This window comes from Coccinella septempunctata, chromosome 2, assembly GCF_907165205.1.
Source record: "Coccinella septempunctata chromosome 2, icCocSept1.1, whole genome shotgun sequence".
Lineage (NCBI taxonomy): Eukaryota > Metazoa > Arthropoda > Insecta > Coleoptera > Coccinellidae > Coccinella > Coccinella septempunctata.
In genome coordinates, this window is record NC_058190.1 from 10,303,883 (window position 1) to 10,375,971 (window position 72,089).

At 38.0% G+C, this 72,089-nt stretch overlaps 1 protein-coding gene across 1 annotated transcript; it reads right to left on the reverse strand.

Annotated features, from left to right (window-relative positions):
* Positions 1–34,915: 34,915 nt before the first annotated feature.
* On the reverse strand, positions 34,916–37,035 carry LOC123306690. Its single transcript, XM_044888809.1, has 2 exons — positions 36,897–37,035; positions 34,916–36,733 (listed from the first exon to the last, which is right to left on the reverse strand). Exon 2 carries the CDS (start codon positions 36,664–36,666, stop codon positions 35,434–35,436), a length of 1,233 nt encoding a protein of 410 aa, XP_044744744.1. The 5' UTR covers positions 36,667–36,733; positions 36,897–37,035; the 3' UTR covers positions 34,916–35,433.
* Between the last annotated feature and the right edge of the window lie 35,054 nt (positions 37,036–72,089).

Genomic DNA, 72,089 nt, shown 5'->3' on the forward strand with positions numbered 1-72,089 from the left:
TACTAGTTGGAAGCCTTGGCATTGCTGATTATAAAACCGGAAATCTCAATTGGATCAGACGAACATAACGGGAGATATCGCATATTGAAATTTGCAATTTATTTGAAAAATGCCATTTCCCAGATGAAAATTTGAACGAAGGGAGATATACTTTCGAAATTGCTCGCAATAAATTAAGAGTGTTCGAAGACCCATATTCTCATACCAAAATTTCAAATATCTGTTTAGAAGAAAATAATTATTTTTGTTTTTCCACTTTTCATTTTTGCGTTGACTTCGAAGAGCTCTCTGGAGTGCAATTCTCTATTGAATCACCAACTCTTTGGATTTCTAGAATCTTCAAAACAAATTCTATGCACTCCATATGCTAAGGCAGTACTAAGAGCACCCTGATTTTTAGACAGAGTAGCAAATAGGTCATTTTAGGGGGGGTCTAACCCCTTGCTCATTTTTGACCCAAAAAATCGAGATTTTCGAAATCGAGTTTTTGTGCTAGGGTGGAAGCCTTGGCAATGCTGATTATAAAACCGGAAATCCCAATTGGATCAGACCAACATAACGGAAGATATCGCAGATTGAAATTTGCTATTTTTTGAAAAATGCCATTTTCCAGATGAAAATTCAAACGAAGGGAGATAAACTTTCGAAATTGCTCGCAATAGATTCAGAGTGTTCGAAGACCTATATTTTCATACCAAAATTTCAAATATCTGGCCCTGTTTAGGAGAAAATAATTATTTTTGTTTTTCCACTTTTCATTTTCGAGTTGACTTCGAAGAGCTCTCTGGAGTACAATTCTCTATTATATCTGTTTGGATTTCTAGAATCTTCAGAACAAATTTCATGCACTCCATATCCTAAGGCAGTACTAGAGCACCCAGATTTTTAGACAGAGTAGCAAATAGGACATTTTAGGTGGGTCTAACCCCTTGCTCATTTTTGACCAAAAAAATCGAGATTTTCGAAATCGAGTTTTTGTGCTAGGGTGGAAGCCTTGGCAATGCTGATTATAAAACCGGAAATCCCATTTGGATCAGACGAACATAACGGGAGATATCGCAGATTGAAATTTGCATTTTTTGAAAAATGCCATTTTCCAGATGAAAATTCAAACGAAGGGAGATATACTTTCGAAATTGCTCGCAATAGATTCAGAGTGTTCGAAGATCTATATTTTCATACCAAAATTTCAAATATCTGGCCCTGTTTAGGAGAAAATAATTATTTTCGTTTTTCCACTTTTCATTTTCGAGTTGACTTCGAAGAGCTCTCTGGAGTGCAATTCTCTATTGAATCACCAACTGTTTGGATTTCTTGAATCTTCAGAACAAATTCTATGCACTCCATATCCTAAGGCAGTACTAGAACACCCTGATTTTTAGACAGAGTAGCAAATAAGTCATTTTAGGGGGGTCTAACCCCTTGCTCATTTTTGACCCAAAAATCGAGATTTTCGAAATCAAGTTTTTGTACCAGTTGGAAGCCTGGGCATTGCTGATTATAAAACCGGAAATCTCAATTGGATCAGACGAACATAACGGGAGATATCGCAGATTGAAATTTGCTAGTTTTTGAAAAATGCAATTTTCCAGATGATAATATAAACGAAAGGAGATATACTTTCGAAATGGCTCGCAATAGATTCAGAGTGTTCGAAGACCTTTGTTTTCATATCAAAATTTCAAATATCTGGCCCTGTTTAGGAAAAAATGTTTTTTTTTTTTTCCACTTTTCATTTTCGAGTTGACTTCGAAGAGCTCTCCGGAGTGCAATTCACTATAGAATCATCAACTGTTTGGTTTTATAGAATCTCCAAAACAAATTCGATGTCTATACATATCCTAGGACAGTAATAGAACACCCTGATTTTTAGACAGATTAGCAAATAGGTCATTTTAGAGGGGTCTAACCCCTTGCTCATTTTTGACCCAAAAATCGAGATTTTCGAAATCAAGTTTTTGTACTAGTTGGAAGCCTTGGCATTGCTGATTATTAAACCGGAAATCTCAATTGGATCAGACGAACATAACGGGAGATATCGCAGATTGAAATTTGCAATTTATTTGAAAAATGCCATTTTCCAGATGAAAATTCAAACGAAGGGAGATATACTCTCGAAATTGCTCGCAATAGATTCAGAGTGTTCGCAGACCTATATTTTCATACCAAAATTTCAAATATCTGGCCCTGTTCAGGAGAAAATAATTATTTTTTTTTCCACTTTTCATTTTCGAGTTGACTTCGAAGAGCTCTCTGGAGTGCAATTCTCTATTGAATCACCAACTGTTTGGATTTCTTGAATCTTCAGAACAAATTCTATGCACTCCATATCCTGAGGCAGTACTAGAGCACCCTGATTTTTAGACAGAGTAGCAAATAAGTCATTTTAGGGGGGTCTAACCCCTTACTCATTTTTGACCCAAAAAATCGAGATTTTCGGAATCAAGTTCTTGTTCTAGGGTAGAAGCCTCGGCAATGCTGATTATTAAACCGGAAATCCCAATTGGATCAGACGAACATAACGGGAGATATCGCAGATTGAAATTTGCTATTTTTTGAAAAATGCAATTTTCCAGATGATAATCTAAACGAAAGGAGATATACTTTCGAAATTGCTCGCAATAGATTCAGAGTGTTCGAAGACCTATATTTTCATAGCAAAATTTCAAATATCTGGCCCTGTTTAGGAGAAAATAATTATTTTTGTTTTTCCACTTTTCATTTTCGAGTTGACTTCGAAGAGCTCTCTGGAGTACAATTCTCTATTGTATCTGTTTGGATTTCTAGAATCTTCAGAACAAATGTCATGCACTCCATATCCTAAGGCAGTACTAGAGCACCCTGATTTTTAGACAGAGTAGCAAATAGGTCATTTTAGGCGGGTCTAACCTCTTGCTCATTTTTGACCCAAAAAATCGAAATTTTCGAAATCGTGTTTTCGTGCTAGGGTGGAAGCTTCGGCAATGCTGATAATAAAACCGGAAATCCCAATTGGATCAGACGAACATAACGGGAGATATCGCAGATTGAAATTTGCTATTTTTTAAAAATTGCAATTTTCCAGATGATAATTTGAAGGAAGGGAGATATACTTCAGAAATTGCTCGCAAAAGATTCAGAGTTTTCGAAGACTTTTATTTTCATACCAAAATTTCAAATATCTGGCCCTGTTTAGGAGAAAATAATTATTTTTTTTTTCCACTTTTCATTTTCGAGTTGACTTCGAAGAGCTCTCTGGAGTGCAATTCTCTATTGAATCACCAACTGTTTGGATTTCTTGAATCTTCAGAACAAATTCTATGCACTCCATATCCTAAGGTAGTACAAGAGCACCCTGATTTTTAGACAGAGTAGCGAATAGGTCATTTTAGGGGGGTAACCCCTTGCTCATTTTTTACCAAAAAAATCGAGATTTTCGAAATCAAGTTTTTGTACTAGTTGGAAGCCTTGGCATTGCTGATTATAAAACCGGAAATCTCAATTGGATCAGACGAACATAACGGGAGATATCGCAGATTGAAATTTGCAATTTATTTGAAAAATGCCATTTCCCAGATGAAAATTTAAACGAAGGGAGATATACTTTCGAAATTGCTCGCAATAAATTAAGAGTGTTCGAAGACCCATATTCTCATACCAAAATTTCAAATATCTGGTCCCGTTTAGATGGAAATAATTTTTTTGTTTTTCCACTTTTCATTCTCGAGTTGACTTCGGAGAGCTCTCTGGAGTGCAATTCTCTATTGAATCACCAACTGTTTGGATTTCTAGAATCTTCAAAACAGATTCTATGCACTCCATATCCTAAGGCATCACTAGAGCACCCTGATTTTTAGACAGAGTAGCAAATAAGTCATTTTCGGAGGGTCTAACCCCTTGCTCATTTTTGACCCAAAAAATCGAGATTTTCGAAATCGAGTTTTTGTGCTAGGGTGAAAGCTTTGGCAATCCTGATTATAATACCGGAAATCCCAATTGGATTAGACGAACATAACAGGAAATATCGCAGATTGAAATTTGCAATTTTTTCAAAAATGCCATTTTCCAGATGAAAATTCAAACGAAGGGAGATTTACTTTCGAAATTGCTCGCAATAGATTCAGAGTGTTCGAAGACCTATATTTTCATACCACAATTTCAAATATCTGGCTGTGTTTAGGGGAAAATAATTTTTTTTTTCCACTTTTCATTTTCGAGTTGACTTCGAAGAGCTCTCCGGAGTGCAATTCACTATAGAATCATCAACTGTTTGGTTTAATAGAATCTTCAAAACAAATTCGATGTCTATTTATATCCTAGGACAGTAATAGAACACCCTGATTTTTAGACAGATTAGCAAATAGGTCATTTTAGAGGGGTCTAACCCCTTGCTCATTTTTGACCCAAAAATCGAGATTTTCGAAATCAAGTTTTTGTACTAGTTGGAAGCCTTGGCATTGCTGATTATAAAACCGGAAATCTCAATTGGATCAGACGAACATAACGGGAGATATCGCAGATTGAAATTTGCAATTTATTTGAAAAATGCCATTTCCCAGATGAAAATTTAAACGAAGGGAGATATACTTTCGAAATTGCTCGCAATAAATTAAGAGTGTTCGAAGACCCATATTCTCATACCAAAATTTCAAATATCTGGCCCTGTTTAGGAGAAAATAATTATTTTTGTTTTTCCACTTTTCATTTTCGAGTTGACTTCGAAGAGCTCTCTGGAGTGCAATTCTCTATTGAATCACCAACTGTTTGGATTTCTTGAATCTTCAGAACAAATTCTATGCACTCCATATCCTAAGGCAGTACTAGAGCACCCTGATTATAGACAGGGTAGCAAATAGGTCATTTTAGGGGGGTCTAACACCTTGCTCATTTTTGACCCAAAAATCGAGATTTTCGAAATCAAGTTTTTGTACCAGTTGGAAGCCTTGGCATTGCTGATTATAAAACCGGAAATCTCAATTGGATCAGACGAACATAACGGGAGATATCGCAGATTGAAATTTGCTATTTTTTAAAAATTGCAATTTTCCAGATGATAATTTGAAGGAAGGGAGATATACTTCAGAAATTGCTCGCAAAAGATTCAGAGTTTTCGAAGACTTTTATTTTCATACCAAAATTTCAAATATCTGGCCCTGTTTAGGAGAAAATAATTATTTTTTTTTTCCACTTTTCATTTTCGAGTTGACTTCGAAGAGCTCTCTGGAGTGCAATTCTCTATTGAATCACCAACTGTTTGGATTTCTTGAATCTTCAGAACAAATTCTATGCACTCCATATCCTAAAGTAGTACAAGAGCACCCTGATTTTTAGACAGAGTAGCGAATAGGTCATTTTAGGGGGGTAACCCCTTGCTCATTTTTTACCAAAAAAATCGAGATTTTCGAAATCAAGTTTTTGTACTAGTTGGAAGCCTTGGCATTGCTGATTATAAAACCGGAAATCTCAATTGGATCAGACGAACATAACGGGAGATATCGCAGATTGAAATTTGCAATTTATTTGAAAAATGCCATTTCCCAGATGAAAATTTAAACGAAGGGAGATATACTTTCGAAATTGCTCGCAATAAATTAAGAGTGTTCGAAGACCCATATTCTCATACCAAAATTTCAAATATCTGGTCCCGTTTAGATGGAAATAATTTTTTTGTTTTTCCACTTTTCATTCTCGAGTTGACTTCGGAGAGCTCTCTGGAGTGCAATTCTCTATTGAATCACCAACTGTTTGGATTTCTAAAATCTTCAAAACAGATTCTATGCACTCCATATCCTAAGGCATCACTAGAGCACCCTGATTTTTAGACAGAGTAGCAAATAAGTCATTTTCGGAGGGTCTAACCCCTTGCTCAGTTTTGACCCAAAAAATCGAGATTTTCGAAATCGAGTTTTTGTGCTAGGGTGAAAGCTTTGGCAATGCTGATTATAATACCGGAAATCCCAATTGGATTAGACGAACATAACAGGAAATATCGCAGATTGAAATTTGCAATTTTTTCAAAAATGCCATTTTCCAGATGAAAATTCAAACGAAGGGAGATTTACTTTCGAAATTGCTCGCAATAGATTCAGAGTGTTCGAAGACCTATATTTTCATACCACAATTTCAAATATCTGGCTGTGTTTAGGGGAAAATAATTTTTTTTTTTCCACTTTTCATTTTCGAGTTGACTTCGAAGAGCTCTCCGGAGTGCAATTCACTATAGAATCATCAACTGTTTGGTTTAATAGAATCTTCAAAACAAATTCGATGTCTATCCATATCCTAGGACAGTAATAGAACACCCTGATTTTTAGACAGATTAGCAAATAGGTCATTTTAGAGGGGTCTAACCCCTTGCTCATTTTTGACCCAAAAATCGAGATTTTCGAAATCAAGTTTTTGTACTAGTTGGAAGCCTTGGCATTGCTGATTATAAAACCGGAAATCTCAATTGGATCAGACGAACATAACGGGAGATATCGCAGATTGAAATTTGCAATTTATTTGAAAAATGCCATTTCCCAGATGAAAATTTAAACGAAGGGAGATATACTTTCGAAATTGCTCGCAATAAATTAAGAGTGTTCGAAGACCCATATTCTCATACCAAAATTTCAAATATCTGGCCCTGTTTAGGAGAAAATAATTATTTTTGTTTTTCCACTTTTCATTTTCGAGTTGACTTCGAAGAGCTCTCTGGAGTGCAATTCTCTATTGAATCACCAACTGTTTGGATTTCTTGAATCTTCAGAACAAATTCTATGCACTCCATATCCTAAGGCAGTACTAGAGCACCCTGATTATAGACAGGGTAGCAAATAGGTCATTTTAGGGGGGTCTAACACCTTGCTCATTTTTGACCCAAAAATCGAGATTTTCGAAATCAAGTTTTTGTACCAGTTGGAAGCCTTGGCATTGCTGATTATAAAACCGGAAATCTCAATTGGATCAGACGAACATAACGGGAGATATCGCAGATTGAAATTTGCTAGTTTTTGAAAAATGCAATTTTCCAGATGATAATCTAAACGAAAGGAGATATACTTTCGAAATTGCTCGCAATTGATTCAGAGTGTTCGAAGACCTATGTTTTCATTTCAAAATTTCAAATATCTGGCCCTGTTTAGGAAAAAATATTTTTTTTTTTCCACTTTTCATTTTCGAGTTGACTTCGAAGAGCTCTCCGGAGTGCAATTCACTATAGAATCATCAACTGTTTGGTTTTATAGAATCTTCAAAACAAATTCGATGTCTATCCATATCCTAGGACAGTAATAGAACACCCTGATTTTTAGACAGATTAGCAAATAGGTCATTTTAAAGGGGTCTAACCCCTTGCTCATTTTTGACCCAAAAATCGAGATTTTCGAAATCAAGTTTTTGTACTAGTTGGAAGCCTTGGCATTGCTGATTATAAAACCGGAAATCTCAATTGGATCAGACGAACATAACGGGAGATATCGCAGATTGAAATTTGCAATTTATTTGAAAAATGCCATTTTCCAGATGAAACTTCAAACGAAGGGAGATATACTTTCGAAATTGCTCGCAATAGATTCAGAGTGTTCGAAGACCTACATATATTCTCATACCAAAATTTCAAATATCTGGCCCCGTTTAGGAGAAAATAATTATTTTTGTTTTTCCACTTTTCATTTTCGAGTTGACTTCGAAGAGCTCTCTGGAGTACAATTCTCTATTGTATCTGTTTTTTTAGAATCTTCAGAACAAATTTTATGCACTCCATATCCTAAGGCAGTACTAAAGCACCCTGATTATAGACAGGGTAGCAAATAGGTCATTTTAGGGGGGTCTAACCCCATGCTCATTTTTTACCCAAAAAATCGAGATTTTCGATATCGAGTTTTTGTGCTGAGGTGGAAGCCTTGGCATTGCTGATTATAAAACCGGAAATCTCAATTGGATCAGACGAACATAACGGGAGATATCGCAGATTGAAATTTGCAATTTTTCGAAAATTGCCATTTCCCAGATGAACATTTGAACGAAGGGAGATGAACTTTCTAAATTGCTCGCAATAGATTCAGAGTGTTCGAAAATTTATATTGTCCAACCAAAATTTCAAATATCTGGCCCTGTTCAAGAGAAAATAATTTTTTTTGTTTTTCCACTTTTCATTCTCGAGTTGACGTCGAAGAGCTCCCTGGAGTGCAATTCTCTATTGAATCACCAACTGTTTGGATTTCTAGAATCTTCAGAACAAATTTCATGCACTCCATATCCTAAGGCAGTACTAGAGCACCCTGATTTTTATACAGAGGAGCAAATAGGTCATTTTAGGAGGGTCTAACCCCTTGCTCATTTTTGACCCAAAATATCGAGATTTTCGAAATCGAGTTTTTGTGCTAGGGTGAAAGCCTTGGCAATGCTGCCAAGGCAAAGAAATTATAAAAGCTTGAAGACGACACGTTAGTAATTATTTGTGATGGAACATAACTTAGACATCAAAAAGGCGCCAATAATGGATACCAGAGAAAATCTTACTCTGGCCAAAAAAAAGTGCCTTTGTGCAAACCGTTTACAATATGCACCACAAATGGCTTCGTGATAGATATACTGGGGCCTTACACTGCAAATATGAACGATGACATTATGAATATAATCTTGAGTGATCCGGATGGATTTATCATGTTAATTGGGAATGCTTACTTGATCTGGTTTCCCATCAACAACTGTCATCTTGTACCAATGCAGTGCATGCATAGGAATTTTTTCAAATATATTTCACTCAGGCGTACTTGTAGGTTTCCTGAGCGTGGAGCGGATTTATCAATCATCATAAATGAAATGAGAATATCGTCGTTGCTTGAAAGGCATGAGGAACAGTGTGCCATATTTGCTCAGAGACTTTCAAATTACAGAATATACTCCCCCTATTCACTATCTAAAATAACGTTCAAAGTTCCAAGATTGGTGACGAGATATTCAATTGTGTTTCATCTGCCTACGGCTCGTACATATATGCTCGAGAGTTGTCCAGTTTATAATATATGCCGAAGTGCTGACAGACTAGAGGTGAATGTGTTCGGTTAGCTTGAGTATTTGAATTTTGAAGCTATGTGAAACTGGCACCTCCAAATGCGAATTTTGAAACAAAAATTTCAGGGTCGTTCTTCCATCGTAGGTTCATGTTTGTCCACCCTTTTTTTTTTCATTTGTTCGGGCACCGTTTTAGAGATATCGTAAAAAAACTTTTTTCGGTTCGTTTTCTGAGCAGCACCCCCAAATCGCAAAAACTTATTTTGCATGGTACAGATCGTTTGTCCAACGTAAGTCCACGTTTGTCCACAAAATGTTTTCATTTGTTCATCCACCGAACCATAGAAATCCATCATGCAAATTTTGGAATCTGTGAAGTTGGCACTCCAAATGAAAATTTTTAAACCTAAATTTCAGGATCTGTTGTTCATCGTAAGTCCATGTTTGTCCACCTATTTTTTTCATTTGTCGAGGCACCGTTTGAGAGATATGGAAAAAGAAGTTGTTTCGGTGCATTTTCTGACCAGCACCCCCAAATCGCAAAAACTTATTTTGCATGGTACAGATCGTTTGTCCAACGTAAGTCCACGTTTGTCCACAAAATGTTTTCATTTGTTCATCCACCGAACCATAGAAATCCATCATGCAAATTTTGGAATCTGTGAAGTTGGCACTCCAAATGAAAATTTTTAAACCTAAATTTCAGGATCTGTTGTTCATCATAAGTCCATGTTTGTCCACCTATTTTTTTCATTTGTCGAGGCACCGTTTGAGAGATATGGAAAAAGAAGTTGTTTCGGTGCATTTTCTGACCAGCACCCCCAAATCGCAAAAACTTATTTTGGATGGTACAGATCCTTTGTCCAACGTAAGTCCACGTTTGTCCACCAAATTTTTTCATTTGTCCATCCACAGAACCATAGAAATCCATCATGCAAATTTTGGAATCTGTGAAGTTGGCACTCCAAATGAAAATTTTTAAACCTAAATTTCAGGATCTGTTGTTCATCGTAAGTCCATGTTTGTCCACCTATTTTTTACATTTGTCGAGGCACCGTTTCAGAGATATGGAAAAAGAAGTTGTTTCGGTGCATTTTCTGACCAGCACCCCCAAATCGCAAAAACTTATTTTGGATGGTATAGATCCTTTGTCCAACGTAAGTCCACGTTTGTCCACGTTTGTCCACCAAATTTTTTCATTTTTCCATTCACAGAACCATAGAAATCCATCATGCAAATTTTTGAATCTGTGAAATTGGCACTCCAAATGAAAATTTTTAAACCTAAATTTCAGGATCTGTTGTTCATCGTAAGTCCATGTTTGTCCACCTCTTTTTTTCATTTGTCGAGGCACCGTTTGAGAGATATGGAAAAAGAAGTTGTTTCGGTGCATTTTCCGACCAGCACCCCCAAATCGCAAAAACTTATTTTGGATGGTACAGATCCTTTGTTCAACGTAAGTCCACGTTTGTCCACCAAATTTTTCCATTTGTCCATCCACAGAACCATAGAAATCCATCATGCAAATTTTGGAATCTGTGAAGTTGGCACTCCAAATGAAAATTTTTAAACCTAAATTTCAGGATCTGTTGTTCATCGTGAGTCCATGTTTGTCCACCTATTTTTTTCATTTGTCGAGGCACCGTTTTAGAGATATCGTAAAAAAACTTTTTTCGGTTCATTTTCTGAGCAGCACCCCCAAATCCAAAAACTTATTGTGCATGGTACAGATCGTTGTCCAACGTAAGTCCACGTTTGTCCACAAAATTTTTTCATTTGTCTATCTACAGAACCATAGAAATCCATCATGCAAATTTTGGAATCTGTGAAATTGGCACTCCAAATGAAAATTTTTAAACCTAAATTTCAGGATCTGTTGTTCATCGTAAGTCCATGTTTGTCCACCTCTTTTTTTCATTTGTCGAGGCACCGTTTGAGAGATATGGAAAAAGAAGTTGTTTCGGTGCATTTTCCGACCAGCACCCCCAAATCGCAAAAACTTATTTTGGATGGTACAGATCCTTTGTTCAACGTAAGTCCACGTTTGTCCACCAAATTTTTCCATTTGTCCATCCACAGAACCATAGAAATCCATCATGCAAATTTTGGAATCTGTGAAGTTGGCACTCCAAATGAAAATTTTTAAACCTAAATTTCAGGATCTGTTGTTCATCGTGAGTCCATGTTTGTCCACCTATTTTTTTCATTTGTCGAGGCACCGTTTTAGAGATATCGTAAAAAAACTTTTTTCGGTTCATTTTCTGAGCAGCACCCCCAAATCCAAAAACTTATTGTGCATGGTACAGATCGTTGTCCAACGTAAGTCCACGTTTGTCCACAAAATTTTTTCATTTGTCTATCTACAGAACCATAGAAATCCATCATGCAAATTTTGGAATCTGTGAAGTTGGCACTCCAAATGAAAATTTTTAAACCTAAATTTCAGGATCTGTTGTTCATCGTGAGTCCATGTTTGTCCACCTATTTTTTTCATTTGTCGAGGCACCGTTTGAGAGATATGGAAAAAGAAGTTGTTTCGGTGCATTTTCTTACCAGCACCCCCAAATCGCAAAAACTTACACTTCTCACAAAAATTAAAGGAACAAAAAAATTTTCGGAATTTTTTGGTGATTTTCAACAGGCTGTATTTCAGTGAAAAATGGTCGTACAGGAAATAAAAAAAAAACGCTTTTGAAGCTTTTTGAAGACTCTAGTTTTTGAATTCATTGATCAAAAATTTTTCGGAGCACCGGTAGCCATGCAATCCTTAGATTAAGTACGAAGAAAAAATTTTCAAAATTTTTCACATTTTTTTTGCTCTATGAAAAAATTTTTTCGAGCTAGACCAATGCATAGGTCGCATAGTTTCTTTATTCAGCTTCAATTTGTTTTTAACGGGCTTCAGATACGACCATTTGTCTTTGAGATATCAAATTTTGAATGCAAAAGGATCCTTTTTCACTCAACTGTCAATATGTCTGGAATTACTGGTCGCCCAGCGAGCTGCCAGGCGGCGTCTTTTTCTGCAGAAAATTTCCTACAAAAATCTGAAACGGTGAAAAAATTTTTTTTACCTGTTACGTTAACGTGGAAAAAGAGCAAAAAAATGCCATTTTCCTTTTTTTCGTTAATCGCCTATATCTTCGTCAATATTGGGGGGAAAGCTTAGGTTAGAAGAGAATTTTACAGTCTAATGTATCCCATAGGCCCCCCTAAATCAGTAGATTGATCGGTTCAGCGGTTTTCCTGGACCGATAAATTGAAATTTTGAAAAAATTAAGGGAACAAAGTTTTTGTTCCTCAAACTTGACCTAATCTTTTTAAAAATCAATAATTTCATTTTTTTTCACTTTTTACTCAATTTTGTGTTTTTTAAAGATTAATTATCGAAAAAAAAATCCAAAAAAATTTTTTTGAAAATTCAAACAAAAATTTGGAAAAAACAATTTTTTCTCGTTTTTTGGAAATCGAGGTTTCTTACAAAAATTTTGAGTGATGATTGATTTACCGCCGGCATTAGCGTTACCCAAAGCATACCACGTGGAGGTTGCACGGTCGCATTTACGCTTCTTTTGTGCTTACGCACGTGTGTTTATGATTCTCCAGAAAAATGAGACCCCGTGGTTCGTCAGCTCTACAGTATTTTATGACTCCAAACTCATTTTCTAAAGAGTGTGTGTGTATCAGTGTTGTGTGAGTAATTTTTAGAAGAAATGAGACCCCGTGGTTCGTCAGCTCCACAGTATTTTATGACTCCAAACTCATTTTCCAAAGAGTGTGTAAGCATGTGTGTGGGTGTGTGTGTGTGTGTGTGTGTGTGTGTTGTGTGTGTGTGAGTGCATATCGTGTTCAGTATCGAGTGTTCCCGCCTCTACTCCTAATCACAGCTTGCAATCTTTGTCGCATATTGGAAATGCAATTTCGGATCATCCGTTGAGGGATCTGACCCCAAATTCTTACCAATGCGTTCTCTAATGCTGTTAAATCATTCAAATTTGGATAATTTGGACGCAATCGACGGCCCAATATGTCTCAGACGTGCTCTATAGGATTCAGATCAGGACTCATTGCAGGATGCCTCAACAATGTGATGTTGTTTCTCTGAAAGAATTGACGGGTGATATTCGCCGTATGAGGTCTAGCATTATCCTGCATAAAAATGAATCCTCTCCTGTTTTTCGCTAAAGGTAACACCTGAGGTCGCAAAATTTGGTCGATATAACGCCTAGCATTAAGAGTGTCTCGAACAATCACTAAAGGAGTTCGAGAATCTCTCGAAACTGCAGCCCAAACCATCACCGATCCTCCACCGTAAGCAGCTATGGAACGAATAAACCGTTGTTCATAACGTTGACCTGTATGATACCAAACTCTAGGTCTTCGGTGGTTACCATACAGGCAAAACCGAGACTCGTCAGAGAAAAAAACGTTATTCCAATTTCTCATTGGCCAGTTTACATGTTCGCGAGCGTACTGCAGACGAGCTCTGCGATGTGCAGCGGTCAACATCGGTCCACGGGCAGCAGTTCTAGCACGGAGTCCAGATTCGCGAAGACGATTTGTTACCGTCGATCGAGAAATGTTACGCGGCTGTCGTCGTTGTCGTTGTTGTTGACGGTTAGGAAAGTTTCGGGCGATGACGTTTGTTGGAGCAGAAGGGTCTTGGATAGCCTGCCGAATGATAGCCCGGTCGTCTCGACGAGTCGTTACTCGTTGGCGGCCTGGTCCAGCACGTCGGTCATAACCATCTGTTTCCAGGAATCGGTTGTACGCACGAGACACAACCGAAGCACTTACACAAAGTCGTTCACCAACTTGCCGATATCTGTACCCCTCCTGAACAAGAGTCACTAGCTGAGCGACTTCTGGGGCAGATAAATGTCGCCTGGGGGGCATTATGACCCAAATTGCAGCTGCTGTCAGTAATTTCTTTTTTGAAAATTACAAAAAAAGGTTAGTTTTGAAAAAAACTGTTTGTCGGTTTTTTTTACTGAATAGGTCGAAATGTCTTGAAAAAACTCTTTATTAACACGTAATGGCTCTGGGGAAAAGGAAAAATTCTATCGCTCAGAATTTCGCACAACGAGTATTGTGGGCAGCTTAGGGGTATCAACTTTAAATTTATTCAATAATTTTTTTTTTGAGGAAAATAAAGGTTTAAATGTGTCCATAGCTTCAGTGGAGGTGAGTCAGAAATGGCTTCTTGATTTTTTTCGATTTTTTAAATTTTCAAAAAATTTTTTTTTGGAAATTTTCGAAATTTTAGAAAAATTTTTTTTGAATTTTTTTTCGATAATTAATCTTTAAAAACACAAAATTGAGTAAAAAGTGAAAAAAAATTAAATTATTGATTTTTAAAAAAATTAGGTCAAGTTTAAGGAACAAAAACCTTGTTCCCTTAATTTTTTCAAAATTTCAATCAATCGGTCCAGGAAAACCGCTGAACCGATCAATCTACTGATTTAGGGGGGCCTTTGGGATACATTAGACTGTAAAATTCTCTTCTAACCTAAGCTTTCCCCGCAATATTGACGAAGATATAAGCGATTAACGAAAAAAAGGAAAAATGGCATTTTTTTGCTCTTTTTTCACGTTAACGTAACAGGTGAAAAAAAATTTTTTTTAAATTAACCATAACTGATTTTTGTAGGAAATTTCTGCAGAAAAAGACGCCGCCTGGCAGCTCGCTGGGCGACCAGTAGTTCCAGAGATATTCACAATTGAGTGAATAAGGATCCTTTGCATTCAAAATTTGATATCTCAAAGACAAATGGTCGTATCTGAAGCCCGTGAAAAGCAAATTGAAGCTGAATAAAGAGGCTATGCGACCTATGCATTGGTCTAGCTCGAAACAATTTTTCCATGCCCATAGAGCAAAAAAAAAATGTGAAAAATTTTGAAAATTTTTTTCTTCGTACTTAATCTAAGGATTGCATGGCTACCGGTGCTCCGAAAAATTTTTGACCAATGAATTCAAAAACTAGAGTCTTCAAGCTTAAAAAGCGTTTTTTTTTATCTCCTGTACGACCATTTTCCACTGAAATACAGCCTGTTGAAAATCTCCAAAAAATTCCGAAAATTTTTTTGTTGCTTTAATTTTTGTGAGAAGTTTATTTTGGATGGTACAGATCCTTTGTCCAACGTAAGTTCACGTTTGTCCACCAAATTTTTTCATTTGTCCATCTACAGAACCATAGAAATCAATCATGCAAATTTTGGAATCTGTGAAGTTGGCACTCCAAATGAAGATTTTTAAACCTAAATTTCAGGATCTGTTGTTCATCGTATGTTTATGTTGAGTTTTTTCGGAGCATTTTCTGAGCAGGTCACCCAAATTGCGAAAACGATGGTAAATATCGTTTGTCTAACGTTTGTCCACTTTTGTCCACACAATTTCTTTATTTTTCCACCCACACGACCATAGACATCAATCGTAAAAATTTTTTGGAAGTGTTATTGAGTCGCACAACTAACACAAAATTTTGAACCAAATATTCTGGTTCGTTTACTCTTCGCTAGTTCATTTTTGTACATCAGGAATTTATTTTCATTCCCATCCAGACTCCATTCGCAATTTGGGATGAAAAATTGATCAATTAAAATTCTTCGTTTACTATTGATAAAATGCTAAAGAATATTTTTCACCGAATGAATCGTTGGTCCATAGCGGATTCACGTTTATCCAATCGAAATTTTCATTGGTCCATAAGCTCATAATAATAACAATATTGAAAACAAATTCATTATATTATATATATATATATATATAAAGTTGATCATATTATGTCGCGAAGAGAGCTTTCAGAGGATAAAACATGTAACCTTAGTAGAGTTGCTCCTTCAAAATTTGTATCACATTTCCATCTACGGTTACTTTTATTGAGAGATAAAGGATTCGAAAGCTGACCTTCGAAAAATCCTGAAAAAGCTGGGTTCAGTTAAAAATTCGCTAAGACGAAACGGTTGCGCCGCGCCGGGATGAATGAAATTCTCAGATTTATTACTCGAAAAGTTGCGAGTTGCTCTTTCAGAATATGATTCTGTGAGTGGAGAAATAAAAAAAATTGTTGGACAAAGTGGACTAACGTTGGACAAACGATATTTACCATCATTTTCGCAATTTGGGTGACCTTCTCAGAAAATTCACCGAAAAAACTTATTTCTCGATATCTCTCAAACGGTGCCTGGACAAATGAAAAAAAAGGTGGACAAACATGGACCTACGATGGACAAACGATCCTGAAATTTTGGTTTACAAATTTTCATTTGGGGTTGCCAACTTCACACTTTCCAAAATTTGCATAGATGGATTTCTGTGGTTCTGTCTATGGACAAACGAAAAAATTGGGTGGATAAAAGTGGACTTAGGTTGGACAAACGATCTACACCATAAAACATACGTCTCTGCAATTTGGGGGTGCTGGTCAGAAAATGCACCGAAACAACTTTTTTTTCCATATCTCTCAAACGGTGCCTGGACAAATGAAATAAAAGGTGGACAAACATGGACCTACGATGGACAAACGATCCTGAAATTTTGGTTCAAAAATTTTCATTTGGGGGTGCCAACTTCACACTTTCCAAATTTTTCAAAGATTGATTTCTATGGTTCTGTGGGTGGACAAATGAAAAAATTTGGTGGACAAACGTGGACTTACGTTGGACAAATGATCTGTACTATCCAAAATAAGTTGTAATGAATCCCAGTTTTCTGAGGAAAATTGGAGTTCGTTTTAGTGCATTCCTTTCGTTTTACATTTTCCGCCTTTGAAAATATTTAATTCTCAAATATTCCGTACGTTCATTCCGATAGGCAGAGTAAATGTAAAAAACCGTTTATCTGTGTTTAACGTTGTTTTTCTTGCATGCCGTTGAAGATTTCGACGTTTTTCTGATGTTGATATGCGATAAACCGGAGCTGACGACGTTTTTCATTCTTGTCGCATTCTGGAATTTTCAGATTTTTAACGTGTGGGGGGATTTGCCTATAAAAGCAAATTTTCCCCCGCGACGGTCAATTTGGGGCTCTTTTACTCCAGTCTTTCACGTGGTGACTTCTGCTTTTGATTCTGTTACTTCAGTTATTATATAATTTTGTGTTGCATCAGTGATATTAAGAATTGATTTTTTAGTTTTTTTTCTTCTCTTTGATTTTCGCGAGTGCCTGAAACAAAGGAGGTAGGTCCCGTCTTTACCAATCAGTTTCTTTGTTAGACCTACACCGGTTACTTCTTTGACTTTGACACTGCTGTACTGTATCTCTTTCTGTTATATTTTATTGTTCTTTACCCTGTTTTGCGAGTCTGACTTTTCCCTTCGCTATCAGTCATGGTGCGTAAGCCCTTGGGGTACTGAAGGGAAATTCCCGTCAACCCCCCTGTCCGCGTTATAAGTGTTGAATTCGAAATATCTTCTTTTCTATCAGTCATGGCGCGTTATAGCCCTTGGGGTAGCGAATAGAAGTCTCGAATAGACCCGCCCTGGTTGTGTTTCATTTCTGGAGAAATACAATTACATCCCGATACCGTATAGCAAGTCCTTAGTATTCATTCCGTCAGTTCTGGTTGGCGCATTTTATTGAACATTTGATTTCTTTCACTACACCCGGTATAAACTTTATAAAGTGCTCGTGACCTGATATAATTTCCCGAATGTATGTTCGCTTATAGATTCGCTCATATTTCATACCTACACATATCTCCCTTGTACATATAATTATTTTCCGAAGGTGTGAATAAACTTTTACATAATTCGATTTTGACTACTTCGTTATCGCTACCACCCTAGATAACAGCGAACTCTGTCTCCGACTAGCAGCTACTCTGGTAGGTTTGCTATTCTTCCTAGTGAAAAGAATAGCTGGCGCTCGAGACAAGTTTTCTCCAAGGTAACCACGTTACAAAGTTTTTGCGATTTGGGGGTGCTGCTCATAAAATGCACCGAAACAACTTCTTTTTCCATATCTCTCAAACGGTGCCTGGACAAATGAAAAAAAAGGGTGGACAATCATGGACCTACGAAATTCGCATTTGGAGGTGCCAGCTTCACATAGCTGAATTAGCGTTGATTTGAAGGTTGGACATTTTATTTCGTTATAATATGACCCCTACTTCACCCCTATAATTGGGATTTTCCTGCTGGGTGAAATACAGATTTATTATTATTATTACTGAAGGAATGTGACATAATTGTAATCGATCAAGGCTTTCTTTAAACACCCTGTAGATAGCTCAGCGATCGCGTATTGGTCGCGTAGCGGTAGCGCAGCTTTGGTGTGAACGACTTATTTTGCTGATCTCCACGATTAAAAAATCGTCGGTTAAAATATTTGTCGGAGCTTGATTTTTGGAACTACGGTTCATCGATTCTCGTTCCGACAGTTTGTGGGGATTTCGTTCACAATCTGCGGTTATTTTGCATTAGCGGAGAACGTGTCGTGGTCTTCATTTCGTTCTGTTTTTCTGTAATTTTGTTTATTACTTTCAACTATTATAATCATGAAGACAGCAAACCAATAATTTATTACGGATTTCATAAATTGTACTTGTAATTACCTGGCTTTTTTATTTTTATTCAACACAGTTATCGCAGCCGTGTCTAGGCTTAAAGCCCTGAACATGATGCCCTACTATGGGTTCGGGAGGGTTACCTTCCGGACTATAGAAAAGGGCATGGGTGCCGACAAAGAGTCGGACACCCAAACAAAGAAAGAGGAAGGAGGGGCTAATCTCCCCACCTCCGCCGGCACCTCCAAAGGTGAGCTCGCTGAGGGAGTGAGGTCTGACTCTGCTCCCTCTACGAGCAAAGCGCCGCAGGCATCCCTTCCCACCAGGGCTCTTCCCAAGGCTGGTAAAACGGCCAGGAAAGGGCCGGTGGTGGGTAGGAAGAAGTAAGCTGCAACATCTAGCGATGGCGCGGCTCTTCAAATGCCTGCAGGCTAATGTTCAACATTCCAAGGCTGGATCCTACCTCCTTGGAAAACGCATCCTGGATGAGAGGATAGATATCGCCCTCATCCAGGAACCTTGGGTTACTTCCCGAGGCAGAATCAACGGCCTCAGTTACCTTCCTGGTAAGGTAATATCACTTGGATCTGGGAAATCACCCAGGTCCTGTATCTTTGTCAGGAACACTATTGACATTTTTGTACTTACAGGATTCTGTTCCAGAGATGTAACATCCATCCTGGTAAAACGGGCACAAAAGAACTGGTTATCTGTTCTGCCTACTTCCCTGGTGACACCATGTTCCCCCCGCCAAATGAAGTGCGAAAATTAGTTGCCTTCTGCAGGGGGAAAAACCTTCAACTCCTCGTTGCTTGCGATGCCAACTCCCATCACACCACGTGGGGCAGCACGGACATCAACGAAAGAGGTGAGCACTTATTCGACTTCATTCTAGAAGAAGCGCTTTTTGTATTGAATCGGGGCTCTGTTCCAACCTTTGTTACGAAAAATCGGGCTGAGGTATTGGACATCACGCTCTGCTCGCAATACCTGAGCACTAAAATCACTGACTGGATGGTTTCTGACACGCCCTCCGGCTCAGACCATAGAAACATTCAATTTAACATTGAATAAGGCGGTAAACCCATTTAGGAATATCGCAATCCCAGATTGACCGACTGGGATGGTTATAAACATAGATTAAATAGATGGATCATAAGCTATTTTCCAGACTGTTCATTTTTCAAATTATTCCCACTCCAAAAAACCACCAATGAAATGAATTTTCGCTTGTTTTCCCCTCCAGATCGCTTCTAAAATTTCTAAGACGGCGTGTGTATTTGTAATTGTCAAAATATTATTTCAATCATTCACGTCGTAATATTTTTGAAAATAAGCAGCGATGTGCCGTAAAAACGTGTGTCTGAAATAAAAGTGCAATTTATACACGAAAGAGGAAAGCGATTTATTTATTCTGGTAAGTTTTTGATATTTTATTCTTGTTTGAGTTCACGACTTTATGAAATCAGGGGAGGGAGTTAGGGCACGCCAGGGTCGAATTAAGTTTGAATCCCATCTAATGATTTGCACCTACATTGAAATGTTGAGTTTATACAATCAAATAATTGATTTCAATTTTAGATTTCCCAGAAATGAAACCAGACGACAGCATTGGAGAGTTGCACTGGGTCTTGAAAACAATTTACACTTCTCTTGTAATTTATACTCCAGACTTTAGTATAATGAAAGTAATCGACTTTTACCGTAAATTTGAAAAAAGATGCCATCCCGAGTGAGGTAAGATAGGTAGTTTACCACTTATTTAAATCGCTTTATTGTCTGATTATCACTTTCTTTGGAATTTTGCAAGTGATTTCTGACTACTTCTGAACTTGAAATTTATAGTAGATTTTTTCTTATTATATAAGGCTTTTTAGTATAAACATTCTTCCTGGTTTCGAGATGAACAGTATAACGAGATTTTAATTGCTTCAATAATGTTGTAATTATAGCCAATACTGTGCCAAACCTGTTATCAGTACTGGAGTTTTTGAGGAAAATGAAAGGAAAATGGGAACAATATCAAGAAACACGAATGCCAGTTCAGGATTTGCAGAAATGAAAGCTTCTTGTAGTTCAAGGATAAAACAAGTGAGGTACATACCTACCCAGGGAGGTATACAAAATTCCTTATAAATTGCTATGGCAAATAGAACTCGTCTTAGGAATGAAAATCCATAAAAATGAGCTGAGGTCATGTTTGGAACTTTCTGTGAAAATCAAAAAAGTTTCCTTTATTTCTAAAATGTATTTCAATGTAAAAATTATGCTACTACTGTAATTATGATTACAATAATGATCATTCAATTAGAGCTCGAATATTCCCATTATTTTTATGATTTATTAAATGAAAATGTCTGTTATCAGGATACCTCATATTTCGAAGTAAAACTTCAGTTGAAAAATTGTTGGAGGAGACAAGCGGAGAACAGAAATTAAAAAACAGCTAATTGACGTCAAAAAACCGATTTAAGATTACGTGTGAGTCGTCAGTACTTCAAGAAAAAAGTTGCTGCCCTACAAGCAGTTCCTAATTCATTGGAAAGAAAAATTCAAGATGAAAGCTTGGAAAGCTTTGCTTAAAAGTTACATTATTATTGAGTTAGAGCTTACAGTTTCGTAAAATAACTCTTGATTATTATGCATTTCAACACCAGAAAGCACTTTCGAGGTGGTATAAAAATTTTAAAGGGGAAGCAGGTTGTTGAACTAGGTATTTGAGTTGCTGAAAAACACTGCTCTTTAGTTTATATGCAATATAACTTAATTCAATTTAAAACTGCCCGTAAAAAAAAATATTGATGCTTCATCTAGAATTGAAGGATTCTTTTATGAGTTAGTGTATACAATAAGAAATAATTTCCTATTTCACAATCATTGGTTCATGTTTACAGTATTACATTACTGTTTCATTCCGCAAAATCTGTACGGAAGACTTGAGGATTTCTTCAATGAACAAACTCATTTAGATTCTCATTATACAAATTCCATAAACTTCAGCTGCTTCCACTTCTATTTATTTGAGAATTAACCATTCTAAAGGGAATTTTTTTCATGAAAGTAATTTTTGGTTTTCAGTTAATGCTTAGTGAATAAAATTTCAAATAATCTGTTTGTAGGTTAGGGTCATATTGACTATTTGTGTATGGTAACATTGTATTGAAAATAAATTCTTTTTTACATAAGTTGTTTTGGTATTACATATTAGTTCCACATCCCTTTGATTAGTTGTCATAAGAAAAATACTCGAAATCTTTGCATTGAAACATATTTCCATTCGATATAAAATTATTGCTGACTACCTGAAATATTCACAGTGTGACTAGTTCTGAATCCGCCCCTGTCCAGTTCCCCCACCCAAGATATCCAAATTCACATTTATGGCAGTATTTCGTGAACGCGTTTTTGTCGAGATGCTCTATCTCCTGTTTTATTAATCTATGGTTATAAACTATCCCTCCAACCGAATCTGAGATCCATTAACGTTGACGTTAACAATCATGGAGACCTAGAGAGGCTGGCCAACTTAATTGGCCAAGCTATAGTCTCGGCATATCATGAAAACTGTCCACTAAGAAAGAAATCCGACAATAGGAAAGTATCTTGGTGGAACTCAAAATTAGAGAAACTTCGGAAAGAGGTTCGGAAGAAATTTAACCGAGCAAAATCAGCAGGGGAGTGGGAAGTGTATCGTCAAATCCTCACCCTGTATAACAAGGAAGTGAGGAAGGCCAAAAGGGAGTCTTGGGAAAACTTCTGCAGCAGCATCGAGGATGCTGCAAGCGGGGCAAGACTCTATAAAATTTTCTCCAGAGAGCCGTCTTTGACGCTGGGATCTGTTAAAAGATCAGACGGCACCTATACGGCCTCTGGGGCGGAAACCCTTAAGATCATGGCTGACACACACTTTCCGGATCACGTGCTGATTGATTCCGCATCTTCGGAAGAAGGCAACTTCACTAGTCGACTTAAGCGACCCAGCAAGGAATGCTGGACATTTTTAAATAAACTTGTTACTGCGATCGCGGTGAAAAGGACAGTTTTATCCTTTTTCCCATACAAAGCGCCGGGTAACGATGAAATATTTCCAGCTCTACTTCAGCACGGACTGGAATGTTTAATGTCTTACCTCATTAGGCTCTTCAGATCCAGTTTGGCATGGAATTTCATACCATCCAACTGGAGGAAGGTCGAAGTCGTTTATATTCCCAAGGCGGGAAAAACGGACTCACAGCCTAAATCATTCCGACCGATCAGTTTAATTTCGTTCGTGATGAAAACTCTTGAAAAGATACTAGACGAGCACGTCAGAGAGGTGATTCTACGGAAGCATCCCCTGAATGCTCATCAGTATGCCTACCAGACAGGCAAATCCACAGATCTTGCCCTCAATAATTTCTTCTTTCTGGACATTGAGGGAGCCTTTAATGCTGCCCTTACTGAATCTCTGGTGAGGGCTGCCAAGGTTAGAGGTGTCCCTCCTACCATATCGAATTGGATCAGCACAATGCTGAGCTCCAGAAACATCATAACCACGCTTTGTGGTGAAGCACTTAAATTCAAAGCAGGCAGAGGTTGTCCGCAAGGAGGTGTACTATCACCCCTTCTCTGGTCACTTCTGGTTGATGATCTAATTGCAATTATCAGCTCGCTTGACGTATATGTTCAGGCTTACGCTGACGACATAGTTGTTTTACTGGCGGGTAATGACGATGTAATCATCTCAGATGCTCTTCAGGAAACACTAACAGTAATTCAGGGCTGGTGTGATGGGGAGCAGTTAGGTGTGAACCCCTGCAAAACCCTGATTGTCCCCTTTACCAGGAGAAGGAAATTTCAAATCTCTCCTCCAATTCTCTACGGTAAGACCATTCCACTAGAGGAGGCCAAATATCTAGGCATTACCCTGGATAGGAAGCTTCTATGGAACTCCCATGTGGAAAAAGTCGTCCACAAAGCCAGGCACTCCCTATGGGCCTGCCAAAGGACATGGGGGATAGCGCCGAAGCAGCTCCGCTGGCTATACGTCACGGTGATCAGACCATTGATCACCTATGGCTGTGTCGCCTGGTGGTCCTGCAATGAACGCGTTCTAACCCAAAATAAACTTTCCAAACTCCAGAGAACGGCTTGCCTCATGATTTCGGGGGCATTCCGCTCTACTCCAACTGCGTCCATGGAGATGCTATTAGACCTCCCTCCCCTTCACATTTTTGTCTAGGGAGAGGAGAGACTAGCAACCCACAGGCTCCACCACCTTACCGTAAATGAGCCTGACAAACTCACCTTCTTGCCCAGTCGTCTGTCGGCCCAACTGGAGGCTGACGAGGTGATGGGCATGAGAACTGATCAAATAATCACAAGAACCAGCACTGATGGAACATTCGTTTCTCTGATTCCAAGCAGAGACGAATGGCTCCGTCACAAGGAATTCTATTTACAAGGACCTTGCTGGTTTACTGATGGCTCCAGAACCAGTCAGGGATCTGGAGCCGGAGTCTACAGCCGTAGACCGCTGACTAAACTCAGTGCTAGTCTGGGAAAGTCGGCGACAGCTTTTCAAGCAGAAATCTTCGCCATTGATCTGTGCGCAAGCCATTTACTTGACAGTGGCTGGGCGGGCAATAAAAATTCTTACGGATAGTCAAGCTGCGATCAAATCTCTCGCGGCAGACAAATACAACTCGGCACAGGTATTTGAATGCAGATCTAAACTCACCAAATTGGGAAGTTCAAACAGACTGCAACTGATTTGGGTACCTGGACACTCTGGCTTCAGTGGCAACGATGCATCGGATGCTCTAGCCAGAGAAAGCGCGACATCAACGCTTATTGGCCCGGAACCCAGTATAGGAATTTCTAATTCCTTAATTAGGGACCGAAACAACAGCTGGATAAGGCAAAAGGTCCTGGAGCACTGGCGCAACCGTCCTGGATTGCGTCACTCGCACAGTGCCTCCCAGCCCATACACCAGTCGCTGGCTAGAATTTTCTAGAACTAATCTGAGATCTATAATAGCGGTTTTCACAGTACACTGCAGACTCAGAGCCCACCTCAAAAAACTGCAGCATCGTCAATGACCCACTCCGCAGACTCTGCTTAGAGGAAGACGAAACAATTGAGCATATCCTCTGCGACTGCCCGGCGGCAGACAGGGTCAGACATGGAGTTTTTGGCTCTCCGAAGTTGATCCTAGAGGAACTCAAGAATCACTCCCCCTCCGACATCATCTCCTTTTTGGGTAGGATGGGACTAGAGGGAGAGATCTAGCTCTATGAGCTTGCTTGTGTGCTACAATAGACCGCTTGGTCGCAGTGGCAGGTTTGGGTTTATCCGTCCAACACACCCAGCAATCAGTAATCAGTATCGCGGCCGGCACTGCTAAAAGATATTTTCTTTTTATGACGTATGCATGCAGTGTGTGGGCAGAGCAGGACTGCAATCAGACTCGTGGGTTCGAATCGAGGCGGTTCGATCGTTCGTGGAATTGGTGGTTATGTACTGGCGAGTTATTTCTGTAGGGTCAAGAAAAAACACAGAGGAAGTGCAGTATATGTGAAGAAAACCTGTCAATATCGAGTAAGCAGGAATATTGAAAGGTAATCTATTGATAAAATAATTGAAACTATCTAACTGCGGAAAATAAGGTTATTACAGTACTTTCAATCTATACTGTTCCTGGTGAATCGAAGAGCTTTCTTGAAAAAATTTAGGAAGTGTTGAATGCTATTCGTGGTTATTGGAGGCGATTGCAACATCAAATTTAATTAGTAAAGGAAACCCAACGAAAAATTTCTTCTGCGAACTACTACAGTCATACGGAATCCACCGAACAATTTCTGAACCGACGAGAACAACTTCAACATCCAAATCCTGCATAGATCATTTTCTGACTAATGTAGGACACTACATAGCTTGTTCGATGCCAACTAAGATGCTTGACAATGATGTGGCAGTACTTCTTGAATTGTCAGCGTCCCTTGACATCATGATAAAATGGCAATACAAAAGAGTTTTCACCACAGAAGAGGTCAAATGTTTGAAAGAAAGACTATCATGTAGATTGGAATAAAATCCAATAGGTTCCAGTAGATGACGTCAACAAACAATGGGAGCTATTCATGTTACTTTTTATTACAGAATTTGATACTACCCTGTGACGAGGATTTTTGCTCCGCCAAAAAAAGAAATTTCTTCACCGATACTCTCATAATAGGACCTGACAGTCGAAGTATTTTGGAGGAAAACCGTTAAATTATCATAGGGGGGATTTACCGAATGATATTATGTCATTGTTTTCCACCGACCAGTCCCATATTTGTAGCGGAAACCCTATATGTCTTTCGTTTTCAGAATTCAAATATTTTATAAATCTTTCCTTTCAACCGTATATTTTCTGACACGAAAAACGGTCTTTCAACTTGTTCCGTTTTTCCTTTTCTTCAATTGTTTCTGTCTCTTTCCGAGCCCATTGATTGACCGAACAATTTGAGTTTATCCAATGGGGAATGAGTTACCCATAGTGGGGACAGTTTTCCGAGGAGGGGTACTTCTTCGTTCTGGCACTGAAGGTCAAGATCGGTATGAATTTAGATCGAGCGGTGAGTGAGTGATGACCGCGAGAAACAGTTTTCCGCACTTACGAGATTATAAACTGCAGGGAAAGTAATTTGTCACATTTATTTCTGCTTTATTGCACCCTTGTAGAGTGATATTCTCTCTAGACTTTTTGCTTGTCTGAAAATCCGAATTAACCGTAACTTAATCTAGCCATTCCCTGCTGTATAGATTGATTTCCGTCACCGTAGGGTGGTATTTGGGCTCCAGGAGGACGTTGAGACCCCTTACCGATACTCGATACTTGGATCATTTTGTCCCGATTTTCAACAGTTTGAATTGACAGTCAGCTATCTTTAAGTCAGCGAGAGAGAGACTGAGAGACCGAAAGAAACCGACAGCGATAGAGGGCGTACTCCAGCTGAACTGGTGACTTGTCTTAATTCCGTTTATATTCCGATACCGTTCATATTTCTCCGAACTTCATTCAATTGTGACTTGACTTTATTCAGTTCATTTTTCCGAAACCGCTCATATTCCTCCGAACTTCATTCAATTGTGAGTTCTGAATTTTATTTATTTTGTCGACCGTATTTTCCTAAAGTGTGACCGTACTGAGTTAACTGGGGGTTATTTTGCCAGCCGTCCTGCGCCGACCAGATCGTCCACGATTTAGTGTACCTGTATATTTTCTTTTGTGTGTACAGTTTATTTTAATAGAAATAAATGAACATTCATTTTGTTGCCAGTGAGAGTCTATTTATTAAATCAGTTTTATCTAAGAGTTTAGTTAGAAGAGGTAAGTACTCTTTCTGACGCCTAAACCTCTGAAAAGCACTTAGAAGACGCTACCGCCTTAGTCTTCATCGATACCCTTCTTCACTGATACTCAAGTCTACCCGGTCTCTCTAATTCTCTGGAGATTCTGTGAGAGACGTGGGGTTTCACTGATTGCCCCACTGGCGCCCGAGCAAAAGTAAGGAGCAGCCAGAGTACGAAAAGTCTGTCATAACCCAGAGAAAAAATTTGATGGAAAAACAAACAAAACACCAAAAAGCGACAGATTTCAAGAATGTAAGAGAAAACTCGATCTCCTTCATCTACTGAAAACGAGAAACTCAGCATTCTCAGAAACATACATGAAAGTTAAAAAAGATTATGACAGCATATTGAAAAAACGAAAAACAGAGAAAAATTGAAAACTAAATGCCTTCGGCAAACTGTTAAGGAGTTAAAAGGACAAAACACTTGAACAGTTAAAATGCCAAATTCTCAAAATATAAATGATTTAGCAGAAAAGTTCAATGTTTATTGAATCAAAAGTAGAAATTTTCAGCTTTTTGTTTTTTGTACATTTTGCCCATTCTGTGTCTCCTCTTCTGTTCTATTTGTTTTGAGCCACATAGGTTATACCTCGGCTCTTGTATACTAAATAAATAAATAAATAAATGAATATTTCTCAACAATGGCAACAAACCAAGTAAAGGACAAGGCAAAGATATACTTCTATCAAATCCAGCAACATATGGCATTAACTGAAACAAACTTTTGCGACTTCGTCGTATGGAGCCCAAAAGAAATAGTTATAGAAAGAATCAACTTCAATGAAGATTTCTGGTTATCAAATTCTCAAAAAAGCATGGATCCCGTTCGAAGTCCTTGTTCTGCTAACTTCGGAAATGTCGTCGGAAACTTTTATATTCAATTTGTCAATAAAGAGTTCCTTGACCTTAGTAGTAACATCTTCTCCATGGGATTCCGTGCAACCAATAAGACGAATGTTTTTAATTTTTGTCCTCTGCTCGAGAATTTCAACTTTTTGTTCCAGTTTCTCATAGGATATATCCCTGAATTCAACATCGACTTAATCAGAATTATATTTTAGTATTTGAATTCGTGATTTCAAATTCGACATATGTGTTTCATATAAATCGAACTTTTCAGCAAACTTACTGCTAATGAAAATTATGATTGCTTCGTTTATTAGGAGTTTATAATGACGGTAAAGAATATTAAATATTTGTAACTAGCTGTATCTTGGAGAGCACATTCAGACGCGTGTGTTCTCTGCAACGAACATATTAGTAAGAATTTACAAATTCGCAAAATATTTACAAATGGGTAAAACTAAGTGCACAAATATTGTTAAGAATGTTTTAGGATAGTACCACTTCAAAAAGTTGTGTAAAGAATTACAGGGTAAAAAATTAAGTGTTTTATTTGATGAGTCAACTAATATAGGAACAATAAGAAACATTTGTGTTTTTGTCAGATATTTTAGTGATGATACAAAATGTATCAAAACCAGATTTTTCAATTTGGTTCAATGTTTTTCTGAGACAAATCCGGATGAAGCAAATATTGGAGCTACAGCAGAACAAATTTATAAAAAACTTATGAATCTTTTCAAATCATGTAAACATCGGTTTTGATTCAGATGGTTGAAATGCAATGTTTGGATTCGATAGTGAGTCGATTATTGCAAAATTTGCCGGGTATAATTTTTCAAAAATGCGTATGCCATTCTTTGCATCTCTGTACCAGTGAGGCAAGTTCTACCGCGACACTGCGATGCCCGAGGAATTTATAATTCTTTCAAAAATAGTTGCAAGATTTCCCCCTACCTTTGTTGTGCTCATTTTGTGAAAATGTTTTGTAAAGACATTGAACAAATTATGAGTCATGTCAATATTCAGAATCAACTGAAGGATTTGATAGCGGCCTGTATGACTTTCAAGAAATTCCATCAAATTGAAAATTGGATGGAAAATATTTTCATTCTGTTATGTAGTCCATATCATGATCAGAAAGTGAAAGAATCAATTGATAATTTGTTGATTATAGTTGCCGATAAAGACCATCACATATCCAGAGAATACAAACATAATCTGAAATCAACAGGAATGTACTCAATACAAGATCCTCCAACTCATTCTCTAGCGAAGCAGAGCCTATTTCTCAAACATTTTGATAGACTGGAACATCGCAATATAACAGATTCATTGAATGATTCCATGAACCATTATTATAGCCCTAAGCTTTACGTACTGATATTGAAAAAATACATCCCGTTTTTGCCACTGTGGTCAGCGATTATGCTGAAAGATATCGATAGAGACAGAGTAAGTATTGCTTCTGTTGAAAATTACTTCAATACAATGAAACATAAAGTATTACGAGAAGAAACAAATTGGAAATGCTCAAGATTTGTCAGAGCTACTGAAACATTAGGGTTATCATAATACAAAGAAATACTCTGCGTAATACCAAAAAGTTATCTGACAGGACGTATTCATAGACAGAACAGAGCAGTGTGGCAGGGAAAAAGACCGCTTTATAAAGGACTCTTCGAGGGACGTCATTTGAAAAATTTTTCTCATAAAAAAATATTTCCAAAAAAAGATTCACAAGGCCCTAATGAAACAAGTAGACCTATTTGTCAGTATTGTTCAGAAGGATCTTTAGACACAACTGCCACTGATTGGGTGTAATGTGATGCATACAGTATGTAGGTGCATCAGATATGCGAGCCTGATGAAACTTTCTCGGAGGAATTTATCTGTAAATTATGTAAAAAACTGAAAATCAAATACCATAAGAAACAACTAAATACAAATTTTTCGATAACGGTCTTATAAGCGATCATGCCTATTACAAGAATTTTCCTAATGGAAGAGGATATGTGGTTTCAATTCTAAATCATCCTAGTAAAAAATTACCTCTCACTGATTACTTGACCTTGAACAATGAGAACTGGCTAAGTGACTCAGTGATAGATTTTATTTCAAACATGTTAATCACGAACGATGCTGGATTTCATGCTCAGTTCATTTTCAACCAGCCGCAATATTCTTTTCTCGAGAATTTGAAAATTGTGAAGGATAATTTGTTTATACCCATATTAGTCAATGGAAACCATTGGTGCGCAATCGAAATCAGTATTTCAAAGAGAGAATTCACATGCTTAGATCCATTCGGCGAACAATAACCTACAAGTGTTTCATATTTAAAAAAATTCATAAGTTACTTGATGGAGAGTAAATTGAAAGCACTGCATAATTATAAATGTTGTAAAATAGTAAAAAAAGAACATATAACGCAAAATGATGCACATAATTGTGGTATTTTCATACTGTACTTCTTCAAACAGATTTCATTAAAAAAAATTCTCTCAATGAATGGTCCGATATGAATGAGCTGGGAAAATAATTTCAGATAGAATTAATCTCCTGAATTTGAAGTGCATTTACTGAACCATTTTTTAAACAACATTGACAGTGGATGATGATGGGTGTTTTCAATATAACTTCTGAAATTTGAGGTCGATCTTAAGCACATACATGAAATTATGGCTGAAAAAGAATTTTACTGTTGAAAATAAGCGCAGTTTTGCGATTTTTGGGAATTCACTGAATAATTTGTTAAGGAAAGCTAAAGAATCTTTTTATGCAGAACAGTTCAGATTGGCGGGTAAAGATGTTAAGAAATTTTGGAAAACTCTGAATCATTTAAATAACACAAATACTGTTAAATCCGGTATCCCTAATGAAATATGTGATGAGGAAGGTCATATTATTACAGGATTGAAGGAAAAGGCTGAAAAATTTAATGATTTTTTCGTCAACATAGGTAAACGCTTGACACAAGATACAATTAGGTCCTCCAGTGCTGTTACTGAGCATGTTCCTCCAAGTCGGTCCTCTATGTTCATCAAACCTGTCGATGAAAATGAAATTGTGTGCATTATTGCTTCACTTAAAAACGGTTCTTGCCCTGGACCCGATGGTATTTCATCATTCCTTATTAAACATATACATTCATTTATTTTGAGACCTCTAGTTCATATTATAAATCTGTGTTTTTTTAATGGTATAGTACCGACAGAGTGGAAGGAGTCTCATGTTACTTGCGTTTACAAGTCGGGGGATAAAACTGAAATGACGAATTACCGTCCAATCTCAGTAATAAATAATTTTGCTAAGATCTTTGAAAAATGTCTAAAAAGAAGATTAATATCCTACTTTGAAGAGAATAAATTGCTGAGTGACAGACAATTTAGGTTCAGGGAAAATATGTCGACAACTGATGCGATTCAGGAATTTATTGAAGGTGTCATTCAACCTATGGATAGGGGTGAGGTACTGGCGGTGTTTTTAGATCTAGCCAAGGCCTTTGACACGGTGAATCATGGGAAGCTTCTTGATCGACTGGAAAATCTTGGTGTCAGGGGTGTTGGCTAGAATTTGTTTCGTAGCTACTTGGAAAATCCAACACAGCGTGTCAAGATGGGGAGTGCATTGAGTTCTCCACTGGGTGTTGATGTTGGCGTCCCACAGGCAACCGTACTTGGCCCGATCCTCTTTCTGGTTTTCATTGACTGGGTCCTTCGTGCTGCCGGTCTTGACATGATTGCTTATGCTGACGATACTGTCGTAACTTTTAAAGGGAGCACATGGGATGAAGTTTATAACGATGCTGTGATGGGCTTGGAAAGAATTTTTGCGTTGCTGTCAGTGTCTTCGTTAAGTTTGAACACCCATAAAACAAAATTTATCACTTTTTCCCTTAAAATAACTGAACAACCAGAATTTGAAACGATATTTCTGCATGAGGATAATTGTGACCAGGTGTGCTGTCAGTGCACTGGCATCAACAAAACCGAGTCAATAAAGTATTTGGGGATCTTAATAGACCAACATCTTAGATGGAGTGAACATATAGCTCACCTGGTGAAAAGGATAAAAAAACTATATTATGTTTTTTATAATGTTCGTAATGTCTTGTCACGTAAAGTATGTTTCCAGGTGTATGAAGCTTTGGTATTATCATTGTTGAGGTATGGTATTGTGGTGTGGGGTGGTGCTGGTGAAACTAACATGAGAGGTCTGGACATAGTACATAAGGCCATAATAAAAATAATTTTGAAAGTTGGGAGAAGATTTGGAACTGACAGACTGTACGTAGAATCTCAGCAATTAAGTATTAAACAACTATATATATATATGAAGTGATTCTGAATCAGATGAAAAAGAGAAAAAATCTTGTTCTGCATGCAGTCCAAACGAGACAGGTTGTGCAAGAGAATCTTGTTATACCATTATTCCATAGAAAACATTTACAGAGTAGCCTTTTGTACTATGGTCCCAAATTTTATAATCTTCTCCCTCATGAATTGAAGGCATCATCTAGACAAAGGAGTAGAGTATATAAGAACCAACTCCGTACATATATAAGATTAAACTCAAATAGATTCGAGGATGTCATTTCTGCATAGTAGGTATTCTAGTGTTTTTTTGTATTTTGGCAACTCACATTTTCTGTTTGTTTTCGATGGAGAGAGTTCATCATCGGTTCTTGCAGAACTTGACAGTATACAAGCTTGCTTAGACTGCAGGTTCTGCAACTCAATTTTGTGAATTCTTATTTCAAATGTACATTTTCTTTATGATGAATAAAATTGAATTGAATTGAATTGAATTTGAATTGATACATTTTTTGAGTTAACATACATTCTTTTTTTCCCTCAGCTTTCCACAGGCGTGATTAGAAATGAAAAAATGTAACGTAATAATAATAGTTCTCATATCATTCTAGACGCGAGAATTCAAGTTTGCATCGATAACCGCTCAACTGTATAGTGGCGTATGACGAATTCAAGGTCAAATTCTGCTATCTCAATCGGCTGTTTTCACACCGTTAGTCAAGTTTCTATTTCAGACCCCGAAAATCGATGCAGTTCATGACATGAGCCTGATAAAAAAAAGTTTTTGTGATAATCACAAAGAAATTTTGTCAGTTCCGAATGCTGCAGAACACAGAATATTTAAAAAAAAATACTTGAAAAAAGTGCTGACTTGCACTTCATTATAAATGACTTGGAAGAGGAAAATGAAAATGAGGCTAAAGGAGTAAAAAAAATTGAACGAAGGTTTAAATCAAAATGTTTCCAAACTAGTTGAAAAAAAAAACAGAAACTAAAATTTTCATCCAAACGAAAGAACACGATAGCAGGAAACTCATTTTCTCATTTCCCATGATTGTTTCGACGAAGACTGGATCCAGTGATGTGAGCAGAGACAACCCAACTTGGTCTCTGGTTGTGAGAGTAATGGATTGGTCTATGAGGGATGCTCTGACGTAGAAAAGGGTCATACGCATTATAGGTGTTGAACTTTAGCTTTTCAGTAGTATATACAATTTTTTTTTCGTGTCCGATGTTACCCGCTAGTGTTGAAGAAATTCAAAATGTTCACTTTATTTTCTTTGAACGATCCGTCTGTTCCGATATTCCTGAACAGTACTGTCAGTATTTCAGAAACGATGCCTATTGGCCCAGTGGTTCGAGTTCTATTGTTATTCGATTGCGGGCCAGTAAAACCAGCAATATCGGAACAGGCCCGATGTATGTTTATTTTATGAAGTGTATGTTTGTACCTCTTCAGGACATGTGAAGTGTATGTGGAATAATCATTTCAAATTATGTTTGTTGGAAAAATTCGAGAATAAATTCATGTTTTACTATTTTTTCGTATTATGTCCGGTACTACCCGACTTTCCCCTAATAAAGTATAATAAGCCAGCATTCTTTGGACATTGTATTCAGACATGTTTTCCATCGATGGCTCCACAACAATTTGGAAAGTTCCATAAATATTGAGCATTTGCTCTCATGCGGTCTTCTGAGAGTTTTGGTATATAAGTTGAAAGCATGCGTTTCCTAATGCTTCGAAGCACTTGCCTAATTGAAACGCTAATCCAGCTTTGATGTTGACGATATTGGAATGCTAGTGATCTGAAAGACTCCCCTGTTGCCAAATATCTGAAAAATTATTTAAAATTTATATCTTATAATATCATTTTAATCTGGTTGGTAGCCTAATCTCAACATTAATCTTTAAACTTTCAGAAAAAGCGTGCCAAACAAGATGGAAGAATATTCGTGATAACTACACGAAGAGGAAAGGAGAAGATATGAAAGGCCAAAAAACTTGCTCAGCTAGAAATATTCAAATGGAAATTTTTTTTTCTAAGTACAAAAACTTGAGCTTGAGTGAGCACAGCAAATATTTAATATCTCTGTTAAATGTATCACAGTCGTTCATTTCCAGATCCATCAGTAACCTTAGTGAAAGTGATGGAAGTAGCGGATCACAAGATCTAGTGGATGATTCACAAATATTTTCTAATGATCTAGATTATATAGAGGGTCTCCAGAACTAATTGCCTTCGAAGCCCCTCCTGTTACCGAAGACTTCACGGATACCGAGAAACATCACGACGACCACTCAACCACAGTGGAAAAACCAGTAACAACTGCGAATACTCCAAGTAAGAGGAAAAGAAAGCCCGTTTCGAAAGAACGGAAACGAGTCATTGAAGAGATCAAGAGAGGGCGAATTGAAAGAACCCAGTTGATGAAAGAATTTCTGAGCCAAACATGTAATGAAGCCAAAGAGGAGGATTTTTTAAACTGCTTTTAACAGTGAATGTGAATGTTAACCATCCCACAGGATGGCTTTTATGAAGAACTGTTTTTAATATGAATTAGGACTCACTATTGTGTTCTGATGATGGCCATGGGCCGAAACATGTAGGCACATTAAAATTGAGTCCAAACAAACTGGAATAAGACCCCCTTCCCCCCGTGATTATATCCAGTAGGATGAATTTCAGAGAATCTTCAAAGAGGAGGTTACTCCAATCTCAATATTTTTCAAAAGTATTGCGTTGTTCTTCGTCAGAACCGGTCAAAGGAATAAAAATGAGGTCCTCTGGTCGTCAGAATATATAATTAACTTTAAGAGAGAAAAAAATGACATTATCAGAAACAATTATCATTTTCCACTACTCTCGTTGTCATCCAGGGTGTCGCCGACTGAGGCGCAACGATATTTTAGTGGACTTGTATGAAAGAAAAACGAATTTGACAAATCGAATATTGGCCAATTCCACCTACCTTTTAACAGCTGAATTTGTAGATCTCGCTGGGTAGTTTGGCTTGGCAGATCAGATTCACTGATTTTCTTGTTTGTGAAGACACAACAATGAGAATTGATGAGAATAATTAAGATTCGCTCGATCGAAATTTTCACTCTTCGGTTCAACAACATTCCAAGCATATGTCCTCCTTCTTCGCACCAGGTATCATATGAAAATTGGCCAACACACATGCGCGAAAAATTGAATGAACCGCGAAGTACGTACACTACACGCAACAAACACTTTAATTTGGAAGGAAAACAGAAAATAAATGAGGCGTTACAATAGTTCAATTGTAACAATAACAAAAATATATTGTATGAGAAAAAATTAGAAAGCAACCCATACATAAACAAAAAATGATGCCCGAACATTCCGCCCACCTAAAATAGAATTATTTTACATACATGATTATGATTGTCCTGGGAGAGGACATAATTTGACCAACGGTCTTTGCAGAATACCGCTAGAAGTGCGAACAGTAGCCACTCGTGCTATACCGTCCTTACCCAGATGAACATCAACCACGCGAGCTGTACGCCAACGTCGAGGAGGTTGCTGTTCATCCTTGATCAATACAAGTTGTCCTATAGATAACTGAGAATCGGCTGGTGTAAACCATTTTGTTCGTTGTTGCAAAGTATTTAGGTATTCAACATGCCACCGTTTCCAAAAATCCTGATGTAACCGAGTTAGCAGTTGCCATCTGGATAATCTGTTCATGGATAAATTGGATAGGTCAGGTTCAGGAAGGTCGGAAAGAAGAGCGAGGGTAAGAAAATGACCTGGAGTGAGCACAGATAGGTCATTTGGATCTGTACTCAAAGGACAAAGTGGCCGTGAATTTAATACCGCTTCTATTTGAACGAACACAGTATACAACTCTTCGTAGGTAAGCACCTGATCACCAACTAACTTGTAGAGATGCGTTTTAACGGATTTGATTCCGATTTCCCACAACCCTCCGAAATGAGGAGCTGAAGGAGGATTAAAATCCCAATCCATCTTCTCAGCTTCTGCGGCGTACTTCATATTATTGAGAAGTTCTCGTTGAGCACCTTTGAAATTAGTACCACCGTCACTAAATAACCTATTGCATCTACCTCTGCGAGCAATAAAACGTTTCAGAGCAGCCAGAAAGGCTTCACTAGACAAATCTGAAACGAGTTCCAGATGCAGTGCTTTGGTCGTGAAACACACAAAAAGACAGAGATATGCCTTGAGAACCTTTGCACCTCTACCTCTGGACATGGTAATGCGAAATGGACCGCCAAAATCGACACCCACACATTGAAAAGGCTTCAATTGATTAACGCGACAAGATGGAAGATTGCCCATCATCGGTTGTAAGGGTTTTGGATTAGAACGAAAGCACGTTAAGCATTTTGAAGTGACTCTTCGAATATGCTTTCTTGCAGATAAAATCCAAACCTGCCGAGAGAGAAGGAATTGTAATGTTTGTGAACCTGGATGAAGATATAATTGATGGAAATGCTTGATGAGCAGATCAGTGAATTTATTGTTACCTGGCAATAACGCTGGATGTTTATGGTCATATTGAAGGCCAGAAAACGATAATCGACCACCCACACGCAAAATATCATCATTTCCGATGAAGAGATTCAGTTTCTGAAGATATTTCATTGTGATAGGACGATTTGATCGAAGATTTTGAATTTCCTCACCAAAAACTCTTTGCTGAACGCATTTAATGAGAAAGTTGAGAGATTGTTTTCTTTCCACGGATAGGATGCTACCGACTCTTTTAGATAAAGGAGTTCTAAGATGGAAAATGAAACGATGTAAATATATTACAACTTGGTTGAGTTTAGAGAAGGAAGAATATTTAGCTATGAGCTCGTCAAATATATCAGATGAAGTGAAGGTACTCAGAACAACCTGACGCTCTTCATCAGTTGGAATTTCTTTGATTGGTGGACCACAAGTCTTCTCAATCGGATCCATAGACTGAAGCCATGGAGGTCCCGCCCACCATAAGGAATGGTCTAACAAACCGGAAGGAGAAAAACCCCGTGATGCACAATCTGCTGGATTATCTTGGGATTTAACATAACCCCATCTATCTGGAGGAACCAATTCTTGGATTTGTGCAGTACGATTACTCACGAAACTTTTCCAGCGGTAAGGAGATGATCTAATCCAATGAAGTACTACGGTTGAGTCTGACCAAGCGAATACTTCATCCACCTTTAATGAACCTTCATAAGATTTTATTACAATAGAAAGCAATTTTGCAAGGAGGAGCGCTGCACATAGCTCCAACTTTGGTAGAGTCATGCGTGTGATAGGTGAGACTTTTGACTTTGCACAACTGAAAGAAACATTTATTGTACCATCAACATTTAAAAATCGGAAATATATGACAGCGGCATACCCCTTTTCGCTGCTGTCCCCAAATCCATGAACTTCACATTTAGAAAATGATTGCGTGAATATTCTGCGCGGTATTCGCAGAGTGGACAGAATGTGCAACTCTGATTTGCACTGACTCCAGCGATTCAATATATCCGTAGGAGGAACGTCGTCCCACTGTAGACCGAGTGTCCAGAGATGTTGAATTAGATGTTTGACAAAGAAAGTGAATGGAGTTAGAAAACCGATAGGATCAAAAATATGTGCCAAATCCGACAGAATGGTCCGCTTTGTAACTGGTTTTTCGTTAATATCGATAGAATACGAGAAATGATCTCCAGATGGAAACCACCTTAATCCAAGAATTTTCAAAACCGAATTATCATCGAAATTCAACGACTGTTGATGTCGATGATCTGGTGGTAAATGATTTATTAGCTCTGGAATATTACTGGACCATTTTCTCAACTCAAAGCCGCCTCGCCTCAATAAAGAAATTAACTGTTCCTGTAAACCTCGAGCTCCCTCCAAGGTATCACTACCCGATAAAATATCATCAACATACGATTCCGATTGAAGAACCGTTGCTGCTAAAGGAAAGTCTATCTCTTCATTTGAAGCCAACTGCTTGAGTACTCGAAGGGCAAGATAAGGAGATGAACCAACACCATACGTAACAGTGTTCAATTCGTATACTTGAACCGGATCAGAAACCGAAAATCTGAACAAAATTCGTTGAAACCGTCTATGAGAAGGGTGAACCAGAATCTGCCTATACATTTGTTTTATATCTGCGGTTAAAACAACATTATGAAACCGAAATTTCAACAGAAGAACCATCACATCCTTCTGAAGCTTCGGACCTGTCAAAAGAATTTCATTGAGAGAAACGTTTCCCGAAACCTTCGCAGAAGAGTCAAAGACCACTCTGAGTTTTGTGGAAGGACTATTTGGGTTGAAAACAGCATGATGTGGCATATAATATTCATCAACAGAAGGACAAGCTTCAGGAAGTAACGTCATATGACCACAATCAAGATAATCGTGCATGAACTTGTTGTACTCGCAATGAAACTCGGGAGAGTTTTTGAATCTACGCTCTAGTGAAAATAGACGACGTAACGCCATGGAGTAGGTATCTCCGAAGGAACTGGAAATCGCTTCTTTGAAAGGTAACATAACCATAAAACGACCAGTAGAATCTCGAGAGTGACTTTCGACAAATATTTGCTCACATAGAGCATCTTCTGCCGAAGACTGTTCGAAGTTAGGAATTTCTTCGATTTCCCAAAATCGCTTGAGAGTTGCATCAATCGAAGAATTAGTTGTGAGATGAAAAGAGTTAATTTTTGTTGATGGGCTAGAAGTATTTCCCATAAGTATCCAACCGAATATGGTTTCTAACGCCGAAGGTTGAAATAGGTTTCCTTGTAAACGACCTGATTTCAGAATTAAAGGAAAAATAGCTGCTCCCACAAGCATATCTATAGAACCAGGAGAATGAAATGATGGGTCAGCCAAATTAATATTCGAAATAGAGTCCCATTTATGATAGGGTACAAAACTGTTGGGTATATTAGAGCAAATTTTTGGTAATACCACAGCTTCGATGGTATAAGACGGATTTATAGATCCAACAGGACGAATCGTACAGGTAACGGAATCAGAAACAGATGATGATGTCTCACCCAAGCCAAAAATACAAAGTGGAGTTTTGAAACATTTAAGACCTAACCGTTTGACGCATTTCTGTGCAATTATATTCGTCTGGGATCCTGGTTCCAAGAGAATGCGAATGGTTTGATATTGTCCTCGAGCATCTAAGATTTCAACTCTAGCAGTAGCTAATAAAACCGTAGACGGTGAAACAGAGGTGTTTGTTAAAACTTGAGGACCATATGAAGTGGAAGGAGATGAACTATCATTGACAGAATCATTAATGTTAGAAGATGGATCAATTGGTTTCAAATGTAACAATGTGTGATGATTCTTATGGCAATGGCGACAAGTTGACTTTGACGAACAATCTGATACTCTATGTCCCGAATGAAGGCAGTTAATACACCAGTTTTTATCTTTAACTATCTGTAACCTAGTTGAAGGAGATTTTTCCATAAAAGAAGAGCATTTATAAATTGTATGTTTATCGTTACAATAGCTACATGACAATTTGTTCATTGAATTCGATTGAGTGAAAAATGCTGAGCTTTTCTTATGAGGCTTATCATTTTGTTTCGATGTTAAATGCGCGCGTTGTGAAACTGCAAGCGTTAATGACTCTAGAGAGATGCACTGATTTTTAAGAAATTTAGTAAGAGCACGATAAGAAGGAATTTCTGTGGAACATTCCTGCAGTTCGAACCTCTTAATTGTAGCTGTATCTAATTTCTGCAAAAGTGAATGAAATAAAACGAAGTCCCATTGTTCAATGGGTAATTCCATATTCTTCAAACATGCTAAATTTTCAGAAAAAATAGCTAATAAATTTCTAAGACCATCTACTGACTCATTATTAAGTTTAGGTGCATTGCATATTTCCTGCCAAAATGAATTTGCTAGAAGCCTCTTATTTTGATACCTTTCAGTTAATGTTTCGAAAGCTGAATGATAATTTTCACTCGTTAATTGAAATCCCTTTAGAAGATTTCGCGTTGCAGGAGATAATGAACCGAGTAAATATTGGAATTTATCAATATCTGACAATGTGGCATTCTTGTGAATAAGACTATTGAAAATATCGAGAAACGTAGGCCAGTTTGTATAATTTCCATCAAATGTTGGTAAGGAAATTTTCGGAAGTTTGACATTTGGCGTTGTCGATGTTGTATCATTATTCGAAGCAGTTTCATCGGAAAATATGTTCGTATAAACAGTCTTAACAGTGAAGAAATTCTCCATTAAACTTGTTCTTATTGTTTTTTCAGCAGCCATATCCGGATTTTCGGTAGTTGACATTATCGAGATTATTGAATTATGCATTGTTTTGAATTCTTCGAGAATGTCATCTAAATTTGAACATCGTAATTTAAATCGAACATGCAAACTCTCATCAGTCACAGCCATATGAGCGAGTGCGAGAATTTCCTCAATCTCATCTACCTGCAGCTGACGAATCGCTTTTGCCTGCTTCAACTTATTACTACTCATTTTATTCGTAGGAATCAGGAATGAATGAACTTCGATATTCTGCAAAGATTCGAAGGAACAAATACAACAGATGAATCTCTATTATAGGTGTGTTCAATTACCCCCAGTTAAACCCGAAACTATTTACGAAATTAAGAATTAAATTGAATGACAAGTTTATTTTCAGAACGAAAATGAATATGAATGTGCGAATCGATGACGTGAATGAAAATAATCAGTGATGAAGGAAACAGATTGTGATGTTTACGATAAGCAATCGAAATGTGGGATAGAGGTCTGATGCTCTCTCCGCTTCTTATCGGAAACAACACGAGAAAAAAATGAATTAGGTGAAACGAATATTTATGAATTGAAATGAATGAATTTCAAAATTAAAATGTTTGTTGGAAAGAAAATTCGGCTCCGTAAGGACCAATGTCGCCGACTGAGGCGCAACGATATTTTAGTGGACTTGTATGAAAGAAAAACGAATTTGACAAATCGAATATTGGCCAATTCCACCTACCTTTTAACAGCTGAATTTGTAGATCTCGCTGGGTAGTTTGGCTTGGCAGATCAGATTCACTGATTTTCTTGTTTGTGAAGACACAACAATGAGAATTGATGAGAATAATTAAGATTCGCTCGATCGAAATTTTCACTCTTCGGTTTAACAACATTCCAAGCATATGTCCTCCTTCTTCGCACCAGGTATCATATGAAAATTGGCCAACACACATGCGCGAAAAATTGAATGAACCGCGAAGTACGTACACTACACGCAACAAACACTTTAATTTGGAAGGAAAACAGAAAATAAATGAGGCGTTACAATAGTTCAATTGTAACAATAACAAAAATATATTGTATGAGAAAAAATTAGAAAGCAACCCATACATAAACAAAAAATGATGCCCGAACACAGGGCTAGATTTATATTTCTATCGGAATCATGACGAATTTTCCGCAACATTCTCCACCCCGATGGCAGCAATTTTAACTGCTGGTCTTCTTAAAACTCCTCGATTGGGATTGATTTCCGCTGATCGGATTTGCCCATATTTTCCCGGAAATACCTGAATGATTCTACCCATTGGCCAAGAATTTCGTCATCGTCACATATTATAACGAGGTAGTCGATTTTGAAAGGTCTCGCTTTCAGGAACCATTTTGAGCGCTTAGTCAAGGTAGGTAAATATTCTTTCAACCAATGTCGCCAAAAGTGAGTCCAACTTTTCTCCATTGTTTTCTGGAAAATATATCGTCTTCCTGAAAATTTGTAGATAGGAACAAATAAAAATTGCCTCCCAATAAAAAATGGTTGGGAGTTAATGGTGCTCCATCAGTTGCGTCCAAAGAAATGGGAGTAAGCGGTCTAGAATTGACGATATTTTCTACATAAGAAAGAAGTGTCTGTAGTGTTTCATCTTTAGGATATTGTGAAGTAAGTACTGCGCTCAAGCCTTTCTTGACAGATCTAATCAACCTCTCCCAGCAACCTCCCATGTGTGGTGTTCGTGCTGGATTGAAATTCCACTTGATACCTTCTTCCATATGAATAAGGGTCTTCTGAATTTTTTGATGATCCAAATTTTTCACTTGTTGCTGTAACTCTCTATTAGTAACTATGAAGTTTGTACCACAATCAGAGAAGATTTCTCGTGGACAAGGTCTGCGGCAAGTGAATCTTTGTATGGCCATTATACAACTGTCTGTTGTTAGCGAATGAGCGACTTCAATGTGAATAGCTCTGACAGACATGCAAGTGAATAATAAACACCAACGTTTTTCATGTCTTCGTCCTACAGCAACTTCGATGGGTCCGAAGAAATCCATTCCTGTGTAAAAGAAAGGATGTGGATGTTTCGTCACTCTACACTAGGGTAATGGTCCCATTTCTGGCAATTCAGATTTGGAATCTCGTCTCTAACACCAAAGACAAGTATTTTTCACTTTCTTGACAATTGTTTTAATCTTAAAAATCCAAAATTTTCTTCTTAGTTCCATTATAACAGATTCTGTTCTTTGATGTAAAAATCGTTTATGCACATGTTGTACCAACAATCTTACTGCTTTGCAATCATCTAGGATTACAGGAAATTTCGTCATTCGGTCAATTTCAGAAGATGCTTCCAAACGACTCCTCATCTTAATTATTCCATCTTCATCAAGGAAAGGTGACAATGGAAACAGTTTATTTGATTTTTTTCAAGGCTTTTTTACTCTTCAGGTGTTTCACTTCTTCTGGAAATAGGAGAAACTGCATTGCAATTAGAGTCATTTTTTCTGCCTCTTCAATTTCTTCTAAGGTGAGTTCAGGCACATCCAATGATTTATTCAGTGTATTTCGAATTTTCTATGACTTTTTAAGTTCCTTGTGAAACCAATAATCCAGGCAGTGCATCTAAGATATTTCAACTAGGATGAGAATCTGTAGATATATGAATTCGGAATACTCCAGATACAATTTTCTTTCTCCATATGAACAATCACGTACTCCTTCTTCAGTTCTAAATCAGACTTATGATTAAAAAATATAGGAGGTTGGTCTGGCCATTCGGATTTACAGTTTTTCAAGAATGGTGGACCTTCTAACCATAATGAATTCAATGTTAGAAATTTTTCCTTGCAGAAACGAGTCAATAGGTCGGCAGGATTCAAGTCAGTCGATATCCATTTCCACTCTTCGGGTCTTGTGAGATCATGGATTTCTGTGATTCTGTTCGCTACAAATTGTTTATATTTTTTGGAGTCGGATTTTATCCAATGAAGAACAGACTGGGAATCAGACCAAAACATTCTTCCTTTTATTTCTACTTCCAGGGAATTTTGAACTGCTTCAGCAAGTTGAGATCCAAGTACAGCTGCCTGAAGTTCCAGACGTGGTATTGAAATTCCTTTCAGGGGGGCAACGCGATTTTTCGATATAATTAGGGAAACTGAGATTATTGGACCACTTTCGTTTCTCAAATAAACTGCTGCTGAATAGGCTTCTTCACTGGCATCAACGAATATGTGGAGTTCCGTAGATCCATAACTGTTTGAGAGTGGTAAATAACACCTTGAAATTTTGAACGTCTTCACATTATTTAGTAAATTGAGCCAGATTTCCCATTTTGCTTGAAGATGTCTTGGTAGACGTTCATCCCAGGTAATATTTGAACGCCAAATATTTTGTAATAAAATTCTGCCAGCCACTAATATTGGGGATACAAGTCCTAGTGGGTCGAAGATACTCATCACAACTCTCAATACCTCTCTCTTTGCTGGACTTTTTAAATGAATATTTTCAAATTTTGATTCATTAACTCGAAAAATAAACGTATCTGCTTTCGCGTCCCACCACATTCCTAAAATCTTCTCTGTAGCGAGGCCATCATCTGAATTCAACTGTTTGTCACTGTGGGCTTTGAGATCTTCAGGGATATTGTCTAAAACTTTTTTCGAATTAATGATCCAATTACATATAACAAATCCACCGGCTTTATGAATTTCAATTACTTGCCGAATTCTGTTAATAGCACTATCAATTGTTTCACAGCAGTCTAAATGGTCGTCCGTGTATTCCTTGGTACAAATGGCTTTACTAGCTTCAGGATATTTATCTTCAAATCTTCTGGAATTCAATTTCACCACATAAAGGCATATATCTATTATATTCTATATCAATAATGGGATGCCGGAAAGGCTGTGACTAGAGTCCCGACTCGGGATCCGTGTCCAGTCCCGACGGACGAAATCAAATGACTCAATCAGTTTGTCTATGGACTCAATTACCAAACAAGTCTCTTGTCCTTACTCGGGATCCTTGTCCAGTCCCGACATTGTAAAAGAGTTTTGAGGTTATGTTCGCGAATCCTATAATATTAGTTATGAATAGTTGCGACAAAATACAAAAGTAGTGATTGCTTATCAAAAAATAGTGTGGGCTTTTTCAAAATCAAGATTGCAAAGACAGGAGAAATACTATCTTGGAATATGAGAATGGAAGGAGCATCGAAGTATGCAATTCTAACTGGTGAGAAAGTTGAGAATTGCTTAGTGTAAATTGATCCAGAGGAATTGCCAGACAATTTTTGATTCAGAAGTGAACCTCTTCCTCACGGCAATTCTTGACTTAAAAAATGTGATCGAGAAAGGAACCTGGAAAATATATTTGTGAAATGTATGATATTCTATACGAAATAACGCTACAATGCTGCGGCACCTCAATGAAATGTATTTTTATTTGAAGTGTATGAGAATTTAGCCAAAAATGTAGAGGTAGTGGTTCTGTTTAAAATGTTCACCTTAGATGTTTCATTTCAAGATTGCTCTTTTTTCTCTTTATAAATGTGATGATTTGAAAATAAAATATACTTTAACAACATATTTACCTTTGTAGCAACTCATATCTACATGCCCGATTGAAATATAAATCATTGTTTCTAATTGACTGGGCCTATGCCCATGATTGGGCCTATGCGCATGATTTTCGCTACTTCTTTCACTGCTTAATAATTTCAAAGCACCAGTGCAGCGTATCGTTGAATTCGGGACCGAATATCAGTCCCGAATTTTATGACGTCACTCCGGACTGGACACGAGTCCCGAGTCGGGACTCTAGTCACAGCCTTTCGGAAATTGAAGCCAGCACGTGGCCGGAATCGACTTCTGCGCATGTGCACAAATATTAAGAATTAAAATACTTGATTAGCTCTGTCTCTTTCTGATACATGGTTTTATGGATTGACAGGAATGAAATGATTTTACTTCACAACCATTCGAATATTTTCGACCTTTACCTATCAATATGTTGATATTGGTTTGAATCAGGTTCAAACTCAGGTTTGTATTACGTAGTTATTTGTATTTCATCGTTGATTTCTAATAACTAGAAGTCAAAATTCATGAAACTTCATCATTTTGCAACATTAGAGGCTCGGATTCATAACAACAATGAAATACTATGTGTTTTCCACAGAAAACCTGTGGAGTGCGGAGATTGACAAAAGTGATGTTGAATCAACAACATTGTAGGACTGTGAATACATTTTTCTAGGTTGTTTACTATAGTATATTAACTGCATTGTAGTGCAGTGTAATAAATCGGAATAAGAGAGTTCGAATTAATTTGGGATAATTCGAAAGAGGTATCGCTAGAATTTTTTATACATTATTGCAGCCTTGCTGCAGAGGCATTTATTATGCGGAAATATGATACTTTGAGGCGCTTGAGATCAGACGGTATTAAGTCGCAGGGATTTTAAATGATAACCTGACCGATACGAGTTGAAAATGTTTTTCATGACTCTCAGTAAGGAGATCTGTAATTGATTTCAGTATCCGGTGATAGGGACTTCGGAACAAGCGAAAATGGTTAGTCATGTAGATTAAGAAAGATTTATTAGTCTGGAGACCCTGAGAGGAAAACAGTTCTCAGAATTCGAAGTAGCCGAAATTTTCTTGTAACCACCGAGCTTGGGAACGCTGATTTTTCAACCCAGCAAGAATGATCGTCCAATGATTTCGATATCGGGACGTTTTGGTACCACCCATAGCATGGGAGAGAAAGACCGGGGGAAAAAGTACCTCGGAAAAAGTTAGTCAGTCGGTCCGGGGAGCGTGATCAAAAATAATACCCCTTTAAGTCGGTCCGGGGACGTGATCTGAAAAATATCGAAAATATACCCCTTCGAGTCGGTACGGATAAGTAGAGAAGTTATAAATCTTTTGTAGAGTCAGTCAGTAAGGAAAAGTATAGGGACTTAGAATAATCAGGTTTTCACGAAGTAAGAGAAAAAGTCTAGGTAGATCACGGAATAGAATCGGAGACTCGGTCGGCTCATAGATATTTGGAAAAGTTCAGAGTAAAGAAAAGTCCAGTCCTTTGTTTTTGTTGATTTTGTTCAAGTAGAAACGGAATATCGGGAATTAGGTAGTTGAAGAAATTTGGAAATAATTTGAAGTTAAAGTCAGTTTATCGGAAGGCAGTAAAGTAACATTCGAGGAGTGATCGTTAATTTTCTTGATTCGTAGTAAGACCAGATATAAACTTGTGTTGAAATTTTTAGATAGGGAAACTTAAAGCGAAAAACGTTTGCGACGAAAAAGTGCGGGAAGTTCGGTTGAGTGTAAAGAATTCGCCGATAAGTGCGGGTAAAGTCTGGTGTCGAAAAGTTTTCATCGGCAGCGTCAGCCAAACAGCAGTCGCAGAAAAGGTAGAAAGTTCCAATTTTTATTCGTCCAGAGTCTTGAAAGCTCCTCTTAAATTCATTGATAAAGCATTGATTTATTATTGAGCGCTAAGTTGGGAAGTTGAATTTTAACCCAAGATTTTGGTTATGGAAGTATGTTTTATTGTTTTGCGCTTATTTGCATGTGTTTAAGAAATTGAAGATTTTTGTTGGTCGTCTTCGACCGAGTACGTATTTGTAGAGAAGTTCCAATTTTATTTTTCCAATAGATTTAATTGTTAAAGTTTTTCATGAGTTTCATTTAAACATCTCCCCAGAAATAATAATATTCAACTTCAAGACCTGTCCTTCGTGCGACGGGCCGGATCCTCATTACTTTTTCCCCTTTCGAGGGCCTTCAATTTTTGTGTATTTAACATCTAGAAATAATCACCCCATGATCAGTGGAAAGCCGCTCTTCTACTGATCGAGATACTGGGGTGCGTTATTACATAAGTCTGTTATTGTCTTGAAATTCAGTTGGCAGTTGAGGTGAATTCTAGTTCAATTCATGATTGTTTTTTTCAGCACTGAAATAGTGAAACATCTAAATCGACATCTATATCTATAAAGCTCAACTGTAGTTACTAATTTCTACCAGTTTCTCATCTTCTAAATATTCTTGTTGCCAAATTGATGATTGTATTGCTTCTATCGAAGCATGGCTCCTTTAATGAGCTCTCTGTACTTTTATATATAATATATCTACATATTTCATTAGATGTTGACCAAAAATATGTTTTATTGAGTATTGAGTAGATTTACAAGAGGGGAAATTCAGGAGGTGAGATAAGTATGATGTTTACACGTACACGCAATATCGAAACTGGTATGAAACAGTAATATAAAACGAACTTGTTATTATGTCACTCTTGAGTTTACTGAGTATGAATAATACACGTTCCTATTCGGCACTTATTATTTCAAAAATCATAATAATATTGGGTGAATAGTTTTTATGCACTTATTTGGTTTGTTCTCTTTTCGTTGTTTCATCTGAAAGTTGAAAAAAAATGGATACGTTGTCGATGAATTTAATATTCATTAACTTTCGCCTCATATAAAATTCTTCCCAAAATTTGTACAAGAATTAAGAAATAAATCATCATTCGAATTCATTCAACGTTTAATATGAAAACAAACTAACCAATATCTTGATTGTCATTTTCGAACTTCTAATTCACGTACAAGTGGATTCCTCCCAACGATTTGGCTTCATTTTTTGTCGTAGTCTAGAACGCGTGTTATCAATATTGGTATATAGATATATGCATAAAGTGCAGTCAATGGTGAACAAGTTGCTCCAAAAGTCATTGCTTTCATGATGTAGGTGTCTGGTTTTCTATGCCTCTCCATTTCACGCCAAAGAAATCTTTGAGAATCGACATCTTCTGTATTTATGTTAAGTTGATGAAACATTTCCTTTATGTCTCCAACAAAGGCGATGGCATGCTGTCTAAATTTCATGAGGACCGCTGGTAGTGAATTCAAGAGATCGGGTCCAGTTAGTAAAGCATCGTTCAAGGATGCTCCATGACTTTTTGCTACAGCATCGAACACTAAACGCAATTTTCCAGGTTTATTTGGATTGCGCACTCCAAAGTATGTCAAATAATAAGTTTTATTGTGTGCCTCTTCTACACTTAATTTCTTTACGTAATTTTTGTTTAGATATTCATCTATTTTCCGACAGTATTCTTCCGCTAATATTGGGTCTCGATCTAATTTACTATTCCATGAAGTCGATTTAGAGCGTTGTTATAACTGGGAGGAAATCTGAAATTTTCTGTGGCCCATAACAGTCCAGATTCATAACGTTCTCCTGTATAGGCAGTTGTTTCTTCTAAAATTTCTAGTGCCTTCTCCTCATTCGGTGATAATGAAGTTTCGTAATTCGGCTTTGTAATTCCATAGTTATGAAGATTAAATGAATCTTTGACTTAGGCCCGGTACTTTCACCTTCGAATGAATTTTATTCAACGAATAATGACGTACCGACATTCGATCTATGACAAATAAACTCTTCTAATTAAGTTTCAATGACAGATTTATTCGATGAATAACACTATCTGAAAGTGAAAAGACTGCATTTTTACTAATCTTACGAATAAGACTTAATAAATGCGAATAAATTTATTTATTCGCACGTGAAAGTACCGGGCCTAACCTATGTAAATCATCTTCAGATTGTTGATAACAAAAGAAATTGAAATCTGAATTGTCGAGAATATCCTTTTTGCATCTAAATTTTCCGTGAACAATCCATCCAAGTTTAGTCCAGCTTAAAATTGGTGAATTTGGTGGACCTTCATAAATCTTCTAGGCATTATGAGATGGTAGTTATCTTGTCCCAATAAAATAGTTGGTCTAACGTCGTTCTTGAAAAATAAGTTTTGCGGACAAATAGACAGATGAGACCATTCATTTTTCACCTTCGAGATATCGAAATTCTGGCTCGGCAGACTGAAACCAGTCATAGTTCGAACGTCATCGATTTCATATTCTTCGTTTTCGTAAAGCCCCCTTATTTTCAGTTTCACTCGACGAGAATTTTGATCTTTGTGACTTGTTGAATTTGTCCAGCAAATGTTCAATGGATCTTCCTTTCCATTTAATCCCAGATATTCTGCAAGGTTGTCTTCGATTAGAGAAACAGTAGATCCGTCGTCAAGCAAGGCATATGTTTCGATTGAGTTTTTCTCTCCGGATAAAACAACTGGACAAATCCGAAGCAAAACTTTCTCATTATAACTAGGAGTCGTTGAACAAAATCATGGTTGGCTATTCGGACTCTCGAAATTGTTTGATTGTCCTTCTGAAACTTGTTTATGTAGGACATGATGATGGAATTTTGTGCAATTGTTAATTCCACATTTTGTCCTCCTTTTACAAGATTTGATTTGGTGTCGTCCAAAACAAGAGAAACACAACTTCTTCCTTGTAATCAATTCCCATCGACTGTCGATACTTCTTTCTAAAATCTCTCTTCATTTTTAAGTTTGATGATTTTGACTACAAATTTGGCATTTTGGTGTTACTTGCGTTAGAACATTTCTATTGTTGGAGTTTCTTAGTTCTTTGGGGCTGAAGTTTTCTTGTCGTCTCCTGTCATCTGCTTTGGGTTGTAAAAATATACTCAGAATTTTAGCTTGATGTTGGATCCACGAAGAAAATATATCCAAAGTAGGCATTCCAATATTATTCATTCCAGACAGATGGACTGCCCAATTGTACTTCAAATGAGTGGGTAATTTACTGACAAGCTCCCTCAATACTTGTGGATTACTCAGATAGATCTCCATGTTGAGATTCTTTGCTGTAGCGCTGAAATTTTGAATTTCAGTGGCGAATTTGATGAAACTGGCTTGGTCATCTTCTTTCAGATTTGGCAGGAAACGAATTTTTCTGAGAATTGTCTCTATTATGAATTCTGGTCGCCCAAATGTCATCGCAAAGGTTTCCATAATAGAATGTGTATTTTCGAACGATATCAACAGCGGTCGAACAGCCTCGAGAGCTTCCCCATTGAGACATTTCTAAAGTCTGGATAGATTTTCTTCCTCACTATAATTATTCTATGTTCTCTCGAATACGGTTTTGAAAATAGGCCATTCTTCAGATTTCCCATTGAAATAGGGCAAATCTTGGGAAGAGTTATTACGTCTGGAAATCTCCAGTACACTAGATAGTACATTAACTCCGTCTGCTATGGTCTGCGTTAGTAGTGCTATGTTTTCGCTAGAGTTATTAGTTTGATGAACAGGATTTTCTTCATACAACCATTCCTTTACTTTTTGTACTGGACCTATTTTTTCTGATGTTACAACAGATTTTTTACTTGAACATGAGGTGTCTGATGCTTCTGATAATTTAGCTTTTTCCAATTCAATGGTTTTTCTGACTATTTATCTCATTGAATGTATTTCTTTCTCTTTCATTTGTGGAAGTAATTCTGCCTTTTATTTTTCTAAAACCATTAAATCCTTCTGGGTCTGTAGCTCAACTTCTGAAATCCGTATTCTTGATTTGGAAGAATTACTCGTCTTGGTATTGTTTGATTTGTCATCGGATTTGTCTTTAGTGTCACAATTTTCTTCCTGAGTTTCAGAGTGTCGGGGGTAATGTCTGTCGGACTGCATTCTACTTGAAGCTTTATCGTCGTCTTCTCTATACGTTATCTCCTCAGTAGAAATGCGGGTTACCTTTTTACTCTGACTTGGAAATCGTATCGGAGGTTGACCTTTATTATTTCGTTCGCTCCTCCTCAGATTATTCATACACGAGTTTCGGCACCAAATGTTCGTCGTCAGAACCGGTCAAAGGAATAAAAATGGGGTCCTCTGGTCATCAGAATATATAATTAACTTTAAGAGAGAAAAAATGACATTAACAGAAACAATTATTATTTTCCACTACTGTCGCTGTCATCCAGGGCTCATGTTCGTCGTCAGAACCGGTCAAAGGAATAAAAATGAGGTCCTCTGGTCGTCAGAATATATAATTAACTTTTTAAGAGAGAAAGATGACATTAACAGAAACAATTATTATTTTCAACTACTGTCGCTGTCATCCAGGGCTAGATTTATATTTCTATCGGAATCATGACGAATTTTCCGCAACATGCGTTGACAATTGAAAAACTTCATCCAGATCTGCAAACAAAGGCAAAAGTCAAAGTTCCAGAAGGTATTTCGGAACTAGAGTTTGAACAACAACAAAGAGAATTTGGTTCTGGTTCCCGATCTTCTGGTTACAGTATTATACCCACGGTGACCATAATTTTGGAAGTAAAAATCGGGACATATGAAAATAGGGGGGGGGGCAGTCAGTAACCACTTAATTTTTTTCTGCAGAATAATAGATCAAAGTTTATTTTTCCTAATTATAACTAAATCATACTTGTGACATAGCACTAAATAAAAACTAATACCAAAAAACTTATTTATTATTCCTCATCGGCATCGACTGAAGTAGAAGGCTTTTCGAGGCTTTTCTTCTTGCACCAATCATATTTTTCGGAGGACTCCAAAGCTTTCAAGAGTGTCTTATTTTTCTATATTTTTTCATACATCTCAAGGCAGCAAAGAGTACAGTTCATTTGAATAATTTACATTTCCTTCACAGACTCAATCGACAATTGGGTTTTGTGTGAACCCCAAAAGTTATTAATCAATGAAAATGATCGTTCTACGGAAGCATTAGTTCCTGGCGAAGAAAGCACGAACTCCACAAATATCTTCAAGTTGGGGATGTCCATTTCATTCGAAAAAAGTCTCCTCTGCACAGTTATATTGAAGGCACCTTCTGTAGGCCGTCTCAAAAATAATTCATCCACTGGTCTATTAGAATCTTTGAGGGTTGTCATTACTAGTACCTATTCTTCTTCTTCTTCCTCCAACAATAACATAACAATTAATTTTTCAGGGTCCATTCTTGAATATTTCTCCAGTCGTGTTATTTTCACCAACAAAATCAACAGCACCGCTCACAGATGTAACCGACGAACTAATTCCTACTTAATTCTAGCAAACCACTTCAGGCGGAAATCGCTATCCTTGACGGTTGACGGCCGGGACGCGGCGGTCCGAGGAAACCGTAGCTTAGGCATATCCAACTTCCACAAGACCTCGGAACCCACCTCAGAAGATCAGTCAACGAGCAATGGCAAGCACAGTGGAGCTGCTCTAGAGGAAAACTAAGGAATAGACAGGATTCACATCCATTTACCACCAATGAAGAGGAGGGACCAAACCATAATAAAAATATAATAATAATAATAACTTATTAATCCCGTTAGACAAATCAAGTTTGTATAGGACACAAACACGGCATTGATGTCAGGTGATTCACCCCACAGAATCACATTGTAATTCAAGTGAGAGTATATATAACACTATAGAGAATAGTACACTTCCAACAATGAATTCAATGGCAATATATCTTTTAAGATTCTGATGGCATAATAGGAACTAGATAATTTCCTGCAAACATGATCAACATGATTCTTCCAGTTCAGTGTGCTATCGACGTGCAGGCCAAGAAATTCCACAAAGAACGATGATTTCAAGTCACCAGAAGGATTATTCAAAATCAATCGACTTCCCGAATTGCGAGTTTGAAAATAAATCAAGTCACTCTTTTCAACATTCAATATGAGAGAGTTTCTGTTGCACCAATCAGAAAAGATTTTTACCAACAGCTCACATCTCATCTTGAGTTCCGTCAGATTCAGTTCTGTGATGAGAAATGAGGTGTCATCCGCAAAGAGCAAAATTTTAATAAAAGTATATTATGATGGAAAATATTATACTTATTTATATAATTGGGTAGGTCATTCACAAAAATAATAAACAACAAGGGCCCAAGAACAGACCCCTGAGTTACGCCCATTACTACAGGATATTTATTGGAATCATGTTGATCCACACTTCCATAAAGGCATCGACCGGTAAGGAAACTACGGACCCACTCTAGAAAAATACCCCTGAAACCAAGACTATACAACTTATCGATAATAAAATCAAACTCGAGGCAATCAAATGCCCGAGATTCATCAAAAAACAAACCAGCAACTCAGATTCCATCGTCCAACCACCCATGCACGAAGTTAATCATCTCTCGCTGCGGTTTCAGTTGACCTGCCCATTCGAAAGCCATGCTGAGAATTAGTGATAGCCGAAGTTTTGTTTAGAAAATTTATCATCCTAATATGGACAAGCTTCTCTATTATTTTTGATAGCGAGCAGGGATATTGGCCGATAGTTCTCAATATTTTCCCTATCATTTTTTTTTTATCATAATCAGACAGCTTCGGATTGGACACTGTAGAATTACTCACGGCTATTTAAATCTCTTGATTAATAAAGTTACAGATGCTGGGCAAAAAAATCTGTACATCGGGCCGCCCTGCTCCGCCCCATAACACATAAATAATATAATATAATATAAACATATACATATAAAGTTAAGTGAAAGAGACGTTCACAACCCAGACACAACGAAAGTGACGTTATACCGGATCACAGACCACTCAGGACTGGAGATGTTTCCTCTATGTTAGTTGCCAGAGGTTGCAGTTTATAGAAGGACTATTCCCACCTTCTCTTGGCGAAGTCGCCATCGATGGTCCAGCTGTCTTGAATTTCATCGCCTTCAAAGTATATTCGCTTCATCGACACCACATGCCCCGGGGACAGGATGAGGTCTGGCTTCCTCAGAACACCTCTACCGTTACGTATGTAGAGTTCTTCTTCCACATTCCCTCCCTTTTTGAGAGACATCTCCTTCAGTCTCTTAATGACGAAGTTATGTCTCTTCATTCTCGCAGTATGTTCCAGGGGGCATTCTTGCAAGACATGTGATAAACTCTCCCCCTGTTGCAACCAGCTCTACACCTTCTAGCTTCGGAAGGGTTGTAGGAAAAGTTTCTCGTTGGCAGACAATTAAGGCGAAGTTGTATAGCCTCAATGTATTCCGCGCCATTCCAGAATTTGAGAGGATTATTGATTAGCTCGTTGGAGACGCTATCATTCTGGAATTGCATGGTCCCTCCTCCGCTATTTAACAGCTATCCTGACTTTTCTGTCTACTTCTCTGAGGATCTTCAAATTTATAGAGTGGTTTTGCATACAGTGGTTGTATTGTGGCAATAGGTAGTTCTTCAGGATGTTGAGTTTTTGCTGTGGCTTTAGGGGTGACTTACGAATTATCTCCAGTTGTACAGAGAGTTCGTTGGTATTGCATTTGTTGGACGCCATGCAGGAGAAGTATAATCCTAGATATGGTTGACGTCAACCGGTCTGATGGGCTCGCCTTGTGTATAAAATATGGCAGTTGTAGACACAAACACCTTCCTCCTTGATGGAAGACTCCTCAGAACCAGGGAGTCGCATTTCCCGGGATTGATGGGGAGGTCCCGCTGTTCAAAGAATCTGACGGCGGCACTTAATAGTCTTTGAGCAGACTCTACCTGGTTTCTTCTGATTTCAAACATGGTTACGTCCTCGCCAAGGCAAGAGATGGTAGTGCTGCACCCAGTGAGATTATCCATAATGTAGTTGGACGTTTTGGCATCTATCTCGAAGCGCTTCGGGGCTTTTCTCACAGGATTGTGGGATACCATATCGAAGGCCTTCTTCAAGTCAAGCGTTATGGTCGCGAAGCCTCTTCCAGTTTTCCTCTTACTCTTGATAATAGTTTGTAGGGCGAGTTTATTGGCGAGCAGCCATCCACGCTCGTGAATCCTTTCTGGGTCTCCTCCAAGTCTATCACTGCAACTTCTTTGGCCATCAGGCGATTGGGCAGTCTGAGGATTATTGACGTAACAGTGATTGGTCTCCAGTTGTCAACAGACCTCAAGTCTCCTGCTGATTTGGGAATAAGTGTGGTTTTAAATAGTATGATAGGCACATATTGTGTATACAATATGGCATTTAATAGAAGAGCTAGCTGTATATTGGGGATCTTCTGCAGGCTGCTCTGTGTAATGCCGTCAGGGCCACAGGAATTTTTTAGGCTGGATTTCTTGAGCTGTTCGATTTCATCGACTGAGATTGGGCGATATGCATCAATTTCTGGTTTCTCAGATCTTGGTATTTCTCAGTCGTCGGGAGGAGATGCAGATCCTAGAGTACTCTCGAAGATTATCTCAATATCGGCTTTCGATGGTCTAACGCCATGGTTTTGGGGGTCAATCTCTGCACCACTTATAAGATACTTGGCGTATTGTTTTCTGTTCTTCGAAAACCTATTTTGTGCCTGTCTATAGTATAAGTCTCCTCTTCCTGCTGCTCATTTCTGGTGTCGGCTTTGGTGGCAGGGCTTTGGTTGACTTCCGAGGCCTTTTGCCAGACTACACACAAAGCCCAGACGTCTATTCATCCATAGTTGTTTCGTATCCTGGTTGCATAAGGCAGACTTGTTTAGCCAAATTGATGTCCTTCAGCTTTTCCAGAGTTGGGCTGATCTATATCAGGAATTTCCGCACAGGGAATCGATCTACGGTTGAATAATATTGGAAAAAATAAGAAAAAGTGTGAAAAATTCTCATCGGAGGATGATGAAGTCTTAATAGACTTGGTGAGACAACATCCACCCTTATATAATATAGTACTCCGAAGCTATAGAGATTTGGTGGTCAAAAATAATATTTAGAAAGAAATAGGTGTGACAATGAAAAAAAGTGGTGAGTATATATTTTTTTAATATATAATATTATTTCCAATTATATGGAATAAGAGCATGATTATTCCATTCTCTGCACCTTTGCATTTTACTATGACGCTGATCCATGTGGTCCAACGAAATAATTTTTGAAGGTGTCCCTCACAGAATTAGCAGCTGTGGATGATCTTCTGGCATATGATGATGATATTGGTATTATATTTTTCTTGGGCAATTGTGCGGTATCATCCTCGTCTTCTTTAGGAGATGGAATTTTTGAATTTCGAAGCATATTATGCAAGATACATGCTGAAATTATTAAGTCATCAACAGCAAAAATATTAATAGCGATTGGAGTAGAGAATACTCGAAAGTACCGACATAAGATGCCAAAAGCATTTTCGGAAAGACGTCGTGCACGGCTGTCGGTAATTAAACACAGCCTTCGCCTGGTCATAAAGGAAATCTTTTTGTGAATAAGGTTGTGAAATTTCTGTTCCTGAAAGAATCATTGCAGGTGGGATGTTGAAATTATCATCTTTGATATTCTTTCCCACCTACTATTTTTCGAAGATGCTTGCATCTCCTTCTCGCCCATACGAACCAACATCAATTGCGATGAGCCTATGTATAATGTGAATCGATTATATAGTCCATTCAAGAATGATTGACATCTCGGGTGGCTATGGAAAATCGAATTTATGTTGGTAATAGCCCATAAGTTCAGATTTTGTGTTGCGGAATTCAGGTTGGTATTGTGAATAAACGGCGATCCACAGACCAATTGTTGTGAATCTATGCACTGACCGAAGGTAATTTGAGTTTTGTAGAGCTGTTTACATTCCTAATTTAATCCAAAAAATTGGAAACATAATTATATCGTTTTTGATTGCTGATTAATATGCTCTGAATTTGAATATTTCTTCTTTTCAAATACTCTTCTAATGAAAGAATGATAACGCCTAAATAGCAATGAATACAATAATAAGGATAAATTCAGATGCATACTACCCGCCGATATGAATATCGACAAGTGAATTGAGCTAGACAATTTGCCATCGTCAAAGCCCCAAATGGAGTACGCTCCACCGAAGAAAAGCAGATGCTGACCATGGTTTCGGCCTCATTTGGCCTCATCAGAGCAACATAGCATTTTTCTACGGTGGAGAACGTTTGGAATTGATGGAACCTTATTCAATGTTGTCATGTTCTACTAGGTATTATTTACCCAGAGCGCCACCCAATATGAAATGGTGTCCGATTCAATCCCCTCCAGATAGAAACCAAGACGAAGACAATAGCATATGTCCCATATTTTCCCTAATTTAGTACGCCGATTCACTTTGCGAATGTCAGACGCATGATGAATTGAGAAGTCTGGGACGCGCTCAGGTCACGGCAGAAATGATGCCAGCGGTACAGTAATAAAAGAATGATAACGCCTAAATGGCAATGAACAAAATAATAAGAATAAATTCAGATGCATACCACCCGCCGATATGAATATCGACAAGTGTTACGATCTCCATTTGGGGCTTTGACGATGAATTGACATCTGAATTTATCCTTAATACTCTTCTAGGTTATATTTAAATATTCCACTTCTGTGATTGAAACTACAGAAATTATTGAAATCTTTTATGACCAGATTTAAGCTGCGTCTGCACTTTCGAGTCCTACTGGGATGTCAATCATTCTTGAATGGACTATAGCCAGCAGTACGATTGAGTGAAACTGCTTGTAGTTGTAATAAAGTGACCCAGCATTCTTTGGATATTGTATTTGGACATGTTTTCCATCGATGGCTTCACAACAATTTGGAAAGTTCCACAAATCATTGAAATCATTTTCGGTATATAAGTTGAAAGCATGCGTTTCCTAATGCTTCGAAGCACTTGCCTAATTGAAACGCTAATCCAGCTATGATATTGACGATATTGGAATGCTAGTGATCTGAAGGACTCCCCTGTTGCCAAATACCTGAAAAATTATTTATAATTTATATCTTATAATATTATTTGAATTTGGTTGGTAGCCTAACCTTAACATCTTTAAAATTTCAGAAAAAGCTTGCCAAACAAGATGGAAGTATATTCGTGATAACTACACGAAGATCAAACGAGAAGTTATGAAAGGCCAAAAAACTGGCTCAGCCAGAAATATTCAAATGGAAAATTTGAACATGAGCTTTCTTGAAAATACCTCAATCGTGGAGAGAGTACAGTAAATATTTAATATCTTTGTACAATGTATCACAGTCGTTCATTTTCAGATCCATCAGTAACCTTAATGAAAGTGATGAAAGTAGCGAATCACAAGATTTAGTGGATGATTCACAGATATATTCTAATGATATAGAGTATATAGAGGGTTCCCCAGAATAAATTGACTTCGAAGCCCCTCCTGTTACCGAAGACTTCACGAATACCGAGAAACATCACGACGACCACTTAACCACAGTGGAAGAACCAGTAGCACCTGCAAATACTCCAAGTAAGAGCAAAAGAAAGTCCGTTTCGAAAGAACGGGAACGAGTTATTGAAGAGATCAAGAGAGGGCGAATTGAAAGAACCCAGTTGATGAAAGAATTGCTGAGACTAACATGTAATAAAGCCAAAGAGGAGGTTACTCCAATCTCAATATTTTATAAAAGTATTGCGTTGACAGTTGAAGAACTTCATCCAGATCTGCAAACAAGGGCAAAAGTCAAAGTTCTAGAAGTAATTTCGGAACTAGAGTTTGAACAACAACAAAGAAAAGAGAATTTGGTACTGGTTCCCGATCTCCTGGTTACAGTGTTATACCTCAACAATATTAAGTACCAACAGACCTGTCGCAGTCAACCTCAATAGTAGCATCATAGCAGAGAATTTTCTCCACATGATAGTCCTATATCAGTATCACCAAGTTCCCCCTCCACATCATTTACACAATTGTGAATCTATAATTTAGGTATTTTATGCAGTACAAATGTTGAGTTAAGGATATTGAGCTTATTTTCATAAATGTAACGAATACTATAATAAAAGTACGAGGAAAATTTCATTTTGCCTCCACATAATGCAATCCTTTTTTGGACCAGAAACTTACTTCAGCGTTCTACAAAGCTTCTCTTCGGCAGAAAAGGGACATTTGACCCTATTGGTACGACTGCGAAAAGATCAGTGGAGAGTCTAAAATACTCCTTAAATTTGGTTTCATTCGCCAAAAGTCTCCTGTGCACAGTTATATTGAAGGCACCTTCTGTAGGCCGTCTCAAAAATAATTCAACACTGGTCTATTGGAATCTTTGAGTGTTGTCATTACTAGTTCCTCTTCTTCTTCTCTTCTTCCTCCAACAATAACATAACAATTAATTTTTCAGGGTCCATTTTCGAATATTTTCACCAAGAAAATCAACCGCACCGCACACAGATGTAGCCGACGAACTAATTCCTACTTAATTCTAGCAAACCGCTCCAGGCGGAAATCGTTATCCTTGACGGTTGACGGCCGGGACGCGACGGACGACGGTCTGTCCGAGGAAACCGTAGCTTAAAGCATATCCAACTTCCACAAGACCTCGGAACCCACCTCAGAAGATCAGTCAACGAGCAATGGCAAGCACAGTGGAGGTGCTCTAGAGGAAAACTAAGGAATATACAGGATTTCCATCCGTTTGCCACCAATGAAGAGGAGGGACCAAACCATAATCAGACAGCTTTGGATTGAACACTGTTGAATTACTCACGGCTATTTATATTTCTTGATTAATAAAGTTACAGATGCTGGGCCAACAAATCTGCACATCGGGCCGCCCTGCTCCGCCCCATAACACATATATAATATAATATAAACATATAAATAAAGTTAAGTGAAAGAGACGTTCACAGCAGAGACACAACAAAGTGACGTTACACCTGGATCGCAGACCACTCAGCATTGGGGATGTTTACTCTATGTTAGTTGCCAGTTGCAGGTTATAGAAGGACTATTCCCAGCTTCTCTTGGCGAAGTCGCCATGGATGGCTCAGCTGCCTTGTCTGGTGCCGTACACTAGTTCGCGGCGATTGGCGTGCGTATTGATTTTCATCGCCTTCAAGGTATCTTCACTTTGTCGACACCACATGCCCCGCGCACCGTAGCGAACGGAAGTACTCGTATATTTCTGTTCGGATATCTCTCCTTGAGGACCGGCACGAACTCCGGCTGGTCGTACACCATTCTCTTCAGCTCATAGGTCTCTCCGAAACCTCGTGGACATTCCCATTACACTGTAGCATCAACCACAAGAGCCTCCTCGTCATTAGACAGGATGAGGTCTGGCTTCCTAAGAACACCTCTGCCGTCACGTATGTGGGGTTCTTCTTCCACATTCCCTTCCTTTTTAAGAGACATGTCCTTCGGTCTCTTAATGACGAAGTTATGTCTCTTCATTCTCGCAGTATGTCCCAAGGGGCATTTTTGCAAGACCCCTCTCTCCTGTTGCAACCAGCTCTACACCTTCTAGCCTCAGGAGGGCTGTAGGGAAGGTTTCTCGTTGGCAGAGAATTAAGGCGAAGTTGTATAGCCTTAATGTATTCCGCGCCATTCCAGAATTTGGGACGATTATTGATTAGCTCGTTGGAGACGCTATCATTCTGGATTTGCATGCTATTTAATCGCTATCCTGACTTTCCTGTGTACATCTTTGAGGATCTTCAAATTTATAGAGGGGTTTTGCATAGAGTAGTTGTATTGTGGCAATAGGTAGTTCTTCAGGATGTTGAGTTTTTGCTGTGGCTTTAGGGGTGACTTACGGATTCTCTCCAGTTGTACAGAGAGTTCGTTGGTATTGCGTTTGGTAGACCCCATGCAGGAGGAATATAATCCTAGATATGGTCCACGTCAACCGGTCTGATGGGCTCGCCTTGTATATAAAATATGGCAGTTTTAGACACAAACACCTTCCTCCTGGATGGAAGACATCCATTGGTCTATAAGAATCTTTGAGGGTTGTCATAACTAGTTCCTCTTCTTCCTCCAACAATAACATAACAATTAATTTTTCAGGGTCCATTTTCGAATATTTTCACCAAGAAAATCAACCGCACCGCACACAGATGAAGCCGACGCGACGTACTAATTCCTACTTAATTCTAGCAAACCACTTCGGTCGGAAATCGCTATTATTATTATATCCTCGACGCTCGACGGTCTGTCCGAGGAAACCGTAGCTTAACGTGCCACCACTGTAGCAGCCCTCTCACCATCCCTCACTTTCTGGTGAAGTGCTCGCACTATGAAAACGAAAGGAGATCATACAAAATGAAGTCGAACCTAACGGAAATTCTACACAACTCCACAAACTTTAGAAATCCGATTAATTACCCTAAGGCAATTCAACTCTACAGTAAGATTTGAAATTTTGCTTTGTACAAATGATGTTAAAAAAATAGATTGTAACCGTGTCAATGACCTCTGCAGTCGAGTCGAGAGGTTAAGTACCTGAAATAAATGAATGAGTTATTTGAATTTAGGTTGTTTCCTGTCTTATAATGTTGTATTAATTGTTCTCTAATTAGAGTGAGGGTTTCTTCGATGGGAACATTAGTGTAAAGGTTGACATTATCAAATGATATAATTTTATATTTTTTATTGGGTTCAAGATTTGGTGATTGTAGGCCCTTTACAAGTTCTGTGGAATTCTCTATAGGGAAATTTGATTTAAATTTAAGTTTTCTGTTGAAAAAATTATTGATGAATTTGGAAATGTTATCATTTTGGGATGATAATGCTGATGTTATTGGTCTTATGTTTTTTCTTGTTCATGAAGTTTGATCATGCTATACATTTTTGGAATTTGTGGGTTCTTTTCCTTCAAGGTGCGAATTGTCTCGTTGAATGTTTGTAATGCTGTAAGTGTTGTCTTCAATGTACGGTTAACTTCAGTTGCATATTTTTGTAGGGATTTCGTTTACATTCTAGTATATAATTATTTCTGAAAAATTCTAATGTTCTTTCTATATATGTTGTCCTTTCTAAGGCTATGTCCTAATTGGTAAACGATCGCTCGAGCAGGCGATCGCGTTGGTCGGTCGCATCGCGTCTTGATCGCGCGATGAAAAATGGGTGTCCTAATTCGGAACGCTCATTCGAGCGAATAGATGTGATCGGTCCGATAAACTCGTATCGCGCGACCACATCACACAGAGCAGGTGCTGTTTCTCGAGTTAAAATGACTTCTTGAAACGAAGATGCTGAATTTTTGCAAGGAAATATGTACGTTTCGCTTCTTCTCGCAGAAGCAACTCCTCCGAATAAAAGGAAGAAAACTAATGAAATGTATCGAACCCGATCCGAACTAGGTGAATTTCATCATCTTTACCGCGAGCTGAGAAGTCAGGAAGATTTATTTTTTCAATACATCAGAATGTCAACTTCAACATTTGACTACATATGCCAAGAAATTGAGCGAGAGTACCGTCATAAAATTACTAATTTCAAAATACCAATAAGTGTAGAAGAAAGGTTGATGGTAACTATAAGGTGAGTGATATAAATTTTCAATTTTCACCCAAGGGGTGATCTAACTTCAATATACCCATCAGAATGAAATTTTGTTCGTTGTCAGTTACATGTAGGTACATATATACGAAGCTTTAGGCCTAAGACTCAATATCGACAAAACCAAAATCCTGGTAAGTCCGCCAGAAAGCCTCGCAACAGATATCAGCCTGGAGAATGAAACTCTAGAACAGGTCGAGCAGTTCAAATACTTGGGAAGCTTCATAAATACTAGGGCTAACCTTGACACGGAAATACACAACCGTATCAATTCGGCATCACGGGCATTCTGGAAGCTAAAGGATAGAGTGTTTCAAAATCATGACCTCAATCTGAAGACCAAGACAGCTGTTTACAAAGCAGTGGTCCTCCCAACGCTTCTTTACGGAAGCGAAAGCTGGACGCCCTACAGGCGATATATTAAACATCTTGAACAAACGCAACGTCATCTAAGACAGATAATGCACATCAGATGGTTCCACAAAGTTTCGAATGCAGAAGTCTTGCAACGAGCGAGTTGTACAACAATTGAGACTCAAGTAACGAGGGCCCGACTCAGATGGAGCGGCCACATTCTGAGGATGCAAGACACAAGACTCCTCAAAATAGCTCTATATGGCGAATTCACTGAGGGAGCCCGGAAACCAGGAGGCCAGTACAAGCGGTTTAAAGATACACTACATCAATCCCTAAAATCAGTTAATGCCAATCATAACTGGGAACAACTAGCGTTAGACAGATCACAGTGGAGGTCTTTGGTACACAGTTATAATGGAGACTCGAGAAGAATACATAGGCGGCCAGATCTGGTTGGTGACTATCCATGCCCGGAGTGTAGTAGGATATGTAGGTCACGGTTGGGTCTCTACAGTCACAGGAGAGCACACAGTCGCAATTAGCCCTGAAAAATTATAAGTCTGTTCGCACCTTTTTTTTTCCTTTCTTTTTGTTTTTTTCCTTTTTTCGTCTTTTTGTAGATTCATTCCCGGCAACGGGATACAGCAATGAATGAATGTAGGTACCTATGCATTTATTTTTCATTTCACTTCTAAAAGTTCAATCCAATAAGCATATATAGTTTCTGTAGAAAATTTCTTGAAATTTATTGAACCATTTTCATGCAAACACATCATACTGATGATGATGCCTTATTTATCGAAATTGGGATATTTTGACAAAAACAAATATATTTAGCTAATTTGTATATTTGAATATAATATGAGAAAAATATTCATAAAAGGTCTCCTAAATTAGTTCAAAGAAATGGGCAGCTGTTGAGTGGGAAGAATCGGGACTAGAAGAATAGGATAATTCATCCGCGATGAGGTTTTGGATTTTGCTCCTCAGCCTCAATTTTTGGACAGCTTCCATTCCCTCGAAATATGGAGCCAAAGATTTCAGGAAAAGGGTATCCTCATCGTCAGTAGTTTTGTCTTCATATTTCTCCTCGAAAGCGGCAATTTTATCCTGCTCTACTTCCAGCATTTTTTTTGGAATTCGGTCAGCGGCGTGGGCAGGGCCTTTCTCTTCCTCACTGCAATCATTCTTGATTGTGGAGTTCTTTCAGAAGTATCCAGTAATGGTGAATCAGAATTATTCCTTTCAATTATTGGTTGGATGTTTCCTTCATCTGATGGTTCCTGACTTGAATCATCGACGATGGTCCTACTCGGATCGTAATAAAATAAGAAATAAGAGAATATACCAATTGGACTAAATACAGCCATTTAATACAATCGGAAATAACAGAAATTCCAACAATAAGTACTCCAGACGATCTGGAATGTGAGGTTGATAAACTGGAAGAGATTATATTGAAAGCTTACGAAAAAAGCACGAGAAGAGTGAAGAGACCAGCACCAAGTCATCCGCATGGCGATACGCCTAAAGAAGTAAAAGATCTTATACAAGAAAATCGAAGACTCAGAAGAATATATAGGATGAACAAAAACGATCTAAATAGAAGGAACCTCAACCGACATGGCCAAGTTCTGAAAAATGCCCTGAAAGATCTAAGAACAAGCAGATGGAACAAAAGGGTTCAAGAACTGAATACAATCGATCATTCTGCATGGAGAATGCAAAAAAGCCTACGAGGAGAAAAGACTAAAATTCCACCCCTACACGGAGAAAGGGGAATGGCGTATACCAATACTGATAAGGCAGATGCATTGGCGGACTCGATCGAACGAGAATCGAGAATAAATTACAGGATAGACGACGATAATGAAGATTTGGAAGAACTGGTTGAAGAAATGGATGAATTACCAGCGACTGCTGAAATAGACAAGCCAACATCGCCAAATGAAATCAGGGAAATAATTAGAAGTTTGAAGAAGAGGAAAGCTCCCGGAAGCGATAAAATAACGAATGTTATGTTAAAGAAATTACCTAGAAAAGGTATAGCCGCTCTAACAAATATCGCGAATGGAATTATGAGGACAGAACACTACCCAGAAAAATGGAAAACAGCAGAAGTCATAGTATTCAGTTAACCATTCAAAGGGAAGAAGTTTCCACAAAACTACAGACCGATAAGTCTACTGTCGGCGTTAGGAAAAGTAGTAGAAAGAATTATCGCCACGAGGCTAAACGAGGAAACCGAAAATCTGGAACTAATACCACCAGAACAGTTCGGATTCAGAAGAGAGCATTCAACAGAACAACAATTATTGAGGCTCACAGAGTACATAACAGAGGGATTCCAAAATAAACAAGCTACAGGTCTTATTTAAGGCCGATTCATGCTAGACCGTGTCGGGTCCGGGCCGGGAGCCGGACGGGACACGGTAAGAGAATTATATGAGCAATTTCAATTGACCCATCCACACTACACCGGTTGGGACACGTGCCGTGCCCGTGTTTTCAGAGTGGCGACCCATTGCAACGGCCCGGAGTCGGTACCGGCCCGGCTGCGACACGGTCTAGCATGAATCAGCCTTTAACTAGACGTCGCCAGAGCATTCGACAGAGTATGGCATGAAGGATTAATATATAAGATGAGATGTGCTGGATATTCGATCAAAATATGCAAGTTGATCAGGAATTATCTCAAAAATAGAAGATTTTACGTAAAAGTGGGAGGAGAATGCTCCTCAACAAGAGATATAGAGGCTGGAGTACCCCAAGGATCAGTACTTGGGCCACTTCTGTACAACATATACATCCACGATATTCCGAAAAATCCAAGAATCATGCTTACGTTATATGCTGACGACACAGGCATAGCAACTCGACACCGCAACCCAGAAGTAATAGAACGAGTTCTACAAGAGTCGATTGACGAAACAAATGACTGGTGCATAAAGTGGAAAATCAAGCTGAATGGACGAAAGAGCCAAGCAATATTACTACAGAAGAGAAGACTGCGACCCACAACATAACTGGATGTTGACGGCGAAGAAATCGACTGGAAAAATGAAGCCAAATATTTAGGAATAACGCTCGACAAAGGACTTACCTGGAAAAGTCATATCAAACAAGCTATCGACAAAACGAAAGCAGCGATGAATAGACTCTATCCTCTGATAGGAAGAAGAAGCCACATGTCGAAAGAGACAAAATTGAAGATAATCAAAGCCGTTGCTAGGCCTCAACTGACTTATGGATCAGTTGCCTGGGGTTTCGCGGCAAAGAGCCATATCAAAAGAATTCAGGCCACTGAAAACAAGCTGCTACGATGTGCAATAGATGCACCTTGGTTTGTCAGGAATAGACAGATTTATAAGGACCTGAAATGGGAAACCATAACGGAATTCATGAACAGAAAAGCAGAGAAATTATTCGAAACAGCGAAAAACCATCCGAATCAAGAACTCAGGAGACTAGTGGACTACGACCCAGAGGAAGACAAAAGGAGAATGCGAATTTACCGAAGGAGACCAAGAGATCAATTAAAAAGAGATTAAAATAACAACAGAAACTTATTGAAAAATTCAATAAAGTGTTAATCCAATAGAGGATAAACACATAAATCCCAGCACGATAGTGTGCGAGAAGAAAACCGACCAAGAGATGAACGGTTTATAGGCAAATGCCCGGAACCAAAATTCAAGTAGCAGTAGGGTTTTTAGTGGGTCTCGAGCTCAGGAGAGTGAGAAACCCCACACTGTTCCCCCTCAGGAGAAGAGGGTGGTTCGTCTGTCTTGCAGATTTTCCCCCTGCTACACCAAAAAAAAAAAACTCGGATCGTTTAGAGGTTGACCATCACAGAAGTTGTCATGCGTACGACGAGGTAATAATAATAATATAATAATAATAATGTTTATTTCATAAATGAACAAAATACAAACTGAAATTTACTATTTTTACAATGGAGAACATCCAAGAAAACTAACCGTAACCAACCTTTTATTTTCCTCTTAAAAGTAGCCATTATATCGGGCATCTTCAAGACTTGAGGGATACTATTATGAACTCGAGGTGCAAGGAACAGATGCGATCTCTGCCCCTTTGTCCCACGAGTGGTCGGCAACAGAATGAACTGACCCCTATTTCTGGTGTCATGTCTATGCTCATTGAAACTTGCAGACGTTATGTTCTTCCTCTGGTCTCTCTGTCTCATATCCATAACATTGGCAATTCTGAAGAGCTCGTCAGATGGAAAACGATAATGCTTATTGAAAATTACTTTCAGAATCCATTTCTGTGTTATTTCGAGCTTGGGTATATGAGTTTTGACAATTCATCCCCAGCCCAGTAAACCATACGTTAAATTATGCTGCACCAATACCAAGTATAGTGTTCTTAACAATTTAGCATCACAGAACTTTTTGAGATTTTTGAATTTTACTATCAGAGTTCTCAGTTTTCGGACTATTTTATCGATGTGTTGTTTCCATGTGAGATGTCTGTCCAACACAACGCTCAAGTATATTACTGTGTCCGCTGAGCGTATCAAGCAATGATCATCAACCACCAATGAAGTAAAAGTGGGGCAAAATGCGACAGAGTTGCTGAAAGGAACGAAAACAGTTTTATTTATTTGAGAGTCAATCTTTTATACCGCAGGTATTCTGATATTTTGTGGAAGTCACTTCCGCAATCCTTTTCAATTCTTGCCATGTCTCAGCTTCCAGAAACACTGCAGTATCGTCCGCAAAGGAAATTATTCTTGACTTCGTCCCAAGTCCAAACAAGGAACTTGTGTACAGGGTGGGCAAATTTCGATGTTTTAGCACTACAGCTTTTAAGCCAGAGGAAATAGACAAAATCTGATACCCCATTCTCGTTCTCTTTTTCTGAGAAACTAACAATTGTACTAGTCATTTTTGACCACTTTCTTTTGTTTTCGAGTTATAAGCAAAAATTGGAAAAATGTCGATATTGAAATAAATTTATATCTCCGCTAATACTGATGCTAGAGCTCTGAAATTGAAACATTATACAGGCACTTTTTTACGTAGAATCCAGTGGCGTGCTCGCCTTCTTAGCAGGATTTTTAATTACGAAGCTATTACCCAAAGTTATGTTTTTTTTAATGGGAACACTAGTTTTCTGTGCAATTTTTTGAAAGCTTAATTTTTACTGATTTCAAAAATATATAACATCATTTGGTTTGTATCAATATAAATGATAGAAGAGGGTCAAAAATCTTTTTTCTCAATATTTCTATTATTTCAACTTGATGAGCACAGAAACATATAGCATCGTATGATTACCACTGTCTCCTTCTATAAGTCTTTTCATTATTATGAAAATGTATTGAATATATCTTGATTCATATTTTGTGAAAATTGGTAAAATGCATAGAAAGAATGACATTGCCGGAAGGAGACTGCTTTTGTTATAGGAAACTCTATTTTTCTGTGCTCGTCAATAGTTGAAACCATAGAAATATTAAGAAAAAAGGTTTTTGACCATTTTCTATTATTTATATTGATATAAACCATATGATGTTATATATTTTTGGAATCAGTAAAAATTAAGCTTTCAAAAAATTGCACAGAAAACTAGTGTTCCCATTTAAAAAAACATAACTTTGGGTAATAGCTCCGTAATTAAAAATCCTGCTAAAAAGGCGAGCACGCCAGTGGGTTCTACGTAAAAAAGTGCCTGTATAATGTTTCAATTTCAGAGCGTTATCATCAGTATGAGCGGAGATATAAATTTATTTCGATATCGCCATTTTTCAAATTTTTGCTTATAACTCGAAAACAAAAGAAAGTGGCCAAAAATCACTACTACTATTGTAAGTTTCTCAGAAAAAGAGAACGAGAATGGGGTATCAGATTTTGTCTATCTCCTCTGGTTTAAAAGCTGTAGTGCTAAAACATCGAAATTTGCCCACCCTGTACATTAAAAACAGGATTGGGCCGAGAATGGTACCCTGGGGTACCCCTGTAGTAACTGCAGTGGAGGAGCTCAACGAGTCTTCAATTTGGACGCACTGACTTCTTCCGGTTAGAAAACTTCTGAACCAATCTAAAGTTATCCCGACAAAACCATAGTCCTCTAGAGTTCTGAGTAACTCCTCATTGTCAACCGAATCATTATATCTTTCAAAAACCATATATCATTAAAGTGTGGCCATTTTCCCATGTGATTGGAGCAGGAAGGGCTGCCTTGTTCTCCTGAGCGTGGCTTCGGCATTTTCTTTATTTCCTTCTGGAAAACATCCCTCAATCCTTTCCATCTACTCTTGACAACTTCTTCTGAAAAAAGGAGACAAGGTTCTGTTATGGGATTTCTTTCTAATGGAATAGTAGATATATCCTTAGAAGATTGTTACAACTTATTCTATAGTAAAAAATTCTGACTGATAATGCATTGCATCGAAATCAATAAAACATAAGAAGCCAAAAACACATTTTATAACCTATTCATTTTTAACTTTTCAGGTTCTTATGTACCGGCTTAGCATTCCGACAGCTTGCATTTACTTTCCGCATCTCAAAAACCGCTGTAGCATCTATAGTCATCGAAGTTTGCTCTGCGGTTTGGAAGGTATTGAGGGAAAAGCACTTGATATTTCCATCGACCGAAGACTTTGAAACTATAGCTGAAGACTTTGAGAAAAAAGGAAAATTTCCACATTGCTGTGGTTGTATTGATGGGAAACATGGGCGACCGCAGAAATTTTTCTCAGGGGGGGCAAAATATCATCTACGGTTAGCTTCAGTGAAAGAAAAATTACTCTTACGGTGACTATCGAAAAATTTCCAAAAAGATGGAATTAATTAAATGATCGACAAGACCGACCGGCTGCATCAAGCTCCATAATATCTACACATTTTTAACTAGAGAAGTTGCTCTTTCAGAATATGTAGCACATTTCCATTTACGGTTAGTTTTATTGAAAGAAAAATTACTCTAACGGTGACTATCGAAAAATTTTCAAAAATATGGAATAAATTAAATGATCGTCAAGACCGAACGGCTGCATCGAGCTCCATAAAATCTTCAATGTTATAAATATGGCCGACCTTAGATGCGAAAGATTCGATATCTAGTAATTTCGAATTCTTGGGCAAAATATTGAACAAAGAAAAAAGCATTTCAAGTTCTTTTGAGAATGTCGTTTCAAGAGCTACTGAAATCAGATGATCTAAATATTGGATGAATATAGATTTTTTGAAGTAATCTTCAGCTGAAGATGCTTCATAATTAGATATACATTTGTCTACCGCAATCTCTATATTTGAGACACTGAGCAATAGATGATGCTTGGGAAAAAATTTCTGTGAATCATGCATCATCGGAACGATATTTTCCACATATAACTATAATAAAATTTATGTGACGTTGAACATCCACAAAATTGATAAAAACATCTTGTAGTGTATTTGCTATTGGTTCCAATATATTTGAATATTTACATACTTGCTACCGTTAAACAAACCACAAGAGTGAAAGAGTTTATTGCAGCCGATAACTGAGCAGCTCTTTTTTTTGTTGAAGAATTCATTGAAATTTCTTTTTGAAGATAGTTTCAAAGTTTTCAGCGCAAAGATTTATACTAGCTGACCAATGAGTTTCACAAAACAAAGGATAATATTGAGGGTGTTGTGCTGAAAAAAAATAAGGCGATCAGAATCTCAGGGGGGGCCATGCCCATGTTGTAAACGCACTTCATTAATCAGCTTTTCCTCAAAGTCCATCTTGTCCAACGTTCGATCGCGCGATCAAAAACAAACTAGCTCGTTTTGGAGCGATCGCACGTGTTCTTATCGCATTGACCGCTCGAAGGAGGTAACCAATTCGGTCACAACCTTTTATGAGTATAGGTTTGTATTTAGGCGTTGAAGCGATGTCGAAACAAACAAGTGCGAGCGTCCTCCTCAATCGCGCGTGCCAATTTGGTGCTGTATTCAGACAGCCAGCTTTATTTGTTCATGTTTGATTTTTTCATCGCGCGATCCAACGACCAAGGCGATCGCGCGATCCTTTGCCAATTAGGACATAGGGTAAGGCCTAATTGGTAAACGATCGCGCGAGCAGGCGATGGTCGTGGATCGCGCGATGAAAAAATCAAACGTGAACAAATAAAGCTGGCTAAGGCGCGGTTCTCACTGGAGCGAAACGATAAACGATGCGACAGGTGATTCGATAAGCAACCCGACCCTGATTCGACACCGATCTCTTATAACCGTGCAAACGTAATGAAAGCTTCAGCGACAAAAAGGCTCAGTATCGTTCGACAAGTGCGTTGAATCATGCCAGGTCAGCAAGAAGACGTGCAATCCTCTATTTCCTTCGTGAAATTGGTGGAGCAGAACCCGTGCTTATGGAATTATACGCTGAAAAGATATTGCAGGACTCATTTGACAGGTCTTGTGTGGAAAGAAATAGCCAGAGACAACCTCTGGAAATAGCTAAAACAAAGATTATAGAGTTAGGTTAGGTTAGGTCTAACTCTATAATCTTTGAGCTGAAAAGCATGATAACTTTTTGAGCGCATTCTGTGAAACTCTCTAAATTTCTGTTCATGTTGAGAGAGCTCACGGGAAACCTCTGCCGAACTGTGTTTAATATTGTGAACATTATACGGGTGTACCCAGTATTTTCTAGATTAGCGTTTCCTCTGTTGCAAGTACCGGTAAGAAAAAACATCGGCTGTGGTCCGTATATACACTTTGGTTTCTTCTGGTTAGTAAGTGGGTGGTCCGTATATGTCGAATTCCTGACAATTCGGTTCAATATCTGTCACCAGAGTAACCGCTCTGGTAACTTTCGGTTACCAAATGTGTACATACGGAACATACGCAACGTCCTATTCTAAGGAGCTCATGACGACTGATTGCTCTATTGCTTATCCTATAGGTAAGATGTCTAAAACACGGGTGTGTGCATTTGACACTTTTTGCAAGCATCAACATCTCAGAAAATCGGGGATATGCGATCACTTTCGTGGCGGCGCCACCATTTTCTTCGTTCTATCCTTGTTCTGCCAAAGGACGTCCAATGATACTATCTCGTTTTATTTTGTTTTGCGTTGATATATCGAATATCGATCAACGAGTGCAAAATATGAACTGGCCCATTTTGACAGCTGTTAAGGATTATTTGTGATCTACAGTTTAATTTTCTCTGTAAAAACAAATCTGTCAACATTTCAACACTATCGAAAAGGGTTCGAAGGAGTATTTACTATTTTTCTTCAAGATAATTTCCGTTTAACAAATTGAATTCGTGAGGGGGGTTATTCAATATAATTTTAATAAAACA

Coding starts and splice junctions, on each gene's coding strand:
- LOC123306690 (XM_044888809.1), bottom strand. CDS start 36,666: ATGAAATATCTTCAGAAACTGAATCTCTTCATCGGAAATGATGATATT.